This window comes from Mizuhopecten yessoensis, unplaced genomic scaffold, assembly GCF_002113885.1.
Source record: "Mizuhopecten yessoensis strain PY_sf001 unplaced genomic scaffold, ASM211388v2 scaffold2417, whole genome shotgun sequence".
In the NCBI taxonomy this organism is placed as follows: domain Eukaryota; kingdom Metazoa; phylum Mollusca; class Bivalvia; order Pectinida; family Pectinidae; genus Mizuhopecten; species Mizuhopecten yessoensis.
In genome coordinates, this window is record NW_018404536.1 from 103,635 (window position 1) to 175,723 (window position 72,089).

Sequence of the window (72,089 nt, forward strand, 5' to 3'; positions counted from 1 at the left end):
ACGCATGCTAACACAATTTTATTAAATTTAATCATACACACATAACCAAATGAACACACCATTTGTTTATCATTAGACAAAGTAAATATCATAATATGCATATGTATTTATGCAAGAATCATAACACGTTCACCGAAATGATTAAATTAGGCGAACGGGAAACATTTCTAATTGCTTAATGTTAAAAGTTTAAAATGAACTTAACTACACAATAAAATTTACGTAAGTTGATTGTTATAAACCAGTTGCCGATGCGAGGCAAATAAAGCACACTTGTCTGATTTAAAATACTATGCTACTGGTTTGATTAGTGTAGAGGACAGGTTGAGGTATGAACGCTTTTAAATACAGGTAAAAATAAATCTAACACAACGATGAATCTTACACATACAATACATACATGGACAACAATCTGGATTGATGATTCCTTAATTCCTATTTGATATCAGACTAATAAGGTTCTTCCTTTATAAAAAGACTACCATTATCTTTAATTATTACATAGGAGCAGATATCCAAACTAAATTCAGCCCAAAGTAAATATCATTGAAATCATATCACGTCTTATTTCAAACGTACATGTGAAGAGCTTAGCTGAAGCGAAAGTGATTTGAATGACGCATTTTATTTTATATACAAACTTAAAGCTGCATGTGTAGTTTAACGTATCAACAGTTATAATAAACTATCTAAAAATGTGTTCTTTAATAAGAAGAACGCCTGCTATCTAAGGCATTCAATGCGAATATAAGCTATACTTATTTATGTTGTATAGTAACTGTGCAGAAAATAATCTGCTTTTTTCGTTATGCACGCAGGCATATACGTGTTTGTAATACATTGATATTGGATACAAGTATTTAAATAATATTAAGCCTACACACTTAGACCAATAGCACGAATAAAACCTAATAGTATCATATAGAGATTTTTTTGCGCATTTCAAAGATTAATTGTGGAACCTACTGTATGACATGTAGCATTATCCTTGTCGAGGAGTATCCTCACGGGCGACAGGATAGCAGCATGTGTGAGAGTCATAATTTAATACATTGTATACGGCGACAGTTTAATTAATGCCCTGAACTATCACAGTCCGAGCGCTGGCCGTTTTTATATGCGTTACATCTGGAGAACGCTTCAAGAGGCAGAATGACTTCGAGCGAGTTTATTGGAATCTTTATCATAAAGGAAATGTGTGAAGAAGGAATTAAATTGCTATAAAGGTGATATCAACCATATTTTCCTGCGTGATGTTTGTTGCAGAACTGTATTCGGAAGTTCCAGTGGTATAAGCACTGTCTCGAATTTCTGTGCACACGACATGCACGTGACCTGACGCTTGCTATCAACAACACAGACGTGTAATGGCCGCCATTCGCCGCGTTGATTAAACAATATGTCAATCTGATCAGATTTCTTAAACAATTTAAGATAGCTAGACAAACCACATTTCATGGGCCACAAAGGCGAGGAAAACGCCACTTTAGATCTAGTTTAATTATGGTTCGATGAATGACCGGTCTATGTATCTGCCGCCATAGAAGGCGGAGTAGCACATGCTAGCGGGCCGGCCTCTCCCACACCAGGCCGCTCCTCTCAATACTAAGCCCACACAACGCATTCGTGTAAAAAAAATACTATTTCTGAAAAAATGACAAATGAAGAAAAAACAGTTGATCAGATACTATCAAGAAATTTAAATAATATTATCTGTGTTAGAAAAAATCTAGAAACATTTATTTTCCATTAGAGACTTTTGATAATGGGAGTAAAGGTCTTGCTCCATGTTATGAGCGACAAGCCTGGTTTTAACAGGGACGTTAGTGAGGTTTACATTGTGTTTTGTATTACTTTGGCTAATACACTGAACGTTTACCACATGGTATCGGAGACATCTCTGTAGATAAGGTAAGGAAAAGGGAGCTTTAATAAAGACGAGCGAGATAAGGCTATGAAAACCTCCTCAATCTGTACAGGACCCGGCCATACACACGTCGTGGGGAAGCCCTGAATTTACTCGGTGCTAGGATCTGCCTGTTTCTAAAAGTCATCTACAATAAAATTGCTGTGATCCCCATGGGAAATCCCTTCTCCGTCAGAATTTACCAACATGCATCAAAAAGAAATTTGGCGTGTGTTCAGTTTATCTGACAAAATTGAACGATTTCTTATCTAGATACGATCTCCCCGGGCCCTGCACAGAACTGTCCGTCAATTCGCTGTAACTGCTTTCTAAGTGCCATCCGGGCTGGCTGGTCTGTCAGTGAAACTCACGCCGGATAATTGATGGTTGCTATCGCAGTCTTCGATCTCAAGAAAAAATGATATCGGGATCAAAGTGGCCGATTTAGAGATGAGGAGGATTGTGCTCGGTCGCATTTGCCAGTTTTCCATGTAACAATTAGCCTTATTTCTACCATGTACAAAGGCGAAAAATGTTTAAGGAAAACATTTATCTTGATATGGTAGTTTACAACCTAAGTTGTATGTTGATGGGGTATTAGGAGACCGAACAAGGGCGAATAGAGACTTATGTGACAAAAGGACTCCAACATCCAATTTTCATATCAACCCAGCAATACACTCTATACGGCTTGCTTTGACTGAGTGTATCCCCATACGAACATGTGACCTCACGGACGAGGTTTGGCTCCTCCGAGCCATATGGATTGGTGTGAGAATCAGGATGTTCCGCTAGACGAGGTCAGTGCCTGAAACAATACCCCATTGAGAGCTGTGACAGACAGGCCAGCCGTAATCATGCAACAGGGAGCCATTTCCAGAATCATGTCTTGGGATTCACCCGACCCGGGAGTTGTCAGATTTATACTGAATTTTCAATTAAGGCTAAAACCTTTTCAGATCTTTTTAAATGGATTCCAAATACCCTTTACACAATATTGTCGGACACATGACTTTGATACCAGAAGTTAAACTGTCAAGTGGTCTGCATACCAAGTACCGTCGACAATTGCTGCTGTCGTGTTGGAGAACCCGTATCAGGATGAAGTCTCCCAATTCTATGTACGGATATTCCTGTACTAATCCACGCGGATGTTCCTCGGGCCAGAATCGATACTGTGGCGGTACAGGCCGAGTGCCACCACTTCTATACGGCCTAGTCGCAGCCGCAACTACAGTTTTATCGTAGTACAAGTTTTTTCATATACTGTAACTATCTGAGAACAGTACTAAACCGTCAGTTACGTTTATTTGCATATAACATTTATTTTATAGTAAACAAGTATATAATTATCATCAATCGATATATACGTCTGCATGTTCATAACCGTTCACATACTACTTCTACTTCCTCGTTTCAGTGTTGAGACGGGGGCAAATGAGTGGTGATTTGAGATATATATACCTAATTTAAGTTACACAATATCAATATGTGAATATCAAAAGAAAAAAGAAACGATCTGGGAATCAACAGGAGACATTGTTCTTATCGAGGTTTTCTGTCATAACCCGTTCAACAATTTTCATTTACTCCTTTAGTGCAAATAAGTAATAGAGATTCTGACTTTTAATACTTTACTTAACTTACGTCAAACTTTCTAAAAACCTTTTTACAATGCCTTTGCTTTCTTATCGATCACAAGGAAATGATTGCAGGACTCCACAATATGCCAACGAATCTTGAATGAATGTGTCTTGGAGACATGCTTTGTTTCTTGTTACTTCTGCGGAAGTGGTCTAATGTATTTTGCCAGGCACCAAGCGCTTATTAGATTGCTGTTGAAAGTTTCCTCAAAGAAGATTGAGTAATACAAAGAGCTCTACCACTACCTGCAACATTGTGATTAAGATATGTACCCTTTATCACACCATGGTTGATACATCACCTGCTGTTTTTAATCTACAATAGGTATATTGTATTAGTGCTTGTTAAGTGATAACAATACGTATATTGCATGAGTGTTTAAGTCATATGGTTTTTGATATTTATCCAGACTTTTATGTTCCTTAATTTATCTATGTTTATATATTGATATCGAGGCAATGTATACTAAGTAGTTAATATGAACTGAATACCGGGAAATTGTCGCTGTTGTTTAATTTTCTTTTCCTTTCGCCCTCCCTAATGAGGCTGAATTTAACATTACAGAGAATATGAGTAAACGGTATAACATTGGGCGAACATTGCTTTCATGTGCGAATGGCGAAAGTTGACTGGGCGAAAGTTGACTGGGCGAAACTTTCCCCTTATACAGTATTTAAAATCCGAGATATGCGTTCAGGAAATGAAGCTGCATCATATAACCTAATTGATATTAATTATTTTGTGTTCAAACTCAACGACAATATATTCAAACTTGATTAGGCGTTTAACAATGAATCAGTTTTATCATATAATTTCTTAAGTTTAATAATTGCAAATCAAATGGCTAAACCATCCCGAAGGTCATGTCAGTACTGACGTAGTTTCATTCATAAGTGGTCGGAGCTAAGCATAAGTCATATGCAAATGTTTACTTAACTTATCATCAAAACAATGTTTCTTTTCAGCCTCCAGTCGCTGTAACATGCTTGCGCGCCACCCAGACAGGGAAGGCCCCAGTCATGTCACCCCCTGGCTCGCACCGTCCCCTACCGACACATCGCACACTGCCCCCTATTGGTAAGTGTCCTGGCTATGCTGTATCCAGTGCCTCCCGCTCCAGTCAGAATCGGGAGGGCTTTCCTTATCTTTTTATTTGGGAGAGTTGAGTGGGCGGTAGACATTGTAGATGGCTAGTTATCGCAGTTCGAGATAGAAATGACGTTGAGAAAATAAATATTATGTCATGGCATATCTCACACTGGCAGGTAAATATACATCTTCGCCTTTGCAACTGGAAATACATATAATAAAGTGAACCCGTACTCACTGTGTGATGGCGAATCCATAAACATAACAAATTTTAAATATTTTCCTGTTTTAGATAATCTTCTATCATCATAATTCAATTTAGGTCTTCTTGGTTTTTTGTTTATCCTTATCTAAGCGATGTCTAGATTACGGGTGTTTTCTGACATATTATACCCTAGGTTGGAAGATCAAATTTTGAAAAATTCTGTTTGACATGTTGGCTTGCAGACGAGGCGGCGGCAACTGGAAAACATAAAACGGAACCTCCTGATAAAGAAATAAAAACGTTTCTTATTCCTACAGACCCACAAATCGTACAAATACCCGGTGCCGTTTCTGACGTTAAAACGTATGGTCAACTCGACGTAGCTTGATCAATATATATCTTATTTCTTCCAAATCAAATAATTAATCGAGTTAACAGCTCATACATTTATATTTTAAAGCGTTGATTCATTTGTGTAATGTAGGGTTATACAAATATCTTCTATAGATATACTTATCTGGTGAAAATGACCATATCTATAAAGTCAAAATAAGTTGAACAGTCTCTGAAGTGAATGGATTTGTCGGGTACAGGATCAGTCTGTACAGTTATATACGGTAGCGCCGAAAGAGAAAAAAACAAAAGGATATTTACATGCCTTATCGTACCGATTCATCTAAAGATTTCAGCTTAATTTAACACCTAGCTAAAAAATATAGTAAAAAACAGCCAGATAGTATCTTTGTAATATAGACGAGTTTAGGTTGTGAATGGAATCTATTATCGGGAGAGTGAGAAAAATCGCCACTGAAATCTTCTGGTGTCACTCAGTCACAAGAAAGGGCGGGTCTGGTATGGTTGATTGTCAGGTACACAGGGAAAGTCTACAACTATTACGTTGTTTACCTATGACGTGCAGAGCTATCTATCTAAACAGCTTTGTTAGTAATTATCCCATGCTGTCAAAGGTAAAATAGACACGGGAATCGATACTTCACGTGCCACGCAAACCACAGGAGGTTAGGGACTTCATATTTTCTACCTTGTTTTGAAGACATTTGTTGAAGAATACACTGGTGCACATATGAAAGACCTTGGCTTTTAAAACAAGTGACACACGTCATTTTGGTATTCTTTTGAAATGATCAACTGTATTATCATTTTTTTTGTGTAAAACCTATTAAAGATTTACAACTACACCGACTGAACCACAGCTATTATAATTATCGGTTTGGTATGAATTGTTTGTGCATACACACGTATCCGATTTTTGTTTAGGAACAAAGGGTAACGAAATGCATGCCTTTTGAGCAACATCACCAGATATTTCTTGTACACAACGTAACAATTGAAGCAATGCATTGTATATGTTCTCTTCAGCGACTTTGATGTTATGTAGGCATTCAGACAAATAATTACAAATACAATTTGCAAACACAATGCAATAGATTGTGATATTTTTATAAAAATTGACAGCTAATATTGTTATCACTTGCACCGTCCAATGGTATCCGCAGGTGTCTGACAGACAATTTACAAGATATGCGTATTTTAGCTGCCAAATCTACCTCCTGAAGAAACCCATGTTTCGCAAATTTGGGACAAATATGACATAACACATTGGGTCACCAAGTTAATACAAAGTGATCTGGCGATTACAAGCTTCTATCTACCCCTTAATACAAAAAGAATTCTATAAAAGTCTATAATCATTACATAATTATATTCTATTTGCAAGACAAAATCATCTATTCAAGTACAGATTCAATAAAATTATCAAGAAATCAATTTGATACGTACTTTATCACACTGATTCTTCCTTGGTTAATTCAACATATGTTTCTTACAGAATATAACGACAGTTTGATTTTAAGCGCTGTTTTTATCTAAATGTTTCCGTTTATCTATCTAACATTTATCAGCCATGCAAAATGTGTTGACTACTACTGGTATGAATTTTCAATAATCTACGTTTACAACGGAAATATTGAATTTTGTTAATAAATGAAGCTTCATGAGTTTTTGCACTCATTGGATTAAAATAAATATCACAATCTGCGCAGTGATAGACGATTAGAAAATTGGAATCAGACATTCAGTTTTTAGCTAACTTTCCGGTGAACTGCTACGCCTATGCTGTATCACCATACAAAGCGTCCAACAGAAGGACACGCCTCTAACGCACAGTTTATGATTGTGTAATAATTATCTGCAATGATGCACCAGAAATCCAAAAGTATTGGAGGTGTAGCAAATATTTACAAACATTGAGATAAAGAGATGGTATCAGCATGTGTTTGGTTTTGTGTTATTTCCAACTTCACTATGAATCCACAATTACCATAAATTTAGTAGGCACCAGTCGGTAACACCTTTCCGCGTTGTTAAAATTTCTACAATGATTTTACAACAGATATAGTTTCGAATGCATGGTCGGCGACAAAATAATGACGTGTAATGAAGGAAATTCTTTCAGCAAAAATTATTTACACCAATCATTTATTTGTTTTGCATTATGTTTTAAATCATTTCAACAGCTCATTAGAATAATTTGTAAATCTCTGCTAACCTCCTCTATTCGTTGATGAATGATGATTTCTGTAAATTGCCTCTTAGCACTTATCCATAGTACATTTTAGTTTATGGCTGATAGCATGTGGAAATGAAATGTGCACAGTGTCGTTTAAAATTATTTATCCTTTACCCTCTAATTACACTACAAAGGAGACGGATTGGGAAACAGCGGAGAACGCCAGAATCCATTTACAGTATCTGATAGTATTGATAAAACCGACAAATTCCTAATGTAAACATTCGTTTAAACTTCAAGTATCAATTTTGTTTAATAGTCTGCAAATAGATATGTTCTCCGATTAGCAAAACGAACTGAATGTTTCTTCTTAGAACTTGAACAAATGATAAGAGTTGTTAGAGTTTTGCAAGAACATCAAACGACCGAAGGTGCTACAACAACACTTCCCGAACTTTTATGAAGTTAAAGTGGGACACGACTGATGAAGTTTTATATGAGTTTAGGCTACAGAGGAGAAAAGGAATAATAGTGGACAAGTGTATGAGCAATGAAGTCTGTTTATGGGTCCAGTGTCCGCTGTAATTGTTTGTGATTCGCCTTAATGTGATCCTACTTCTGACCATCACAAAGCCGTGGCACATTCACGCTTCATTAACTCTTTGATTGGGCAGGACCAAACAGCGCGAGAGAAGAGGAAATTGGTCCGTGGACGGAGAGTGTATCCTCATTATGTCGCCAGATGCATTAAAATATGACAAAATTACCTCTACATTAACGGCCATTGATAGGAAGTGTACCACAAAAATAGGAGCAACCACACACTGTACCACACAGCCGGACTAAAATATTTTTAACTCGATTTAATAAATATTTACAATTGATATTCTTTTTGATATTTTATGTATATTTATATACAGATATTGAACATGAACAATGTTATACCCTCAGAGTATACCCTTTACATGTATTTGCCGTACCGTTCCTTAAGTTGTTTTGACCAGGCATCAAGGTTATAAACGCTCACTGACCCGTATCCACTTAACAGCTGGTGTCTCCAACTTACCATATCCCACAGGGATACTCTAACAGCGACATCTATTGGACACTTGTCGCCAAAATTGTCATCAACGAGTTAACATATTCATTTGATAAATGTGGCTTCCGTTCATGAATATTTAGAGATTGTAAAGATATGTAGCAATTATAATGATGTTTACAAAGTACTGAAAGATATATTACTATCAAATGATGCCCGCTTGATTGATGCTCATAACTTTCAGTTCGAGAGATTGAGCTTAAGATAAATCGCGTTTGTTTCATATTCCAATGTACTTTTATACCACTCTGTAATTTGGAAATGTATTCTATAGATAAACAGATATTCGTCTTTACATTACAAAACGATCAAAATATTTATATATTAATTTGATACATTTGATAGGATGTACCTTTCGTATATTTGTTATTTATATATATGTATATACAATAGACTGTACGCTTGTTGTCACTTGTCAAAAAAGGACGATTACAATCTTCACAATATGTACAATGATCACATCTTCAGAAACGATGCTCATATGATATAATGCTCATACTAAATAAACACTTAATGACAGTTGCAACACAGTGGCAGAGAATAATTGATTTTGTTTTATCCAAAAAAGTTAACATTAACAGATAATTCTTACATGAATAGATAAGTCCTTTGTTCTCTTAGCGAGTGTTTAACACTGAACTAATGAGGTACATTGTGTTTATATACGAACATATATACTAATGTAGTGTTTAAGGTTTTTGTGCTATTGGAGATTTTTTATATTTTTTCCTTATCATGTTGATACCGAATCATGTTTTATGACAATTATTATTGTGGATTTTGTTTTGGATATGAAAAATAAAAACGCTATGATATAATCTGCAAGTATAGATAAAGTACAGGATGATAATATTTTAACAGGATGCAACAGTGTATGGAGCTCCACATTGACCTTGTGAATATGGAGTGTTGGACTCGTCAGTATCAGCGACTAGGTCCGACACAGTACACGCACGTTTCCGAAGTAAGTAAGGTTTGATCGAAAGTCTATCAAACTGTGAACTATCGCCACCATCAGATGGACCGACTGCCAATCATCAAGCACTGGTAGTTGGTAAACTGTGCGGAATGATTGACAAGATGGCCGACGATAGGGTACCCGTGCCACCGTGCCGACTTATCAGATAGTGCGGGACAATATACCGATATCACCAAATCAGACCCTTTATTTCCCTTTGTCCAGGGATGATAGCCGTTGAGTGATTACAGGGAACGCAATAAGGACGTGACGAATCCCCTCTGTAACTTGTATCTTCTCGCTTTCGACGTGCCCAACCAATCGCGGAGTGATATCACACGGGCGGAATGATATCTCGCCGATATCAATCCAGGGGTAGAAGGGTGGTTAATTTGGAGCAAAACATGATTGATTATCCCAATGGCATTTAAGATAAGTCACTATACACAGATGGTTATAACATTGGTACTCTTCCATAGAGGTTTTGTTTTTCTATTTGATGAAAATAAATGAGCAATGGGGGGAAACTGTTTCCACAACTCTCTTGTTTGTTCCGGTGACTAGATATTTGATAAAATATACGATTTTTTTAAAAGTAAGAATGTATTCAAATACACCACAACAAAATCTTGATACAGTCACAAAAGTTAATTGTTTCAGTGGGAGTAAAAAAAATGGCATAGACACATTAGCATTACAAAATAAAAAAAAACACTAAGTTATAACCAAGGGACCAAAAAAAGTTTGGAAACTACGTGAATGTTGGAACTTGGTATACACCAAGACTTGGGCGACGACAAATTGTCTACAGAAATATTGCATCTGATAAACAGAACAGATAAGCTTTATCTCGATCTTTCTATCCCTAGTGGGTTGTCGCTCGCAATGGAGGCAACAGTGACTTAGTGAACAAGCAACGATAGAAATTCAATCCTGATAAAGAAAATAAAATATGTTTTATGATTCCAGCGCACTTTCCGCAGGGCCTGGCCACAGTGCGGGACAGAGCGGGTAGTACGACACAGCCAGTCCGCCATATGTAGGGAGAGTAGAGGTTATCAAAATTTGTGTCGGCCAAAATCATCAGTGAGATAAGGCGAGATAAGGTTGATATAAAACATGCTACCCGATATCACAACGTCAAAATATATAACAAAAATTTCACTGCATTTAAATGAATTACTTTAGACAAGCAGATTAGATTACATCTGTAAGTTGTAACGTTTTGACTCCCAAAGTCACAATGTCCCGCAATGAACGTTTATAAGCAATATAGGATCTAAATTGGTAGTTCGGAATGTGTATAGCCCTCAAGATGAAAAAGTCTTGAGGGAAATAAATCTTATCTACGAATCCAAACAGAGTTATGGTTTTAAGTGAAACTGTTTCATTATAGTTATTTAGGACATTGCAATTTATCTTTGTCCAAAATTAAATTATTTGTATATTAGTTGTGTTTTTTTCCTTTGAAAACACTGACGCTTCAGGGTATCAAGGTCATGAGAACATATATTATTTTCGTTTATTTGGTCGTCTTGAATTTTGAATTCATTAAGAACATTAGTCATGTTAAAAAATCAATTACCAATAAAATTCCAAAAATTCTAAGGCCAAATCCTTAAATCATTTGTGAAAATACAAATATCGACATGCTAGAAGTACACAAAAACGTTTTCCGACTATCGCAGTTGCCGTTTCCTAAAAACAATGAAAGTAGTAACATCAACACAGATATGTATCTTGCAGTAATAAATTGAGGTTCCAACTTCGAGTCCGATTCATCTATAATTGTTTTCTTTACTAATGAGTGATATGACCTCTGCCATTGCAGTATCGAGTCGAACCTCATCATCCAGTGTGTCGGTTACCATGCCCTTCCACTTATTACCGCCCGATGTAAACACAATAGATTTTCTAAATGGGCTATATCCTGTATTGGTTTCGTTTAATTTCCTGATATTTCTTCTTTTTGACATTTTGCCTGAAATGACAAATCTTTTATATTTTTGTTCCATCAAAAACTGAAAGAGTGACAATTCTGATAACCAAATCAACTCCAAAATAACAAAAGCGGCAGCAAAAAGAGAGCAAAAATCATACATTGAATGTGAGCAATATATGAACACCGGCACGCGATACCACTTATTACAGCCCAACAAAATGTTCAACTTCAGATGGACGCGTGCATATGGCAGAATTAATCTCCATATCAATCATGGTAATAGTAAAAACGGCATGAGATCAGCCAAGTAGCAAGAAAAAGCGACGAGGCCCAGCGTAGCGGACAAACATTTTCTACATCTCACTGACTTCTTAATCTATATTTTTTTCTTTTCTATTTCCTTGGCAGTGCTTACAGGACACGATCTGGCAGGGCCGGCGCCCAGGAGGACAACACGGACGAAAATGAACGGTTAAAAATGTAAGGTGTCTACAGGGTAAGGGGTACTCGGGTGTAAATGCACCTTAACACATACATTGCAGCGTTATGATATTCAACCACCACGGTACAGTTTATCTATTTCTGCCGATCAGTTATCGAACTATGAATATCAGTGATTATCCATATCAGCTATTTATACTAACACGTGTGTGTAATACATTTGTCGAAAGTTCCTGGTTTTGTTTGGTATGCTAATAATCCCAAATTAACTTATATAAAAAAAACATACACCTGGACATTTTATATATTTTTTCCAATTCTTCTTTTTTAAATATACTCTAAACAAGGGTTCTAGTAAGGNGTCCGACTGAAATGGGAGATGCAGTACCATGTATAAATCACAAACAATATAGACTGCTGCGAAATGGTGTTTATTACAAATATATGGACGGAGTCTCATAACGTTGTGAAAATAAAGATTAGTATATAAGGAATATTCAACAGTAAATATTGCTATACCGGGCCAGCCAGCTGTCCACAGTTGTCTAACTATATCACACGCCTTAACTGTCGCAGATCAACTGCATAAAATACAACTCAAAGTCGTAAATCAATGTCGAGTCTATAAAAAATACTTAACATTAAAAAAAGAAACGTTGCTGCACTTTACAAAAAAAAAAATCAGCGATTTTTTTCCAGTCTGTTACGTTTTATGACCTTTCCTTCTAACACTGCAACACGTCAACGCAGTGTTCACACTTGTCACCATAAAATTAAGCGCCCCCACTCTTCTTCATGTCATTAATAATAACCAAAAGCGACAATTACTGAATACATTTAAGATTTTAGTTGATGAAAGACGATTAAAAATTAAATAAAAAAATGCATGTCCGTTTGTATATCAAAACAGAGATATCATCAATACCATTAAGATAGCATGAAAGCAAGGAGGGCCACATGTATCAATAACTACATCCTCAATATCCCTTAGTTACGCTCACTTTCGCTCTCTACACCCCTGGAATATGTCATAGCAAAATTGAAGGAACGAAGACAGCTGTTTGATTGGTCTAAGGAAAAAAACCTGACCAATCGCTAGGGTGATACCTGTCCTTTGAGGATTACAAAAGAGAGACGCCCGACTTCAAAGCCTGTCAAGTTTTACCGTTATGTGACCGCGATATTCTTTTAATGAACATCAAAGGGTTGAACTAGTCTTCTTGTCTCATCAACAAGGTGGCGCACACCGAGGGTTCAATTTTGCTATGACATATTCCAGGGGTGTAGAGAGCGAAAGTGAGCGTAACCCCTGGATATCGAGGATGCAATAAATATTACTACTGCAGTATACTGAAATGTCAATATCAAATTAGTTTATACTAAAATGAAGTAAAGTTATACTGTAAACCGCTCTTTATTTGCGTTAGCTTTATTTCACCTACTATGTTTGTTGATTAAAATTGCCAAACTCGATTTTTTGAATTAAATAGATGCAATTTTAATTCCGATAGTATTGTCTCTGGAAGTAATATTGGCGAAATATGTACATGTTGCTTGTTGCGGATAAACGCGAAAATTGGTCATTTGCGAAAATAGAGTAATTTACAGTAATAAAAACGTTACTCTGAACAAATCGAAGCTCAAAGTCTATGGATAAAATGCATTTAACACAGAATGGAATTTAAATAGCAATACAGGTGAAATTATTAATAATTTGTATTTAAAAGAAAACAAAAATACATCGGTCACAGATTCTTTCGTCTCAAACGCAGGTTTGTCGTTGATATTGGACCAATACCGCAATACTGTACCGTAAGATATTAAAGGATACATAATAAGATCATCAAAAACAAGAACATAACATGATACTGTAATTGTCAAATCAGTCCGAATGACGCAAGTCCTTCCCCTCTTGACAATTACAATTGCTTTATGACGAATACAAAATGGGATAGTCTCAAGATTCCCCGAACTATTCCCACAATCTCTATGCACATAACTTAAACAAGAGGACCGCATCAATTAACATGTAGACCTCAAACAAAGAAAATAGATTTAACGACAATACGAAATTCGTGATATTACATAACAATCAGCATAATAGCAAAATAGTTAATTGTTTTTCATTACGGGTAAATTTTGTAATGAAAAACAATTAACTATTTTGCTATTGTGCTGATTGTTATGTAATACCGAACGCAATAATATTTATATTCATATGTGTATTTATTTAAGGTGCGTGACAAAACAGTGTAAATCATATGAATAGCGCCTCAGAGAAAAATAGACTAATCTAAGAAAAACAAATCCATGTTATAGGCCTTACTATTTCACTTGATAATGCAAATGACAGCTCTCATAATGAAACTGATGTCCCGGAAACGCATCACAAGATTGATATCAGTGTCGTGTTACGATAAGATACCAAATATGAGTAAAAAAAACAAAAATCAAAACAGTATGTTATTTATCAATAATAAAAATGAATCTTTACTAAACCTACAAGCAATGTGGGTGAGAAGAAAAATATAAATATCAAAAGTTATACATTTGTTCTAATGACATAATAAGGATACTATCGAAGTTTCTACCACTGTTGATATATTTATATATACATTAGCAATTCAAAGACAAATACAAGTTTGCTGACCATTATATGTGATGTTAAATCTGGGTCAGTTGGTCATATCACTCAGGCCAATCCGGATTCTAATCAGCAAACCCCAGATACTTCATTGTTTCCAATCCCTCCAAAAAGACCCATATCACGCCGATCTGTACTGGATCTTGGTAAACCTGTTGTTGTCTTAAAACTCCCTAGTGATAAGACTCCAGCGGAACGCCCTATTTACCATTTCTACGACCCTCAGACCAGGGGAATGTCAGAACTAAAGGCACCCATTGTGGGGGTATTGAAATTAGCCACGGTGCATCATGTTAACTGCACTTCACCCTGCATCTGTTCACAGTAGGGTAGTTGTTGATAGCAAACTGGAGATCCACTGATATCAAACCATAAATTTAGATGGCTATTACATCTGATAAAATATTTTCTTGGGAAATGCCAAAACCAAAGAGGTTCTTTTGGATCAAAAACTATAGATAGCTATCAACTCTACTGATAAGGAATATTATTAACTTTTGGAAAATGCATTAAATCTCTGCAAGAGCTGGTGAAGATAACGGTGTACACCGTCGGCCTCAAACACCAGCCCCATATTTTGCTTGTCAACAGCCCTACTGAAATGGCCTACCCAGATCTTAATCTTGCGGACCAACATCAAATCTTTCCCTCTGGAAGAATGGCTAATACCACTAAAACTCTATCAGTAACTTGTTAGCATAGTGTTAGTGAGATTTTCTTTGAAAACTACGATGATCTAAATTTCATTAAAGATAATATCGTGTAGTTCTTAAACCCTCTCGACATAGTCTTTTGTTATAAAACGTAAACGTTGATTGGTCATCACAACTGTTGCTTTCCCTGAAGACTTTTTTCACATTTTTTCCAAAAGTTAATCAAAAGCGATTTAACGTTTCCCGCTGTATTAATACCATGACAGAGACCTTAACTGTCAAAAACGGAGAGATAAATAGGCATACTAGATCAACCTAAGATTTGCCGTCAATAACGTCAAAACGTAAGTAATTTCGACCACGTGTCGAGTACAATCTGCACGTTTCTAGGTCGAACCTCTTTCTTAAGAGAATCTTACTAAAGATCGCAGCAACCCTTTCTAAACGAACATATTTTTTGTGTGTTAATTGCTACCATCTGTAATTATTTCTGACGTCGTCAAAAACTGAAAGCGACATCTGTGATAATAACTCGTGCAAAAACATCTATTATGTCGATAGATTTGTTTAAATCAGTACATATCCAAAGGAAATTAACGAAATATTGACTTTCTTTTTAAACACATGGACAACAAAGTACAAGAGGATTTGAAAATAAGCTTGAACACGGTATCGAATCAAGTCTGAATCGTATCAGAGGTTGTGTATCCACAAGCAAGATTGTAAAACAGGAGTATGATGATGTATCTACATCATCAATAGTTAGCTATGTTGAATCAGAGTTGTCGTCCTTGTCCATTGGTACTTCCGTGTGGTCTACGGGTGACGTCACAGTTACTTTATGGGAATGCCTTCTACCATGCGAATCTTACCGTGGGCGCCTGCCTTGCGACAACTCACGCTCACTACCTGTAATGATAATAGCTATATTTAGCAAGAGAATGATCATGGAATAATGTGTACCAAACACAAAACGATATTAATCATACTAATAATAAAATCATGTATGCATATATTTAGGTAAGTCTAAAATATATACAGGTTCTCACAACACATCCTGATATAACAAAAGTGCATTACACCTGTCACGCCTAAAAACACGGAGTTTAAATATTTAGACCGTCAGCCGGTCAGATAATTTGTAAGATTGCACCAAAGAAGCATACTGAGGAGATTAAGTAATTAAGATTTAACTCCTGTTTACTGTTTGATTAAACATATAATATCAAATTTTGCACACCAGGCATGCATATTTCGAATATTAAACTCTCATTAGTGATATACGAAGCTATAAATGCTGCATTTTGAAAGGGTGAGATGAATGAAAACGAATAGGGCAGGGATCAGTGCTGAGCTCCTATCATCAATAGATAAATTGATTGCAGACATTTGGAAACTGAAAATCAGTTTATCATATTATCATCATTTTCAATAGATTTTAATATCAGCGGAAATAAACAGTACTTATTGAAGAAATATTGTGTTTTTTTCTACGATGAAGCAAACAGAACAACTTAATTATTAACAAACACACGTATTACATACAATGACTATTTATACACAAATCATACACATACAAATGTTTCAACAATCAACGTTTAGCCTTGACTGCTGGGTGAACTGGTCATAAACGGTAAACATGTTTCTCTTAAAAATTACTTTGGATAAACATAATGTATATACATGTACATAGCAAAACATGACATAGAAAATAATCTGTAATATAATATTATTGTATACGCAAAGAACACGATTTATATCATTTCTTGGATACATTTAAAACAGATGGGATGATTTTCCATCCATCTTCATGTACTTATGTATATAGTTATGGTACCTCCACTTGTATCTGTTTATATGGTAGGAAACACGAATGTACAATTACTTTGTAAACTTTGCATGTAAGGCACTTCGGTGCCAATTTGTCGTCCTGTCTGGTGCATAACACCTGACGAAATGTCTCAGATTGGAAACAGGTTTATGATGAGATTGCTATCAAAAATAACCTATGAAATAATACCATTTTTTGTAGGAACATCTGTGCTAAGATGCTTCCAAATCGCTTTACTTGATGGAAGGGTCTCAAAGCAAGTGTGGACGCTCCTGGGCGCTGAGGGGCACTTGAACCTACTTGAGACCACAAGTATGTTTGTCATATCACTGTTATAGCTAACAACAAAGTGGTCCCACTCCACGCTCCAAACCCACGTCACAATATTTACTTGCCGTTTCGGTTGGTTCTTTATATTACGGGAAGAACCGTCTTTGTAGACTAAACAATGCTCAAAGATGCTGATAGACTGATGTCGCAAAATATTATGAACTGTTATTTGGAAACAGTTTTGTAAGTTTCTCACCAAAAATCTAATGTCTTTACTCCCAGAAAAAACAAACCTCATTCTCAACGCAGAGATTTGACATAAAGCAGACATATATATAGAAAATCAGGCTAATTCAAATAAAACTTTTTTACACTAACATTAGGGGGTATGTAATCACTCCGGCTGCCGAGTGTAACACTAGTCCCTTTGTACCGTCTTAACATCCCAATTCTCAGCCGTCTGTACCGACGTTCATACACTTCAACTCCAAAAGGAGTGTGTGTTAATATTACTGATGACACAGTAACGCATAAACAGTTTGATCAGGGACACCAAAGGGAGGAATGAGATAAACCAGGTATATTAGATAGTGATAATTGTCACAACAATTATGTATTACACAACCCCAACATAGCATATATCACAGTATAATGAATATGTTGTTCTAACGTAAATTCCCGCTCATTTATACAATCTTACGTGTGTGTTTTCGATGAAAAGAATCAAAGAAATGCTTGATAGACAAGTACAATTATTGTGATAAAAGTTTAAACATTTAGACTTCTATTACCATAACCACGCCAATCATAACACAATTGTTATGGATAACAATGACTGGTGCAAACACTACAACCGATTATAAAACAATCGAGGAGAAACGTCGCCAATCATTAGTAAAACTAATATACAAGGAAGTATAATATCACCAATAAACATTAAATGAATTAACCAAACATGCTAAAGCACGGAAAAAATATTTACTATCAGAGAATGTTCCACATAATGGGGATAGCATCTGCATATAAAAGGTAAAGCCATAATGGTAATAAAGTCGACGTCGCTGGCTCTGTATGTGCCAATAACATGTGAATGAGAGTTTGAATTCCACAACAAGGAATGCATTGGTACATCAGCCAGTTCGAAGTTTTCAAACGTTCAAAACAAATTCTGCGTTTCAAAATAAGTACATTGGATAACCAGTAAGTCTTTTCAATGGGCATGGTCTACCTCTTATTTACATTTGAAATAGTTGCAGTATGATTTGACAGGATTCATCGTTAGGTCCGACATAAGCCTACCGTGTGTATTGCGTACATCGGCTAACAGGTGGAGCAACTAAGTCATCACGTACGAAATGTGAGGGTGTTGGTGAGAACTGATGGACAAACGAGTGAAACAGGGACGTTAATATCCTTCCCACGACACCAGACTGCATCAGAAACAGTTCCTCAGACAGCTACAAGTGTTTCAATGGTAAACAAAAATAGTAAATTCTCCAGTTTCCAAAATCTAGTTTGATATATATAATGGTAATATTTAAAACATCACTTATGACTGACTTATGCAACACCAATCATTGAAGAGGCCAAAGTGTAAAAATGCTTGCCACAATGAACAATTCTTTAGTACCATCAGGAAACATTCAAAACATGTGAAACAACAAGCGTATTTTTGTTATCCTTTTTGTTTAAAGATCTGAATAAGTTTTCCCAATTTGGTCGCAACAGTTGCCATCATATTTTTCACAGGTTATGCCCCTGATGTCGACTTTCAAATATATATATCGATGTTCAGTAAAAATAAGCATTTTACGGATTGATACATATAAATCTTGCCGTTTTCGCTGTGTCAGTCAATTCACACATTTGAGAAAGACATTTGACAGCATCATGATAAATTATTCGATTTGTGATTGTTTGTAGTAATCTAAAATGAAATTCTTCGTCGCATGCATTTGCCTCTGTTTTCAGAGGAAAAAACCTAAACACGGATTATGAATGTTACAGTTAAATGCAAACGTTTGACGTCACGATCACAAAAACATCCACCTTATTATAAATTGTATTCCTTTGCCAAAATTTATTTTATCTTTAATTCTGAAAGACAAATTCCAAATGCATTTAGATTTAGGTTTAAGTTTATTTTCTCTAGCACTTTTTAAAACCATAATAAACAGAACGGAAGTAACAAATCAGCCTCAACATACCCAGTGGACCATGTAATATTGGTCTTTAGCTACCCTAGCACTTATAAGATATTTTATAGAAAGAAGCATTACAATGAAAATGTAACGTTGGAGCTAAATGTGGATGTTTGACGACGCCATCGTCGCCGAATCAGCAACACATTTGCCTCACTTTCGCTCATTCGTTGCGGCGAGACAAAAAACAACGACTAACAGTATACACCATTGAACTGTTCACTAATACCTTAACCTACCTGTGAACTGATCACTTTATTCTAGTTCCTCTATTTTAAAACATACAATATATTTTAAACAATCATACGCGCAATGTTTGCAATTACATATATGCCATGCAAGTTAGCGAAAATATGATCCACTCGAAAAGAACCGGCTTTAGCGTAGCCTTTTATAATGTACGATGATGTATACAATCGGAACTGAATCATTTATACTGCACGCTTTACCCCTTACAAAAAGTGAAAACAACTACATATTACGTCAAACGTCAAATAATCACTGACACTGGTAATGACTTAATCTTAAAACTAACACTTTAATCATTACCGACAATGACAACAATTTAAACTTAAAGTACCTTATTACCAACAGCATGAGCCGCCCAAAACGGCGTAATTGTCCATACAATGTAACAGACTTGTACCTATACCTTTAATTCATAAACAAAAATGACGCTAACTCAATCTTACCTCAAATGATACATTACAACCCACACTTACACTGGCAGAAACCTGCACCAACGCAAATTAACCCAACTGACAATGGCTACATATTACACCAACAGTAACTTCGTTATAGACAAAGTCACTTGCTCAATCCTGCACAAAAAAAAATCTTCATTACCGACACTAGCAAGGGTAGAAATTTACACTAAACTTTATATCATACTGACACTGACAGAATCTTACACCAAACGTTTTCATCATACCTACACCAACTTGTAGTACTTGCAATTGTTTGCAATATGTAGTTATAAATCGGATACTGCATATTGCTGTAAGATGCACGTAACACACACAACAAAGGTGATTGGTCCTTTTAAATCTAATAATCAATACAGTACGCCAAAAATTAATTACACTGCACCATACAGCTGTTTCGTCCTTCTAGGACTCATCAGTGACACTAGGGGCCAAAATGATATCAATCCAAACTGGTCTAAACTATGTTCAAACACAAGGAGGAGACTAAAATACATTGTTAATGCCAAAAAGCAAACCAAAAGCTCGTCATAATTAAATCCAAAACAACATAACAGCAATACCTCATTTGCAGTAATGTTCAATCAATATCAAAATAAATCAAATATCTGTTTGGCACGTATTAATAATAAATCAAAACTAACGCAATTATATATAGGAGGTAAACCAATGAACTAAAAAGTAAACAAAACATCTTATCGTTGTGTGTTAGCTGGTGGTTATGTCTTCATATGTCAATTAAAAGCATTGATGTTATATAAGGCATGCAAAACAAAAATATATTTGTCCAAGTAGCTAAAGAATTACGCAAGGTAAGCATGAGACGGGGTGTACACAAAAGGCGTCTAAAATATCATAATCATCAATACCTTTTCTTAATGGAGTTAAATATATTGAATACGTCTCTCCCTGGTCATTATACAAATGTCCTTCTTCAACACAGATGATGTACAGAATCGTAAAGTAATATTATTTCAGCTTCCACTTAAAACCGGTTATTGTAGCATTGCTTGATGTATGGGGTATGCTCGCTTGACTGATTATCCAGGGCGAAAGGAGTCAGATTTATGTAGCATACATCTCCAAACACATCTTCTTGGTCCTGTTTGCTTGGCTGCATTCAAAACAGAATCAATGTATCTAATATATATGAATTTGATTTAGTCATGTTTTCAATTCCCCATTCTCTTCAAAGTCACATCATTTTAGTCAGGTGTGAGGGACAGCTGTTTTAATTCGACGTGCTTGTTTACAAGGTGAGAAATAGATGCGATGTGTTCGTGGCATCTTGTGTTGCATTGTCCAAAAGCTGTTAGCAATTGTAATTTATGGTAACGTATTTTTCAATATTAAAACGAATTAAATGAACCAGATATGTCAATTAGATGGTGAAATACACTTCACCTGTACAGGGCCCTCACACACGACCAACATTCTATCAATTTTGTCACAGGCAAAATTATATAAATATCTCATTATTTAACAAGTCTCTGATGTGCCAGGTGACCCCTCCAAATAGTGTGAAATTGGAATTCAAAGTAATTTTTTGGATAAAAAAATAATTTCATTGAAAATTTGAAAATGAACCAACAATTTAAGATCTTATCAAAGGATCCAGAATTTATATAACTTGACATAAACTGTTGATACAGAATAACATAAATATTCATGTATTTTCACTGGTGATCGTAATTTCTTCCACAAGACACTAAACGTTGTTAATTAGAAAGCGATAAAATCACAGGACAGTTCCATTTGAATGGTGTTATGTAGAATTTTCAATTTTTTACAATCTCAAACGTGCTTGATTCCCATTAAAATAGTTGGATGCCAGGTAAGCATGAAAACATAGCCCATAAAATGGGTGGGCATGACAAGAATATTAAGTGAAAGTTGAATATAACACTAACCACAGGGTCGTGTTTATGTGATCACTGAGGTGAGGCTGCGAGTATATACACCGTATTTATGAACTAACCGAGCAGAGTGCGTGAGTAACGTTTGATAGCCAGTTTAACAAGTAGCACAACTGCATCGACAAAGGCAGCAAGTGAGAGACATTACAACAGTATTCTTCTTTGTAAATAGTAATTACATGGATGCATTCTGCTTACAAAGGATGTTATTAGGTTATGGCAATATTAATTTAATCATAACGGTAATAGCTTATGAAGTGGTAATTGCACATTATCATCGATGGACCATTTACACATTGTACCTGGTTATAGGGGCGTTTATAGACAGCATGACTGCATGGGATAGTTGTTGTAAAGCTAGGTCGAGTACGTTATACAATGTATTTCATACAACAGTACCAAAAAAATAAGTACTACGTGGTATATGGACGCGACAGTGATGGTGAACTCAAATGTGGTAGGCCAAGTAGAAAAGAGACAATTTTTATCACCTTCAAGAGAAAATGACAATATTTTTTTCCAAAATTGAAATATTTCAGTATAATCATTCAATATTAAGATCTGAATTCACATTAAAAATACATACGGTCTAATTATTCTTTCTTTAAATGCATTAGTGTTTTTCTTCAGATAAGGTTATTAAGAATGTATCAAAAAGTATGTATGAACATAACAAGATATATATGCATATACTGAACGTGAATCATTAAAGACGACACAGTTGACAAAAAAGGAAGTAAAATTCCATTTACAGATACATAACATATGCATGAACTCATTTGTGAAAAAATGTCAATCAATATCAGTCTTAAACGAACTATAAGATTACGATTAAAATGCTTATTACATCCATTCCATAATATCGTACTAATTGTTAATAATTCTCCAGTAATTTATGATCGTATTAATAAGACAAAACAATGTGAGAACTGACACCAGTTATAGTAGACAATATTCCAACGATGATGATGATGATGATAATGATGATGATGATGATGATGATGATTGAGATGGTGATGATGGTGATGATGCCGACGAATGCAATTATTGTGGAGATGATGAAAATATATTGTTTCAGCAGCAATAAATATGGTATGCTTTCCTAGACATCATCAAGCTGGTATAGACCCTGGCTCGTGAATTCCTGATCTGTCTTTTATCGCTACAGTATCTATTGTGATAACGCCATCAAATCGGATAAGATTAATGGTCACATCACGATAAGTACACATAAAGGTCAAGCTAATATATCAGCAAGTCTTGCGAACCTCAGGCCTGCTATTCCCATCACAATACATTATTTCACTGGAATACTGGCAAAGTTTTCTGAACGGAATATAACGACTCAAAGAATTAAAACAACTCAAAAGAAGCAATTTTATCTTCAGAAGCATACTAGCACTTTTTCGGCATCTTAATATCTTTTAAGAGAACGTCTTGAGACAGACCTAATGCCACATTTTCAGATGGTAACACTGATGGTGAAAAATTAAGCTCTCGGAAAAAACACCGTCATATCATTAATAGATAAGCATCTTATGTTTCATTTCATATGCACGTTCTTCCAATTTTCAATATAAATGTGTACGTAACATGCTCCTTTCTAAAATTAACAACTCCAAACGTGGTAATTTAAACTTTATTTACTGAAATGAAATTTGATTCTTAATAGTTTTTAAAACTTCCACAGCAAATAATTTCTAATTTAATGTCACATAAAGTAAAAGTAAGCCTAAGTGATTACTTCTAAATCGAGAAGATTTCAGCATGAGTTCCCACCTTTTAAAATAAAATCTTTTTTTAAATACACAGATCTGACAGGTGCACCAAGGGGGAAATAATTGCTCATTTATTTAATTTTAAATCGTCTGAAACTTCACATAGAGAAACGCAGTTGTAAATTGTATGTGTGAGTCAGTGGGACAGGATATATGGAAGAAAGCAATTTTAGTGACTCGAACAACACCATCAGTGTATAGGTTTGACGACAATGAAATTCATATCGAGCTCAAAATTTGTCAGCCACGCTTGACATGATTTGCTTTAAAAGGATCATGGTAGGCTGGTATAGTCCTACATGCACAAGAATACGGTTTTGTGCAATCACAAATTAACATAGACATTTTCAGCCAACTTATTCCAGACCACCCACCCCAGTCACACGCTATCCGTAGTACCATGCTATACAACTACTGCTGACCCAAAACAACCTTAAACATAACACCTTCAAATGCTTCCACGGGAGTGAGTCAATCAAGTCACTATATTTGTGTACTTATTTGGAAACGTGAAAAGTGCAAATAATGACGACAACATTTAACAAGAAGGAGAAAATTGGGTTAAAATAACCATTTTAATGACATATAACACATAGTTTACGGAACAGTAAAATCTATAATGGAAATGTAATTTCAGCCTAGTTATCAACCAATCATAGCAGCTAATCAGAATATCACAGTGTAAAACCTAACGCTGGCCACGTCTGGAAATCTTGATAAAAATACACTATATCGAGATAAACGTCTCAATTCGGTAGCAATAACCCTAAAACGAAAAAGAGCAATTCTATGCATGTATTACCATTGTATTGTAACTTACAATGTTCTCTACTTAATTCTTTTAACACAAAAAATAAATTTAAGCAAATTCCCACACAATGGTAGTAGTAGGTCTCACATATTGATAATGGAACTAGTTCAATACAACTTATTATTTGTCACAAAATCGACCCCTCGAAAACCTCCAGCTTTATTGAGAATACTGCCAGTAAATACCCTTGAGAGCATGTTATCGAAATTTGAAATGATATAAAATACATTACATTGTATCGGAAGAAAACACATGTTACCAGGCATGAGAAAACCCATTGGACATTTTGATCAGAGCGCCATATTACAAAGATGTAATCGATAAAATATCCATGTTTCATAACAACATTAAAATGCATCTTAAAATCCTCGCCTTTTACACTTGTGATATTTCTAAAATAACTACATGTACTAGGCTTACAAGTTAAATGTGTATCGATGGAGATTTTGGAGAACGAAATAATGAATATCCATGTCATTTTAAAGACCCAAAAGGTGAAACGTTCATCACATTCGACATCGGAACTTAATGACATGTACTGAATACAAATTCAATGAGAGTAAAGTGATTACTGTTGGAACAATTCTAAGATTCTGCGTTACAAACCGGTGATAAATGAGAGCAACACTAATGGACCCCTTGTAGACTACTAAATAAAGAATAGAAAGACAATCACTGAAAGTACCACGACCAACACAAAATGGCAACCTCTTAAATGACATTGCATCCGATTTCAAGAAGACGAAAAACATCAAAATTGAAACAAACTGAAATAAACTATCACATAAAAATGTCCATGAACAACGAAAAACTGGAGAAAAACAAACATCAACTGTCATCATATCGTATGGTCTTGCTCCGACAGAAATTTGTCTTCATATCAAATGTTTCAGACAAAAACGAAAAATAGAGATCTAAACTGCCTTTATATCAAAAGTAATTATATTACAGGGGGACCATAAGAATGCCAAATGTCACCAAGCAAATGTACCCTGTAGCAACACGAAATGGAGACAACAAGAAATGTCTCAATCTGAAATGTTCCAGACACCAACACAAAATGGAGAATCATGTAATGTCATCATCGTAATGTTCTAGGCACGAACACAAAACGGAGACAAGAAACGTATCCGTCTCAAATGCTCCGAGCACCAACAATAATGGAAAACACGAAAAGTCGTCATTTTAAATGCTTCATATACAATCACAAAACAGAGATGACAAGAAATGTCTCCATATCAAATACTCCACGCATCAGAAAAGGAAACAAGAAACTACTTCTTCATCTAAAATGTAACTACAACAGTATAAATGGAGCCAACATAAACAGTATACCAATCAAATGTTGCTGGAACCCTCCAAAACGGGGATAGGAGTTGTCTTTATTTCTAACGTCATAATAACACCACGAAATTCTGATACCACAAACAGTCTTCATATCACATTCCCAAGACATTAGCACAAAATGAAGATAGCATGAAGAATCCTCCTATTAAGTGTTACAAAAGTCGAAACAACAAACTGTTACCATATCAAATTCTCCAAGTACAACCCCAAAACGGAATCAACAATAAATATATTTATCTCAAATGTTAGAGGCATCAACAAAGAACGGAGACAGCAACGGAGGTTTTTATCTCAAATTCCCCAGGCACCAACACAGAATGGAGAAATGAAATGTCTTCATAGCAAAATGTTTTAGGTAAACACAAAACAAAGACAATAATAAATGTCTTCATTTCATATGTTACAAGAATGCCACAAAATAGAGACAAAACGAATGGCTATCAAATGCTCCTGACACCAACACAAAACAGAAACAACATGAACCGTCATCAAACGTAAACATTCCGCAATATTGAGGTTCCAGCAACTTGATTTGATTTGAATATTTGAAACGCTCTTTCTGATATATCTATATATCATATACTGGTAATTAGGGATACCATATGTATGAATGTCAATTTCAAATCAATAGTGATATATAAATCTGTATGCCACACTCGGATAACTTCACCCACCCACTCAACACATTGAGCAGTTTAGCCTAGTTTTATTCCAACAGGATATAATAGTCACTTGTAAAAAAATATTACAATTTTTGAAGAATGAATGATTAATACTATAAGCTTTCTTGTAAATGTTTTTCATATAAATATATCGGACGTGGAAGTGTGGGAGGACATGACATGAAATCAGATGTATTTATATCAACTCTGAGGGTATATGCCAACGGGGATGTTGTCTATAGTAGAATAATAACTACCACTTCAACTGTGAGAGAAACATGTGACTGGGTGAACGATATTTAAATGTGAAACCTGAAGTTGTTACAACGCCATGGATCAGCCAACAACACATCAAGATAATGTGACTTATAAGTATATATATCTGAAAATGGATTTATAATAACTCGGGTGATTTTAGGGTATACCATAATTTATGAATAACGAAACCATTAACTCCATAAGGAATATATAAATTAAATTCAATGTGGAGAAACATCTTGTAGTACATACATATAAGCTATAATGAACATAAATCTGACTCTGTCATTGGGTTCAAATTCTTGATGACCCCAGAAAGAGCATTCTTTTGTATAGCGCCACGAAGCATGTTAGTATCGCCAGCGTTACAATGGAAGGTGTAGAAATAACATTATAAGTGGTATTCTGACACCTCCATAAACACTCTCCTCCATTTATACTTCATCCATTAATGAAATTGATTTACATTATACATTGATTCTTTCTCCGGAATATGAGGTTTAATAGCTTATCCATCAAGTAACATAACACAGTGTATTATTGTCCGCCTCTGACAAACAGTAATTTATGATATTCTAACTGCAATGGCACTTTAATTTCCTATTTTTTTCTTCTCTTTTCAGATGAATTATTATCCAATATGGTTGTATTTGTTCATGTTACAAAATAAAATGATAACTGTTTTGGAATTTTTATTGTTATGTTCATAATTGAACTCCTGTTTCAAAACAATATTCAAAACATGTCTGAATTCAGACATGAGATTAAAACAACCTAATAATTCTGTGATTTCTTGATTTTCATCAATGAATTTAAAAGAACACAATAATTTGTATTTTTCCTAATTTGTTCCATGACAGAAAACAGATATTGGATTGAACATGTAGTATATATGTATCTCACAAAGATGGATATGAGTTGTAAATTTATGTGTTAGTTTTACAAAGTCTGAAGATGAAAAACAAAACTATTACAAAATGTGCGATTGTCAAGTTGGTGGGTCTGTAATTTGAGAACAAAACACTTAAATTGTAAGTTTGAGACATATTAAAGAGCAATTCGAGACAATTCCACAACTGACTAGTTCTGAAAGCTGCAAAATGCTCTTCTCACGATAATAAAGAATTGTATTATGGGTGGGTCATAACTCAAGACAACAAGACCATCAGGAAGTTTGACACATATTACAGAGCTGTTCAAAATAGTCCCTCAACTCAGTGATTCTGAAAGCAGGCCACTGCCCGCAAAACAAAAGCCTGAAATACAACCCTAGACATGATACAGGATAAATCAAGCTTGAAGTCACAACGCTTCTTGCAACATTAGCGCAGGTACCAAGCAGAGTCATAAACAAAACTTGCTGTCATACACACATCCAACTTAAACAAAGAGTCTTTGAGACGATTCCGACAAAGTCGTTACAGCTATTTGTCAACAAAAAAATGAGCCAAAAAACCTTGAGTTGACAACACCACATTAAAGAAGCCCATCTTAACAAACATTATACCCAAACACGAGGATTTAAAACCCTTTGTAGTTACTGTGTACCAAATCTAGCATTACTTCAACTCACGTATCTATTACACCTTATGGTATATGTTAATTACTTTGAAAATGCATGATGGTCATTAATACTTAGTAATTAGAGAGAAAAAATTAAATAATATTACAATTAAGTTGTTGCTGCAATCTAACAGATGATTATCAGGTAATTTGGAGTAATGTGATAACTCTCATGTACGCAGACCTACATCAGAGAAATGTAAAACAGTCTCCTTGATTAATTACTTTTCTATAATAATCCTGTTAATTCTGCAAAGAAAATCCAATCAGTTTTGATATTTCTTTCTAAAATAACCATACAACATCAATTAAAAGCAACATTATTCAATTTCAGTAGAAATCATTGTATATATGAAACTTGATAATAAAGATAGTTTTTTAATATGTGTTTAATTTTGTTCAGCTCTGTCTCAAGGACAAGGCAAAACAGATAAAATGTCTCAAATCTAAGTTACTGCTACAACAGAAATTTGTTCTGAAACATAGCTCGAGTTCACAAAGGTCATGAGAAGATGATGTGTCAATATCTAAAATACCTATGTGTTGGTTGCTAGCCTAGAAACTGAAATGAAGTTTGAGGCCGTACAAGGTCTGCAGCCAATTGAAAATACAAAAATGTTGACAATTATGAGGCAAAAGATGGATTGTCCAAGGAATAATTGTGTTAGGTTTGGTCAGAGTTTCTCCACAGGGTGTCGAACCAGTAATGCTATCAATTAATGGTTGAGAAACAGTGGCATTTTAGCAAGTGGTACCGTTATGATACATAGAAATGTAGGGAATGCTGGCTATGTGGAACACCATGTGTGTTGGATAGAAAGCCATTAGGCAACACTCTCACACAAGCGTGATTCTCAACACTACTTCTTCTCTAGGTACGTGTCCCCATACCATCAGTCACGAAAACAAAAAATAAACATTTTTGAATATGTGAACTATGGCAAAAACTGCCAGTAACATTCACATGAGAAAAGGACCTCAGCCTACTTCTTCTGATGGACAAGCAATAAGGAATAACTTAAGTTTAAGTGGAATTAATTTGAATCACCTAGTTCAAATTTACTCCAAATTTGTCATTTTGGATTTTGAATTAAACTTTAAATGAGGGGTGGTAAAAAAGCAGTGTAGGAGAATGGTTTCTTGCTTTTAACAGACACCCAGTGAGATTAGTTACACTAACATGTAAGGGCATTAACAGATTCATTTATCACGTTTAGCCTACATCTGTGTCCAATCATTTCTTTATGTAGAAAAGACTAGAAATGCTGTAAAACATCTATAATGACAATATAATCCGCCATTTTTTAACACTTAATAATTCAAATTTATGACAAGCTGAAAAGCAAATTTTATTGTAATAACAGTTATAGATTGCTTTTTTTCTATTGTAATTATAACTGAATTATAATATTTAACAAACTTATAGCAGTAAAAAGCAATTTACATTTGTATGACCCAATTCATACATTATAAGAAAACTTAATCACTAAAGAGATTTGATATTGAGCTGACTTCTTTTTAATCAGACCTTAATGATTTAAACATGAACTGGTTCATGTTGATGTTTTGATGTCTATACAAACTATATCAAGTTCACATCAATAAAATAGACAATCTTTTGTGGAAATTATAACATAGGAGTTTACACCAATATTGTACAAATTTCACGAATTTCCAAATCACAAACCTAAATCTACAACTCCAAGTGGACGGCCAATCATATGTCACACAGGAATACAGTACACAAGAGATAGAGATTTACACATTAATTTTAAGTATTCCTAAAACACTGATACTGTGTATTGATTTCTGGTGTAGATTCAAACATTTAAAGTAGTCCAAGCTCCAAAAGAAGATATTAAACAGGCAATGAGGGGACCAGATAACCCAGACACTGCGCTAATGAGAAAAATCCTTATCAAGGTACAGAGTAATTTGCTGGTGACAAAAAGACTTTGTACAGAGCACAAGTCCTAGTGTTACAAGTTAGACTGGAACATATTACCTACAACTAACTAGTGTGTCATTGGGTGCAAGATCGGAAATCTACACGAGGCACTGCCTTGAAATCGTATTGAAAACATTTCAAAAGAATTTAACTGGTAATTCTAAACTACAGAACTATCGTGTATTTTGTAACAAACTCCGACCAGCATGGAGTCATTCATCTAGCACAGGTAGATTTTAGCATTAAGTTCGAGAGAAAGAGACATGAAAAAAACACTTTTCAGTTGATGTATATATTTTTTTAATTTCTGGACAAGAAAATTGAACTTGACATATAGATATGAAAAAAAATTGAGAATAAAGATCTCTATCCTTCAGGCCAAATGAAGTAGCTGTTGTGCTATACCTTTTAGCTCTAACAAAAATAAAAGGGTAGTTTCTAGGTAGGAATTACAAATGTATTTCTTTGCAATGGTAGGTAGATAGCCTAAAATATTTCTTTGCAAGGGTAGGCGGGTAGTCTAATTTTTTTACTTTGTTATTTTACGAACTGAATAAAGAATTGTTTCATTCCAAAAAAGAGCTTGTTTAAAAATGAGGCCATGGAAGAAAAATAAGAAACATAGATTTATTATTTATGGCCTTAGTCGTGTTGAAATCAGTAAAGGTGTATATAATATTGACATGCTACTCCATTACTTATCAATAATGAGAGAGAGTGACATGTCCGGGTACCTGTCTCAATCCTAGAGTAACAGCTCTCACATTCCTACATTAAAACGCTAGGTGAACACCTACTTTATACGATCGTAAAACCCATTAAATTGTCTGTGATTTATGACCATGTTTGATCTCTGTATTGACAAACACCACATCTATACATCACGACAGTCAAAGTTCGGCCCTGACACCAGCCGAGTTTCATTATTTTTGTTCATTATTACCGTGATAAATTTGAATTTTTAATCACCAAATTTAAATCCCAAACATTCTTGTTATGGAGAAAAGTAAAATATCATATACTTTACAAAGAAAAGCAGAAAATAATCCGTCCATCTCAGATTGCAACATGGTGCCATAATTTCTAACCTGGCTTTGTTAGAGTCCATTATACCAGGTGAGCTAGTACATCCGAGTAAGAGAGTTGTCCTGTTTGATTATTGTTCAATTGGAAATGAATATTATGCAATAGGCAATACTCTGGAAATTAACGTGACAACAGACCAAAGAATTATTTTATATTTAGATTTGAAAGAGTCTAAGTACTGTTAGCACCAACTGTGAGACACATTTTTTCTTGGGACCAACACAGTCCTTACAGGGTCTAGGAGACCCATAAATAGTTTCTAATATTAAACCATTTATTTGCAAACATTCTGATAATTTAAACCGAGTTTGTTGATTTTTGTGTGATAAACTATTTCAAATGTCAATTAATGGAGAGAAATTTAAGTGACATGATATGCATGATATAAGGAAAGGGTGAAAATTTAATCAGAAATTGTCCTTAATAAATGGAAAAAAAACTTGAAATAAAACTTTCAGATTAGTGAAGAATTTTGTATTAGTAATTAACAATAAATCAATTTAAAACTATTTGCATTTCTCCCAATTATGATGCAAACGGGTTGTGTATTCATGGAAGCTATTTTACTTGTTAATCCCATTTGGTGTTATCACTGATGAAGTGATAACACCCATGGAAAACAAATAATCGATCACAAATTTAAATGGTGATATTAACTATTTCAATTCTGAAATGGTGATTCTGTATTCTCTATAAGGTGAGTGATATTATCACCAAATTGGATTAAAACAAGCAAGCCCCCAGTAAAATTCACTGTATTTTATTGTTCCTATAGCAATTTTCAGTTGATAAATTAAACCATGAGAATAAATCATTGTTCCACATTTCTACTCGTTCAAAAAAATGTAAATCTTGGAACTTGAAACAATTCCATTAAGGCTTAATCTATAATAATACAGCATCAGAATGCAAAAAAAACTTTGAACACAAACACCAAAAAAAAGTGAAAAAAAAACAATGATCAACATTCAAGGCCTATCGTAGGAAGGGAAGTAACTCTTACAAATGTTTTGCTGCCTTTATGGCTATTTGATTCATACAAAAATAAATCTCTCAATTTGTATCATAAAATTTAAACTTAGTCAGACTGAGACTGAACCAAATTTTGTTTGTGTAGTACATTTTTCATACTTTTGGTGAAGTTACAAGATAAATTCTGTTTTATTTTTAAGTTTTGTGAGATTCATTAATTAACAAAAATTATATTTTTGAAGTAAAGATATTTTCATTTCCAGTTAGTCTATTCATTGAAGAACAAAACCCTGGATATATTTGTTTTTGTTACCTGCATTTTTTATCATTATTTTTTTCAAATAATCTGAATTTGGATTCAATGCAACAATGCAAATTTTGAAAATAAAATACAACAAATGCCAAAGGATTTGCTGGCAATTCAGGTGCCCCTATATATTAAGAAAAGAATTGGAGATAGCCTGTATGTTCATTCTTTTTTAAATCAGCTGAACCGAGACAATTTTAAAACACTAGAAACATGCAAATTGCCATTCCCACATAATGAAAGAACATAGTGCATGTGGGTTGGATTTTAATTTGTTTACATTCTTTCATGTCAATCAACTGAGTTTGAAGTCTTAAACTCTGCTTGGCAGTCCCTCAAAAACTCCATTAAAAATTGAATAGCTAGACACATACTGGTAATTTCTTTTCCCCCCCTTTGTGTTCAAGGGACTCATCAATGCAGAGAAATCATATTTTCCACATTAGTGCAAAAAATATCTGCTAATTGAAGATAAAGCTCATGTATCTATCATAATTATAGAGAATAAAAAAATATATTCATAAAATAATAATTACATTTTGCAACTTGCTTACCATTGGTATAACAGATGTATTTGATTTTTACACCAAAATTGTTTGATAGAACTCATATGGCAAGCACTCCTGTATTTTAGAGTGTTTTTATTATAGTTTATTCTATTGATACAAAACAGAACAAAGAAAGACAACTCCTGCATTTTTCTATGCTTAAACAAAAACAGGTGTCACTCTACTATCATTCCAGCCAACAACTACTGTTTGTATACAGCTAGCTATTAGTCTATTATATATATAGTGATGGGCAATCAGTTTAGTACTGTAATCCATAATCAGTTTGTAATCAGAAGTAGTGTAAACTGAAATGTTAACTATACATCATGTTTCGTTCTTTTATAATGAATGGATTTCAAGCAACTTTTATGCAGTTTTCATTTATTTTTCTATATAACCATCAATCATGTAATAAAAATCATAAGAATACATTAATTTCAATGCATATTGTTCTTAACATACATTTGATACCTAAGTTCAGTAATGAATCAATTATATTGATTATGGAATTTGTAATTGGTAAGTGGAATCGATAAAGTCTAACCGATTGATTTTGATTAACTGCAATTAACTGGTGACTAGCACTATTTTCAATCAGCAATTCCGTAGTGTTGATAAAGATAATATTCTTTTTCAATTAAACATCCTGCAAATTTTACCAATACTATCATTTTTTTACTGTATTTTTTCTACAAAGCAAAATAAAATTTCTTCTTGCATGTTTTTTAAAACTAAATTCAAGCAATATAAGTAAAACTTGTTGAAAACTGTAGAATAAAAATCAGTTGGGGATCAATAGTTATGGAACTAGATGATCAGTAATTTACATAACTGATCACAGACATCTAAAATGTTCACAAAGAGATAAAATGAATACATACTGTTTGTCCTTTATGGGGGCCGTACAAGATTTTCGGTGTCTTGCTTTGAGCATGAGCCACGAGGGACTGACGAAACTCCTGCATGACGCTGTGCTGAGCCCATTTACTTCTCAGGCACTTGGTAGATCTCTGAAAGCCAGAAGCAGTCACATCATATTATTGTGCCTGAGTAAATACATGTATTAATAAAATATTTGTTTGTTACTTTTAATCAAGGGAAAGAAAGGTATTTCATAAAATATTAGTGGTTTTGAGTGTCGAGGTCAGAGTTCAGGTGGCTATGTTTTAAATCCATTCTTTTGTATTAAGTACATTAACACAAATAGTCTGACGCCTTGTAAAGGAGCGAAACACAAAATTGGCTCCAAATACAAGTACTTTCCTATCAAATTAACTAATAGAATGGAAATTTAAAAGATGGCTTTTTGGCTGCCAAACATGTTGCTGATATGATTACCTTTCTGAAATCATTTTCATTTTTTAAACTTTGACTGTGGTTCCCAGTGGAAATTTCTAAAAAAAATATCAAGGAAACAATAAACAGCGAAATAATCAATAAGGAAACAGTCAAATTCAACCTTGCAATATTTCTCCTCCTTACCAGGTCAGTGAGTCGGAAGGATCCATACAATCCCCTGTCTGGGTCAAAGTCAGCCAGATTGATCACCACCTGGCCAAGCGACTCGTTCCCAGAACCCTTGTCCTCGTCAATAGCATGAAAAATCACCTGTCTGTACAATGTTTACAGAAATAATATATGTTATCCAATACAGAAATAAAGAAATGCATTACTGCAACCCAAATAAGATATACTTATAATATGTTTTCCTATATTCAAAATTGTAAATACTTTTTGAAATAATTTTAACATATTTCCAGCATTTGAAGCAACTTTTCATTTTCTATTAATTTAGTTTTTAATTAATCATGAGCCAGTAATATTAAAACTTATTTCACCATGCATCAAGGGAACATAAAGAGGGGAATTTGATATTTTCAGTATGAATTTGAAGTCAGTGCAAATGGGGTATTTTAGAATAAATTTTCATTACATACCGCATTCCAAACTCTTCTTTGGCCACCTCAAACTCGAAAGATTCCTCCCATTCCGGATCCAAAGTCTGCTTTTTTACCTATTAAAGATAATGCGGGATAGGTTAGGAAACAACATTGGTAAACTGAATCTAACAAACTGGCATTATGTAGTAGATCCTACAATAAACGTGATTACATCTGATTTATTGTCACACGAATTTACATTGAGAGTAAAGTGATTCTGCAAATCCTCAATCGTGAATTCATGATGTTAACTAACATATGTGATAATTTCATTGGACAAAGGTGATGAATTAAGTGTCTTTGCAAACTTTCCATTCAAACAATTCTGGGTTGAACTCTGGTAAATACAAGAAACTATTCAGGTTTTTAGCAAGCATATCGAAGTATTATATAGCAATACAGGTTCCTACCACAGGGTCATAATGCATTCATCTATATAGTTCCACAAAACTATTTTTAGCCATTTACTGCAGTTATTACTCCGACATATCAAAATGACTTGATCTTTGACCCCTAGCTGTGACCTTGACTTTGGTGCTACTGACCTGAGATTGTTACATGACACATAATCTTAAGTCAGGATGCATCTAACAATGAGAATTCACTTCAAAATGTTCAGCCATTCTGAAGTTACAATGTAACATGTATTAGTTTGCACATGTATTATTTTGTTCAGTAATTGACCATGACCTTGTTGTGACCTTGGCCTTAGGGGAATAGAATGGAGAGTGGTATGGAACCCATTGTTTGGTCATCAGAAGGATACATCTTTTTTTTAAACAGTCTTAGTATCAAATAGTTGAGAAGAACAAAAATAACTAAATCAAACAGAAGGATATTCAGTCAAATTACTTACATGTGTCTGGAAGAACTTCTTAGTTCCTGGAATGTTCATTTTGACGAAAACATCAGCTGGTTTGCCGTCAGACCTGGGAGGGAGATTGGAGGCTCTGTGGACAGTCACCCACAGACTGCTGGGTAGCTGGTAAGCTAGAGTGATATCTAGATCCCCGGCTACAGTGAAGTCAGTCTGGACAGCAGAGATAGGCAAACAATTTCATTTATTATATTATAGTTTTTTCTATATCATACATTACATCATGTTTCACAAAACTTATCACTACAGCTCTTATGGGAACCTTCTTGATATTAAACAAGAGTACCATGGGGCAGACACCTATATATGCTATGTTTAAGTATCCAATTTAAGACTTATTGTTTCATGCATGTACATTTACTAAAAGGAGCAATGAAAAGGATATGGTGGATGAACAGATTAATGAATGGACTGGTGTTTTATAAAAATATGTAGGAGATGGAAAATAACAGGAAAATTCCGACAAAATGGACAATAACTTTATCAAGTAAACTGGAAAATCCGACAGATTGACACTAACTTTATCGGGTAAACTGTATGTGGTTACCTGCACGCAAAGTTCTAAATGCAAAACGAACCAAGAGTATTACTGAATGAAGCATTCACCTGCCCATGATTAAATTAGGTATCAAACAGAATTTGTAGCCACATGTATGCAGTGCTGTCCAACTTCCATATCAAAACAATAAAGGGGCATAACTCCAGATACTTGGCATTAGATATGAAATTAATGCTTGCCACTATGCATTCCAAAGATTTATAAGGATAGAGGTTTGATGAACGTAGGCAAAATTGCTAAGAAAATCCAGACACCATTTGGTATCAAAACTGAACAAAGGGCTTTAACTGCTTTAGCTTTGTAACTAAGGGACACTGGACCTGCTTTAAATAGCTAACACTCTGTCTTCTTAAGGTCATAGGAGTGTATTGCTAAATGGAAATAGGAAGTACATCCCTTGTTGAAAATCCAATGTAGGGAGACAGTATCACAATATCCGCATATTCTAATGTTTAATATTAAACTGATGAATATTGTATGCTTATTATTGACAGAACAGTGTGTTCTTTCAATATTAAAGTATTGCAAAGCAATCCAGGCATTAATTCAGTTGTTTTTAAATCAATGAGTCACATATGTGTCCATTTTTCTATACTTCAGGAAACCGGCTATCTATTTCACTACTGTGAAGTTTTTCAAGAACGATAACTCTTGCATGCAATTACTATGTGTATATGGTTTTATAATAAAATGTCAATTTTTAATCGTTTATAGATGATTAATTTTACACAATTTCAGCATTTATGAAATTGATATACATTAATGCAATATTTATCTATGTTATTATCATTTTTATTGACATTATTTTGCAAAAAATCTTTTTTTTTTTCAAAATTCAAACCTTTTTACATAAATTTCCATTTAAAATCCTTAAAATTCTGACAACCTATTTTTTTTTGTGGCAGAAAATTTTCTTTACTACTTCAAAGCAATATAACTATAAAATTAGAATAAATTCTACTGAGAAATGGTGACACAATCCTATTACCTTAAGCAAATTTGGTGAACATGGATGAAATAGCAAGCACTTTACACCCCAGACAAAACAACATTGAGCCCTGCCAGACAGCCACCAGCCAGACAATATGTCATGTCAGTCCCAGCATTCATGTACACCATCAAGTATGGCACCAAAAGTACATTGTTATCTATTTACCAAACTGTACACTAGCTCAATAGCATCCTATTGTAGAGAAAGTATGCTTGATCCATAGACTTACATCAAAGGGAACTTTCTAACTGCTGCATACACCCGATAATTACCATATGGATATTGATCTTTTTCAATGATACAGGTCAAATGGATCATAATGACCTTATGACAGCGTACAAACATATAGTCCTGTCTGGTAGCCACTAGAAAGTTTTATTTTCTTATAGTGTCATGCAAATTAACTCAAATGTGTTTTGCTAATCCTACATATTTCATACTGGATTTTGTACTCATATAGTTTTCCTGGGCAGTCTTATCTTTGATATTTATCACATAGGCAAATGTTTCATTCAGGTCAAGAAAATATGTGGATATGGTTATATCTAAGTGATAAACAAAATCTGCCTTATTTATCAGAATACATAATGCACTAGGCTCCATGGGAGGGGCTATATTTATAAGTGGTATGTCTTACATTATCACAGACAAGACTCACCTCAGTAGAGAACATGTACCAGGCCGTGTGGGTGGGGCTGTCCTTAAAGTTGAAGGAGTTGAGATCTATGATGACCTGTCCTAGGTTGTCATCCTGACCAGTGATGTCATCGTCTAGGACATCAACAATCATCTTCAAACTCACTAACTCCAGTTCGTCTAGGGGGAAGGCAAAGATCTCATCAAACCTTGGCTCGTTGTCGCCCCTAACAACACCAGTCTTCTTTGGCTCCATACCTTCCTCGTCAGGCATCAGAATAATCTGAACACAAAGATAATAGACACATCATGATATTCTTTATTTACCAGTATATATACTTGGTTCTTCAATTTACTGTAAACCACTATGCCAATAACCACATACCTGGTATATGAAGCCAATTGATCACTCCTTTGACCTTTTTAAATAACTTATATTTTACATCAGTTGTTACCCTACCAGTAACTTATACGATACAGTATGTATACACACTCTATTTCTAGGCGAGTGACATATTAAATATACGATTTCGTCACATCGTTGAACAGGTAAACAATACAAATTGCTGACTCAGTCCTAACTTGACAAACGAACCAGTCGGTCTGATAAACGTTGCAACACGTTTTGATACGTACATTGTTTGTGTATAAAGTAGAACTTTGATATAACACATTTCCAAACTGATAAATCTTATTGAAAACTTACATCAGTATTAGATTCATCAACATATATATTTTTACCAATGCTCCTATCTAGATAAACAAAATATTTGCACTGTGTTGAAATTGCTTAATCATTTATAATAAAAATTATAAAAATTAAAATGGAGCAGTAAAATATTCACCATTTACAGACTAACATATCAATCCTTTTTATCATAAGAATTTTGTTCACAGTTGGTCAGATAACAATTAACTGACAGCTATAAAAAAAAACGAGAAATTAGTGAATATTTTTACATTATTAAACAAGATGCCCATAAGGTCCATATTGCTCATTTGTTTCTTTTGTAATCTTAACATTAGCCCGAAGAGAGCTATACTTTTCATTTGTACATTTAACTACAAATGATTTCCAACGACCAAAGACACTTCCGACCTGATCCATAGATACATCATATATATATATGGTTATAGGTAAGGATCTAAGTCTTTCCATGTAAGGACTCCAGGACTAAGTCACCAGGGGGAAGGCAGCACCCCTGTGCAGTCATGGTAGAATAAAAGTATTTGTAACATTTTACCCAGCAATAATATATATATAAATCATATAATGTACTGTGTTATCCAGTGAATATACCCATGTCATATTGTTTTGCCTATTAACCCATACAATATGACATATCAGCCCTGTGTTTGGTTGTAAGTTTTAATTGTTTCAATTGTGATGTCACGCCTAGGACAAGTACATGACTTCACAGACTTTATGCATTGGAGTCAAAATGGCAGCTTTTTACATTTCAAGGTTGCATGAAAATTGTTGTTTTACACGAATAAATGCCACAATTAAATCTTGATTATGTGATAAAAATGATCTTACACTCGTTTTCATTTCATATGAAATTTATGAAACTTGTCACAAATGTTTCATTTTAGTTTGCCAGAGGCTCGATTAATTGAAAACTTCTTCAGACTCGTTTTATAAATCTCATATGAAATGGAAACTCATGTAATATCCTATATAAATATGGTTATGGTATGGGGATCTTCATCGCTTTCACATTATGAACCAGGTAGTAAGTCCCTTTGAGTCGGGTTGAACCCTGGGGCCAATCTTGGTAAAATAACGTATTCTCTTAACTCATGACCACTATGTGTGTATCTGGTTATACATGTACGGTGGGAATATAAATTGTTTCTAAATAGTACTACAGTACACCCACAATTCCCCTAGTGGGGTCTCTCCGGCCCTAGTACGTAACAATCTGTGAAGTCCCATTGAGGGAGTTTTAAGCTGCCTTTTAATGGTTAAATTTCCTAATTTTTATGGCTGTCACAATAAAATGGAAAACCGGCATATTGCAATACACCAGTATATCATAATGTGTGCCAAACAGAAATGGAATATCGCTGTATCAAAACATTTTTCAAAGGCTTATTTTTATGCATTTTTTATAATGTATCAGCTATGCATTTTACTTTGCAAAATACTAGATATTCTAACAGATATCCTTATACCCATAAGTAGGCTATTGCTAGCGGTGAGAATCGGTTGTTCCATGATCAGTAGTTAGTTTAATGAAAACCTTAAAGATGATATACAATTCTGTTGATAACATTCAAACAACAATTTCCTTTTGAACTGGGCACTTTATTCCTATGAGAGTATTTCGGTGCATGTATTGCAATGGATTCCCTCTGTTGCAATATATCGTGATACACTCCAGGTGTATCATTGCATCCCTACAATTATTTTTTTACTGTAAATTATTATTTGGTTAAAATCAATCAAGCTGCTCTTCAGAAGTAGTCTTTTGAAGGTAAACATCCATCAATTCCCTGTATTTGGTCCTGTCCCTGAGACAGCCCCCAGGGGACAAAACTCTTCCTTTATACAACATTAGATGTTCTGGTTCCAAAGATGTATCATTGTGAATTTGGTTAAAATCCAATCAGAAGCTTATGAGGTTTACGTTTTATACTAAATACTTACTCTGACATAGGGATCAGGCATCTTGGACCGCAGATCTCTCATTCTCAGATCTCGACATTTGATGACCTTCACCAGAAGGAGACTGCGTTTGAAATCATATTTGAAGGAAAGTTGAATTTCTCCTCTGACGTCCTCCGTTACTTTCATCATAGTTGGATCCAAAGTCTTGTATAACCCTTTCAGTAACTGGGTGTTTTTCTGGAGAATGATAGTCATACAATAATGTAACATTCGTCAATTCTAAAACTTACTGATTGAAAAAAAATTACATTCAATATTAGACTTGAACATTGAATAAATTATCAGTAAATAGGTACCAAGGTACCTGAGAAATGCCGAGGAGTATGGTGTTCTGTATATTAAAAGTCACCAGCAATTACCCAGCAATGTAGTGTATAACAGTAGAACACTGTTTCTGTCACTTTGATAAATTAGTAACTGGCCTTCAATATCATACTACATTTTTTTTAAATTAACTTTATATGAAAATTCCGAAATAGGTTTGGTTAAAATAATGTAATGACATTTTAGTTGTTTTATGTTTATACACAAAAAAAAGGTAATTCAATCAATAAAGTCAATTAATTATTATTTACAAAATATTGTGAATCTAGGGTTTAGAGTATTGGGAAGGGGAGGTAAAGGGTGCAAAGTTCATTTCAAAAAAATCCTCTTTTTTATTTAAACAAGAGGCCCAATGGGCCTGCATCGCTCACCTGGTATAAAGCTCACACTTGTAACCTTAAAAGTGATCTAAAATAAAGCTACAGGCAAAATATCAGTATTTATTATTAAAATTCATTCAAAAGACCCTGTTATTTTTTTTTAAAACATTTCACCCCTGTGATTGAAAGTCGAACAAAGTCATTATGTTGAACAAATTTTATAGCCTTTCATCTCAGGATGCAACTTGCAAAGTATCAACATCCTGGGACCCATGGTTATTCAGAAGAGGTCATTTAAAGATTTTAAACAAATTTGACCCCTGTGACATTGAATATAACTCAAAGTCATTCACTTTAACAAACATAGTAGTCCTTGATCCCAGCATGCTACTGACTAAATATCAACATCCTGAGCCTTTTGGTTATTCAGAACAAGTTGTTTAAATATTTTGAACATATTTGCTCCTTGTGACCTTGCATATGATTCAAGGTCATACATTTAAACAAACTGGGTAGCCCTTGATCCTAGTATGCTACTGACTAAATATCATCACCCTGGGCATTTTGGTTATTCAGAAGAAGTTGTTAAAAGTTTTTAACATATTTTATGCATGTGACCTTGAATATGGGTGAAGGTCATTTATTCGAACAAACTTTGTAGCCCTTTATCTCAGCATGCTACTGGCCAAATATCATTACCCTGGGCATTTTGGTTATTGATAAGAAGTTGTTTAAAGTTTTTAACATATTTGACCACTGTGACCTTGAATATGGGTGAAGGTCATTCATTTGAACAAACTTTGTAGCCCTTCATCTCAGCATGCTACTGGCCAAATATCATATCCCTGGGCAGTTTGGTTATCGAGAAGAAGATGTTTAAAGTTTTTAACATATTTGACCCCTGTGACCTTGAAAATGGGTGAAGGTCATTAATTTTAACAAACTTTGTAGCCCTTCATCCCAGTTTGCTTTTGACCAAATATCGACACCCTAGGCCTTTCGGTTATTAAGAAGAAGTCGTGCCAGGTGAGCTAAAAAACTTAATTTATTTAGAAATGATCTTTTTATAATTTTCAATGTATTGTCCTTTATTGTTATCATTTTTTTTATCATTATCATAAACAAGAAGTAAGCCTAATGTAGTAATGTAGATATGTGGTTTACACCGAGTGCCTACCATGTTCTCGTCGTGTTTGTCCCAGCCTTTCACAGCAACAACTTGGTTGTGATCTGCCTTTGCTGTCATCAAACGTGATAACCCATAGATTTTCTGTGGATTTTGCCGAACTCGGCCCTCTTCCACATCTTTTGATGAGGAGTGTGACTGATTTCCACCCATCTTTTTTTGATAATGCAAACCTGTAACATAAAAAGGAACACAACATCAATGTACAATATATTCATCTAGCGGGTCAGGAGCCTGTTTGTTTGACTTACAAATATTCAATTCTTTTGGAAGTTTTGATTGGATCTGGTAATCCCATATGAAGCATTTTCTAAACAGATTAAAACCAGATCCTGATTTAATGATTCTCTGGTATATTACAGTAAGCATATATATATATATACATAACAGGTCAAAGATCCATAAAAATGTCAGTTTCTGTACATGACATACCTACAGGTATTGATTATTTAAATAATTGTGATTTTGAACATACATGAGTACTATTTAACATTAATATTCATCTGTCCCTGACTGCAGATGATTATACCGGTACCTGCTTACAGGCACAAATAATCTCAATGTTATGTTTTTTCCCCAATCAGATTATATACCCTTTTTACTACTGTACTTATCAAAGTTTAATTTCCGTTTGAGAAGATGATAAGCTATTACATGCTTTGTTTTTTACAAGTATGTTGGCCATATATAGGTTATAAGCTTTAGACTTTATAAGGGTCTTTATTTCAAGGATAGCAAAGTGTTAAAACTAAACTATGGAATAATGTCAGACAAGCTATTTTACTAATCTGGCCGTCAAAGTTGGTCAGCCTAGGTCATTTTGTCAGATGGAAGTGGGTCAAGGTCATGCATTTGAACAAAATCAACAGCCCTTAATCCGAAAATGCTGTTGGACAAATATCATCAAACAAATTGACGGAAGAACAAGGCAGCTACATATATATATACAGTCCCTCTCTACTTCATATTCAGTTATCAAAACCGAATATCAAATCATCATTTAAAATACCTAAAAATATATAACGAAAAATGTATACAATGGATCTGAATAACATTGTAAGGTGATTTTTGTAATTTCTTCAATCATCTTGCTTCCCCCTATAAAAAAAAAAATGAAAAAAAATGACTTACAATACAGTACATAGTACCTGCCCGAGCTGAGTATTAAATTGATCCTATGCCTTGAAATGGAGCAAGCCTGGTGTGAATCACACCAGGGTGATTTTAGCAATAATTGACTGCACGTGGGTCCGCATTAATACACTGGTTTGTAATTAATATAAATTATTTCTGTTGATCTCCTATATAACATGACGTTCAGCTCTGTCTAAAATGTCATTGAATTATAATAATAACAATTTGAGGTTCTTTACTGATACTGCTTTATCACAAACTAGGTCCTAAATCGTCTCAAGGTGGTTCACAAATTATTATCCATTGTTATTGGGCCTTAGAAACCAGCAAATATGTTTCTCAACTCACTGGGGAGCATACAGCCGGTGCTGCCATTTAGGCGCTCACAGCTAGCATTACTAAATAGTAACCGTTCCATCACTGCCCAACAATGTACAGTGAGTCACTTACAGCTGAGTAGACCGGAACAAGCCAAGTATCTTGTTCAAGGATACAAAACAGTGCTGCGACGTGACTCGAACCTGCAACCCTTCGGTCATGAGGCTGGCGTCCTACCATTAGACTAGTGTGCCTCCATTTATAAAGTTTACGTAGCGAGGGCAATCAAAATCTGAATTGACCGCCATAATGGAAACTTTGTCTCTCTTTCGATATAGGTCATACGTCTTGGATGAATGAGTCATTTTTCATTTTGTAGAGAGTGGTAAGCCTTTGATCTTTTCTTTTATCAGCTAAAGAGCGCCATTCTAGGGTGTTGAGCATGTCACAGATGCTCAAGGGTGTTTCTAAACTTGGAGATGTAACAGGCTCCTCCAAGTTGAATCATTTCAATTTTGTTTATGTCTGTTTTGGTTTGTGGGTTCAAGGTAGATAGATATGCCTGTTGACTGTTTTGGATCCTACTTTGGTGTTTCTTCTTAAACAAGCCATTCAGATTTATATGTCTCACCTATATGCCCCACTTTGACCATCATTGCATATATCAGAGACAATAGGTTATATGGCCCCATCCAGCATTTGATGCATGGGTTGAGATGACATCATGTACTACCCAAGATGCACGCACTATGGTCCAAGTTTAGTTGGTCTAGCACTTATACTTTCAGTGAAACTATCTTAAATGCAAAAACTTAATGTTGACAGTGCCAACTCGCCGGAAAATCAACATCTTAATATCACTCTACTTTGTCAAGTGGCAAGAAAAACCTAATGTTGAATTTGTTTTAGAACATATATCATTAATATGGGTTTCCCACTTTAAATTTGATTGTAGAGTAACACTCAAATACTTTGCTTTGGAGATGTGCTGAACTGTAGTTGTCTTCTGTGAAGCACATATGGATAATGGACATTGTTTTTGTTGATTAGAGACGAAGAGTACAGTACATTTATCAGAAAGGACATATATATCCCATTTAAGTTGGCATATAGTGACCAATCGTAGCTCTGACATTTGATTTAAACATTTATTTGTCATTCAACAAAAAGGATTAGGCACAAGTTATCTCAACTTAGAAATGCCCTCTCCAATACATTTCATTATATTGATTACATGACAACAACAACAAATATATTTATAATATATAGGAACAAAGAAGAAAGGAAGGGAAAAGTGAAGAAAAAGAAATTTAGAAGAATAAGAAAGAGAGATGATAGGATAATACTACTAACCTTAAAATCTGTTACTATTTTTAATGTAGGTTTGGACTATATATGGAAGATATTTTCATTGTCTTCATCTGACAAATTTGGAGAACAGTACATAATAACATTTAGAGAAATATTACAATAACGTGAGATATCATCAATCAAAATTTGTCTTTGTCTGATATACAGCATACAATCAAAAAAGTAATGGACTGCATTTTCACATTCATTTCCACATGCACACATTGGATCACCTACAATATTAACTCTATACAAATCATAATTTAAACTACTACATGAATGACGCAATCGTGTATGTAAAATATTTAGTTTTCGATTTCCTACATGAAAAAAAATAGGCAAAAAGTAACCTTGGTTACGCTGAATCGATGATTTAAAAATGTTAACGGATGGCTGCTCTCTGACAGTATTTGGTAAATAAATGTTCCATAGTCTTATAGAAGAAGGAATAAAGGATTGAAATGAACTAGACAGATGGAAATTGGGAACAGTGTAGTTTTCAGTATTTCTTAAGTTGTAGCTATGGCGTTCGCATACTTTAGGAGGAAAAATGTTAGTTAAATAAGAAGGTGTTTGTTTATTATGGAGTTTGTACATTAAGGAAAGTTTCTTAAGTTTTCTTCTTTCAGATAGAGGTTCAAGTTGGGATTCTTGATACAGTGATTGTTTACTAGAAAAAGAGGGTAGGCCAGTAATAATTCTTGCTGCTTCAAGCTGAACTTGTTCAAGTTTAGTTAGATCTGCCAGAGAACAACCATCCCAAACTTCACAGGCATATTCCAACACAGGCAACACAAATACTTTATATATTCAGCTCTGACAATACAATTATACAAAAATTGTCTAATCGCCAGGAGCTATGTTATCGCAGCTATAATGAAAGTACAGTACCCTATTTTTTCCAATAATGTTTAAAAAAAAATGGCCTTTGAACATAATGTTGACATATTTTTCTTATTTCATTTGAAAAAAAAGGACAAACTATATGTCATGGCATTTAGAATCTTCTTCTTCTTCCTTGTATTTGCCTCCTTCAACTGGTTGAAGATACTGAATATGCATAGCACTGTCATATTTGAAAATATAATAATCAAGTTTTCGCTTTCAATTTAGATTTATTTTTATTGTCAATATTTTGGGGGCTTAGATAAATTTGCAGTAAATTAGGCTATTAAGTTACTATTTCAGTAAAAAATATCTAAAATTTCAGCAGCTCTTTATGTTGCAATAATTGTTATGTTTTACATGTTCGGTTGGTCTTTTAAGACAGCAGACTAGATTTATCAACCCTGGCCTAGTAACTTACCAGCAGTCGAGCACCTGCTAGTCATTAGACGGCAGCCATTACAGTTTACCTTAGTGACGTCAGAGCGCCATCTTGAGGAAATGTTTTATATTCTATAAAATTTATAGATTGAGCAGGAAATGTATATTTCCCTTTTGTTTTATATCAATTTCAAAAATGTAGAAATTTTGTTGATTCACTGGATAAATAAACATATCTGATTATCTTGACGTTATTATTATCATGAAATCTCGAGAAATCTCGCAATGTGCCACGTGAGCCAGCCCTTTACACAACGGCGACACGACCATCCGGGTGTAGTTTTGCATCCGTGCTGTTGTAAGTCGCAGTTTTTCGTTGAACTGCGCTGAACCTGTTTTGCAGATACAGTCAGACGTATCTGCCATCATGGGAAGTGAGTGTTTTCATTTACTGTGTCCCGATTTTTTGTCAAAGAAGTATAATTACGATAGTTCAAAAATTCTAAAACTGGTCATACCGGTGTTGGCTACAATGCATACGTGGCTTCTTTTATAGAAGTGTTATTGTTGGACTGTCACGATTTTTCATGATGCTAAACTAAAGATTAACTTAATTATTAATATGCTGATTTTATCTTTCAGTCAAATTTTTGGAATTCGTTAAACCGTTTTGTGCGGTCCTTCCAGAGATCTCAAAGCCAGATCGAAAGGTAAATTTAAATTACTTGTTTAAAAAACAGATCTACAGTACTGCTTATGATGACAGATCCAAAAATGTCATAACGTTTAACGAAGAAGTTTATAATTTACACATTCAAAAATACTTCCAGAATTGTTTTATTATTAAATCTGATGTATAAAGAAGTTTGTCTTCCTGATAATAATGTTTAATTATTGAACCATATGTTAATTGATACATCTGAAATTAGAATTACTGATGCAATACATTTAATAACTGAACAGTAGTTTTCTTCTTCATCGTTGACCCTTCATCAATTAGTATCGGAAAGTTTTAATGCCATCAATAACTGTACACCGATATTGATATTAAAATGTAATGCATATCAATATTATTTTTCTATTTTACAGATCCAATTCAGGGAAAAAGTATTATGGACAGCCATCACTTTATTCATCTTTCTTGTATGTTGCCAGGTAAGAATGGTTTAAGTCCTCTGTACTTGTGTCTTCTCTACTTTCATATGGCATATTTTGGTTGTTCAGTGAATGTTTCTTGCTCGCACTTAAGAAATGTTGATAGTTCTTGAAAATTTAAAGCTTTGGATTATGGATGTAATTTGTACATATTTTAATTGCAGATTCCCCTGTTTGGAATAATGTCGTCCGATTCAGCCGATCCATTTTACTGGATGAGAGTCATTCTTGCTTCCAACAGAGGTAAACAGAGAGAAAAAACAGGCTCTTAAAGTTAAACAAGCCTGTAAAACACCATATTGATGTTAAACTCACAAATACATATATACTGAAAAAATCATAGTGCAATTTTTGGTAGTCATCGAATATACACAATAATAGTCAGTAAGGTTATGTCTTGATACAAAGAGGTATAATGAGGAGAATTCTGGGAATGTTAACAGTTACATTGTTCATATGTTTTGATGGCAGTGGCTGGCTAGTTCATTCATATGTTATAAAATTCCAAACATGATACTCTATACAAGTGTATTTTTTGTCCTTTAAAGGTACCTTGATGGAGCTTGGTATTTCACCCATCGTAACATCTGGATTGATCATGCAACTATTAGCTGGAGCAAAAATTATTGAAGTTGGTGATACTCCAAAAGACAGAGCACTCTTCAACGGAGCTCAGAAACGTAGGTTTTGAGAAATTTACACTTTAACTGCTTATCAAGTTTATTCCTCATTTAATTGCACATATTTTGAAGTCAGTTTTGTAAGGTTTTCAATCGAGGAATAATCCATGTCCCATGGAAAAGGAGGTTACTTAATAAATGTAATATGATGTTGAATGTTTATTACTTTAAGTAGCTGTAATATTGTCTATATTTCTGTTTTCAGTGTTTGGTATGGTGATCACAGTTGGACAAGCCATTGTTTATGTGATGACAGGAATGTATGGTGACCCTGCCGACATTGGCATGGGTGTCTGCATGCTCATCATTATTCAGGTAAATAGGGGTTTTCTTCCAAAATGTTTTCAAGCATCACTATTTGGAGTAGTTTATAACTTTATAAGAGTTCTAACCTGTAGACAAATTTTAAAACATTTTGCTAGCTTGACCAATATTTTTGCAATGATCATAAAAAAATGTAACAGCTTATTCATAACATCTAATAGCCTTGGGTGTCAGGCTAGTTAAAATCTGCACAGCTTCACTTAATCGCATGACAATTTTCTCTGTAACACAATTTTTGCCTTATGAATACTGGTTTTACTCTTCATTCTGATAAGTGTATTTTCATACTATCTTTTCTTCACAGCTGTTTGTGGCTGGATTAATCGTGCTTCTCCTCGATGAACTGCTCCAGAAAGGATATGGGTTAGGCTCCGGTATCTCACTGTTTATTGCCACAAACATCTGTGAAACCATTGTTTGGAAAGCATTCAGTCCTGCAACAGTCAACACCGGTAGAGGTAAGTTTCCAATAGTGTTAAATAAAAAAAAAATCAATATGCTAAATTGACATAGATGAAGTACATGTGTTTAGGCCAGACAAAAGACATGTTTCCTGTAACATGTTGGAAAAATTAGGGTAGGGAGAGGTAATAAATTTTATATGGTTTTTATAGAAGAGTGATCTTGACTTTAACAATACTTCTTTGAAAATTGCCTTAAAAAGTTGGGTAGGTAGGGTTACTGGAAACGATTGATATTTTTTGTTTGGCCTTAGCAAAGAGGAAGAGGAAGGATCAATCTGTCAATAAGATTAGTGAAGGGTATTTTATTATTTATATAATAAATGTCAAGCTCACAATAAATCTTTGATCTCTATCTGTTTTGCCTACAGGCACAGAGTTTGAAGGAGCTGTGATTGCCTTATGTCACCTACTGGCCACAAGAAGTGACAAGGTGCGTGCCCTCAGGGAAGCTGTCAACAGACAAAACCTGCCTAACTTGATGAACCTCATGGCTACAGTGTTTGTGTTTGGAGTTGTCATTTACTTCCAGGTAAATATATTGATGTGCGGAATGTTGTAAAGGTGTCATTTTACTTTGTTAAAGGTTTTTCGTTGATTTATGAAATTATAAACTTTAAGGGATGATTGTTACATATATTTGTAGAATTAATATTTGAAACTTTCTCAAACATATTTTTCCTTCATTTCTTATTTGAATGCTACTAACTAAAAGTAAACTTCTGATTTTTTCTTAGGGATTCCGAGTGGACTTGCCAATCAAGTCTGCCCGTTACCGTGGACAACAGAGCTCTTACCCCATCAAACTGTTCTACACTTCCAATATTCCCATTATTCTGCAGTCTGCTCTCGTATCAAATCTTTATGTCATCTCGCAGGTAAATTGTCATAGTCATCTTATTTCTTAAGGGATTGTATTTTGTTTGTACTTTGGATTTGGTTTGTTTGTACTTGCCGTCCTAAGAACAGCTACAGTCATTCAAGGATGAGCCATATATTCATACTTCCAATTGTAATTTACCTTTGAAGTTATATTCTATATCATGACAGGACTATTCTGTAAATGGTAAAAAAATCAAATCCCAGAATTAGTCATTATATGCTATAATTAAATTGAAATTTGACTTTACTAAAAGAAATGCTATCATTTCAAATTCAAACACTAAATAACTATGTTTTTCATATTTCAGATGTTGGCCACTAAATTTAGCGGAAATTTCTTTGTGAATTTATTGGGAGTGTGGGCTGTAAGTATATTCATGTTATAAACTTTGTGAATAACCAATACACAGATAAAATGAAAGCAATTTTATACTTGTACACAAAATCATATAACTGACATGTTTTCACCTTCCTGCAAACCTGTATTTATTTTACTTAAATAACTCATCGGGTAATGCAAATTTATATATCCTGTAAAGGTTTTGAATTTATTTATATTAAGTAATAACATATACAAAGATGTGTGTATAACTATAAATTATCTATGTTATAGGATGTTGGAGGTGGTGGCCCTGCCAGGTCCTACCCTGTTGGAGGTCTGTGTTATTACTTATCTCCGCCGGAGACATTTTCACATATAGCAGAGGATCCTATACATGCTGTGTTATACATCATCTTTATGTTAGGATCCTGTGCGTTTTTCTCCAAGACATGGATTGATGTATCAGGATCAAGTGCTAAAGATGTAAGTATTGTACATAGTGTATAAATTCATAATGTATACAGTCAAAATCTCCTCAAAAGACAAGCTCTTAAACTATGCTCACTCTTAATCATTTAACAGATTCTCTGTTAGTAGGTTATTTTTTAGCCTTCCCCATGTTGAATACAGACTTTACTCTTATCAGATAAAAGATGTGTTGGATAACCCTTAAGTACTTGACCAGTTTTGAAACCTTGTTTTTCCGTTGGTCATTTTATTAGTCATAATATTGCTTATATTCTCTAGTGTACAGTTTTAAAAGATCTATGGGAAAACCAGTATTGTCAGATAGATGTACAACTTGACTATATATTTTAAATGTAAATTTGGATTTTAGGTTGCCAAACAACTTAAAGATCAACAGATGGTCATGAGGGGTCACAGAGACAAGTCTATGATCCATGAGCTGAACCGATACATCCCAACAGCTGCTGCATTCGGAGGTCTGTGTATTGGAGCTCTGTCTGTCCTGGCTGATTTCCTTGGTAAGTTTTCAGAACCATAAAAGATATTCTAATTTATATATAAAATTATTTTTTATTTAAAAAGACTAATTTGATGTTATTGATCAATATACTTTTAATGAATTTCAAATGCCTTTATGTATAAAATTTAAGATGTATACTTCAATTATCCTGCCATCTGGAATTGAGCAATGCAAATCTCATGGTCATAAAGCCAATTCCCAGTTATTGTATCTGATATCCTCTCTGTTTTGTATTTCAGGAGCCATTGGGAGTGGTACCGGAATCCTGCTGGCTGTCACCATTATTTATCAGTACTTTGAAATTTTCGTAAAGGAGCAGAGTGAAATGGGAGGAATGAGCACATTGTTGTTCTAAATAACGAAATTGACATTTTAATAACAGATTGATAATAAGTCAATTACCTACATGCTGAACATGTAGAGTAAAGCTGCCATAAGAAGACTGTGGTGTCATACTTGCACAATCCTGACTCCATATTTGAGCATTTCATCTGGGGATGATCAACATCCAGTACTTAATATATGATCTGCAGTTAATTATACTGGTTTTAAAAACTTCATAAGATTTATGTGTTGTTTAAAAGACTTAAAGAAAAAGATGAAATGTTGCACAGTATGGCTACGTATGATAAATGAATTAATTAAAGGAATTATATGACAGACTGGCAGCTTTAATAAAATAAACCGTTTTGTTATAATCGCAGGCATTTAATAGAAAGTGATAAGAAATATGTACAATCACAAATATCTGCATCGTGTAGAAACCTCAAGAAAATAAGTATTTCTGTGACAGAAAATATGTATATTAGGTTCTTTTTTAAGAAACAAAGAAAATAAGTAGTCGTTTCATATTTATATTTTATTCATCAAGGACAACGTTGAACACTTTATTTCCTATCTGCTCTGGGTTTTGGTGACTTGAGTTGAGAAATTGAATGTAAGAAGAGAAAGTGACTGTGAAAATGCAGGATGTTTTACCTTTAGTCATTCAACATTAAATGTCCTCTTGATGTTGTGATATGTGTTTGTTTCTTTATTTCATGAAAAATGTGGTTTTTATTTCCACAATGAAGGAGATGTTAACATTTTAGATACATTTGGGCGTTAACATTTTAGATACATTTGGGCGTTAACATTTTTGCATTAAGTTCAGTTATGAACCAAGTGCTGCAGCTAGGGTCGCTCAACTTCACCTGCTGATGTTCCTTGAGAACAGCATTAATTTTTGTAAGGGGTTTCATGTATGCCCCAATTGGTCCAGGGTTTCTGAACACATATATTTCATGAAGACCAAAGCAAAGTTTGAAATTGAGGCTAATATGCAGATGATCTGTTTCTGTTCTGTGATTCATCAAAGGTTAATGATAAAATATTTTTATAAAATCGGACTTGATTTTGATGAAACTCTGTAAATATTTGCAAAATTTGTCGGTAAGGATGAAGCACTGAGAAGGTCTTTGGTTTTGATGAACCTATTGAGGGCAAAAAAGTGGGGGATACAAATATCCTTTTTTAGCTCGCTGGGTCCAAAGGACCAAGGTGAGCTTATGCCATACCGTGGCGTCCGTTCGTCAACTATTTCTTTAAACGACTTCTTCTTAACCACTGATTGGAATTTAACTAAATTTGACTGGAAGCATTCATATGTGGTGGGGATTCAAAATTGTACAAATGGGGGGGTTGACCCTCCAGGGGGCTGAGGGGTGGGGCAAAAAGGGGTCAATTTGGCAATATTGCTTTAAGCGAATTCTTCTCTGGAACTAAGAAGTGGATATTGACCATATTTGAATGGAAGCATCCCTAGGTGGTGGTGTTTCAAAATTGTACAAATGATGGGGCTGAGGGGCGGGGCAAAAAGGGGACAATTTGGCTATACTGCTTTCAGCGACTTCTTCTCTGGAATTCCGAGATCGATATCGACCATATTCGACTGGAAGCATCCCTAGGTGGTGGGGATTCAAAATTGTACAAATGGTGGGGCTGAGGGCGGGGACAATTTGGCTATATTGCTATAAACGACTTCTTCTGTAGAACCATGCCATGGATATTGATCATATTTGGTTGGAAGTATTCATGGGAGGCAGGGATTCAAAATTGAACAAATGGTGGGACTGACCCCCCGGGCTAAGGGGTGGGGCCAAAAAAAGTGTCTTTCTTGGAAATGGTTGAGATCCCCAGCATATAACCATGGTATACAATTGCTGAGTATAAAGAGAAGAATGCACATTTGCTTCCAGGATGGCTATAGGGTCTGGCCCCACCCTTGGCCATAACTTTAAAACTGTTTAGATCCCCATCCAAAAACTATATAGACAAATGCTGGGCATAAAAAGACGAATGCAGTCATGGTATCAGAATAGACCCAGGGGTCTGACCGATCCCCTAGGGACCTAGTTTGTTGGTCACAACTGGGAAACAGTTGAGAGCCCCACCCTATAACGGTATATACAATTGCTGAGTATAAAGAGATGATTGCACATATGCTTCCAGGATGGCCCTTGGGAATCAGCCCCACCCTTGGAGACTTAACCCCTGGGTCATAACTTCGAAATGGTTTAGATCCCCACCCCAAAACTATCTATACATTTGTTTGGCATAAAAAGATGAATGCAGTCATGGTATCAGAATAGATCCAGGGGTCTGACCGATCCCCTAGGGACCTAATTTGTTGGTCACAACTGGGAACCAGTTGAGAGCCCCACCCTATAACGGTATATACAATTGCTGAGTATAAAGAGATGATTGCACATATGCTTCCAGGATGGCCTTTGGGACTCAGCCCCACCCTTGGAGACTTAGCCCCTGGGTCATAACTTTGAAACGGTTGAGATCCCCAGCCCAAAACTATATATACAAATGCTGGGCAAAAAGAGACAAATGCAGTCACCATATTACACTTGATCCTGGGGTCTGGCCACACCCCTAGGGACCTGGTTTCTGAGTCAAAGCTTGAAAACAGTTGAGATCCCCACCCCATAACCATACATACAATTGCTGGGCATGAAAGATCTAATACAGATATGCTACAAGGTTTGGCCTTGGGGTCTGGCATATTCCCTTGATCTCATTTGGAGAATGTTTTGTCATGATTGCTTTGGTATCCAGGCCCTCTGGGCCTCTAGTTTTTGTATGGTTTGAAATATAGATATGGAACTAAATATCCGGTACATATACCAGACCACCCAATCAGAATTCTTTTTCTAAATAAAGAGGCTGCAGATAACTATCTTGGTCAATTTTTGGCTGTACTCTTTGTGTTTTAAATATAGTCATGAAAAGGTGACATTTTCATAGGACTGTTCACAGATTATACTCATTTCAAGCAATGCTGGTTATTTAATTCCAACACCTTTTGAAACAATCTGAAAACAGCTTAATAATTAATAATAATTTTTAAAATGTTCATTACCAATTTTTTTTTTAATATATATATAAGGACAAGTAATAATATATTATCAGGAGCCCAACAAATTGAGGTCACTTGTATCTTCCCCGCAAGTGAGACAGGTTAAATATATACTAGCGGAAAAAAGAAACTGCATGCCTAAAATGTGTTATAAAAATAAATGTGTATGACGTAGAACAACAAGGTTTTCAGGGACAATTTATTTTCTATTTATTAACAGTTGCATTCCATTTTCCACGTTATGGAATCAATAAGTTACGTTCAGGAGCGACGTAAACACAGCAGGGGCCAATACTGAGTTCACAAAGTTAATACCTTGTATGTACACCGTTTGCCTGAATGCAAGTCTGGCAACGTCGACGCATGGAGCCTATCAGACGGTTCAAGAATGCTTGTGGGATGGCATTCCAGATCTGTACCAACGCTGCAGCCAAATCAGCCAACGTCACCAGTTGATTAGGTAATGCCCGTAATCTGCGCTTCATTTCATCGTAGACGTGTTCAATGAGCGACAGATCGGAGGATACAGCAGGTCAGGGCAACACGTCAACGTTCTGCTGGGCCAGAAAGTCCATAGCGACACGAGCTGTGTGTGGCCTGGCGTTGTCCTGCTGTAGCCTAATGTGACGTTGCTGTCCTTGCACGAATGGAACGATGTGGGTTCGGAGGATCTCGTCATGGTAACGTAGCGCGTTCAAATTCCCGTTAACAACCACCAGAGGCGTTCTCCAGTTGGCTGTGATGCCGCCCCAAATCATAATGCTGCCTCCCCCTAAAGAACGTCGTTGTACCACACACGCGTCACGGAAACGTTCTCCAATGCGACGATACACTCTGGAACGTCTGTTACTACTATCCAGGTGGACTCACGACTCGTCCGTAAACAAAATGTGTGCCCAATCCCGTCGAGTAAATTGCAGATGCCTTCTGCACCAGTCCAGGCGTGCTACAAGATGATGTAACACAAGAACTTGGCGGATTGCAGGACGTCGCGGACGGATAGTTCGTTTTCGGTTCTGTACAGTTCTCGGGCTTATTGGTAGCAACCCCAGGGATTGTCCGTGAAGTCAAACTTGCCGTTAAGCGATTGTCAATTGGCAAGCTGAATATGGTTGTCCTGTTGACGTGATGTCACACGTGGACGTCACGCACAAGGTCGATCGCCGACGCCCCCAAACTGTTGATGTCGTCTCCACAAATCCCGGATTGTGTTTCAATGGACATGAAAACGTGTAGAGACGGCTTGGCCCATACCAATAATCCGGAGGCGGTCATTTTCATAGAGCCACGGCATAGCATTAATCACAAATTAAAACGTTATAATGCTGTTTTTACTGTTCACTGGTCTCAACAGAGTGACCCAACAGTTGAAAAATAAACTTTCATTGTCGAATTGGATGGCTGAACGAGAAAAACGTGCAAACTGGTCAACGCCTATAGAGAGCAAATTGCACAAGAACTGTCAGTGGTAATACATGTTCTGAAACAATTCTCAACATGCACAGTTTCTTTTTTCCGCTAGTATATTTACAATCTATAGCCTTAATACACCATTTGGATTATCTCCCTTTATCATTGTAATGTTGCAAAGTCGAACCATTTGGATTATCTCCCTTTATCATTGTAATGGTGCAAAGTGTAACCATTTGGATTATCTCCCTTTATCATTGTATTGTTCATTTAAGAGATTGATGATAAGTTAATGTTTCTAATATGCACAAAATAAGATAAAGAAGTTTTCAATAACTAGACCGATTAAAGAACTAAAACAAGATTACAACATGTTACCCTTAGTTATAACAAGATTACATTAGTTGCAACATGTTACCCTTAGTTACAACAACATTACATAAGTTGCAACATGTTACCCTTAGTTACAACAAGATTACATTAGTTACAACATGTTACCCTTAGTTACAACAAGATTACATTAGTTACAACATGATACCCTTAGTTACAACAAGATTACATTATTTACAACATGTTACCCTTAGTTACAACAAGATTACATTAGTTACAACATGTTACCCTTAGTTACAACAAGATTACATTAGTTACAACATGTTACCCTTAGTTACAACAGGATTACATTAGTTGCAACATGATACGCCTAGGTTACCTATGTGTATCCTGGTTGAAACGGTTCAGGTTGGGCAGAAATATTCCACGATAAACGAACGCACTTGGACCGAACTGTAGGCTAGCTAAAACAACTGCAATAGTTTCAGAGAATAAATAACAATATATCAAGAATATTATGTCAGGTTCTATTACACGTCCACTAAATTATATAACCGAGTTAAAATCTGCATCTGGTTTGACATTGTTTTATAAAGAAATAACGCAAACTAGCAATAGTCAGTATTTTAGTTTTGGTCCGGCACGTCTGGACCACTCAATCTAAATCACGTGCCAAATGTTCCCGAGGTCGGCCTCGGTTCAGATCTGCGCCTGTTGCTTTCTTTCCAGGTTCGACAACCGTTTCGAGTCAGGTACGCAAAGGCCCTTACTTACAACATGATACCCTTAATTATAACAAGAAACAGTTCACCGTGACCAGTGAATTCTGCAGATTAGATGAAACAACAAATTCTTCATTTAACCAAACTCTTTTAATATTTTTTTATTCATTCAAATTTACAAAAATATTTGTGTGCTAAAATGCAACTCACTATATAGAACGACAAATGGATGACATATAATTTAACCAATAATCACATGTGGCTTTGAACATGAAGAAAGACGAAGGGATGACATAAATTTCAACCAATGATCACATGTGACTTTGAAAACCACAGACCTGTTTACATTAATCATCGATACAAATCATATAGATAAATATCCAGCCTTATATTTTATTTAAGGCTGAATATTTACCTTTACTTAAATCAATGACCCAAAAGTCAAATTAAAAAATTCCAGATATTTTTTTTATATTGAAATGTGACATTGATATGATTGTTTACTAGCTAGATGCCATGGAATATTTTACAGGAATGCTCAAATACAGTAGTAGTGAGTGACATACTTAATGGAATACTGTATGGCACTTACTGCTTGCTATGTTTGAGGTACTTTGTATGTACATTATTATATTGACCAGAACAGTGCATTTCAAAGCTGAATAAATTAACCCTTTCACCACTGTAGACCATAATGGACTCATATTGATCAATGCATTGTAGAGTCTACTAAATTTACATAGGGGTGAAAGGGTTAAACTAAAATATTCCATTGCAAATTTAGAGAGAGAAAAAGTATGATAAATAGCATGTGTATGATTATATTCAAAGCAAATGATTTGGACAAATTTGGTAAACCTTATCTATTTGAACGTAAAGTTTTCCTTAAAACTTACTTGTAACATGTATAACGTCACGCTACCACAAATGGTACAATAATTTTGACAGTTTTTTAGTGATCTTTAAAAATTCAGATCTTGTATCTTGAAAGTTTCTTGATTCTTGACAAAGACTACCTATTGGTGGTTCATTTTCAGGAAAAGTTTTACATCTAAGTAATTTGTTTTTGAAAAAAGAACGCTAAACTTGCAGTGTTCTTTTATTTTTTTTGGCGGTAATTTGTACCAAAATTGGTACACCATATCACAGGCTATGGAATTTGGTTTTATTTCTACAAGTTAATATGCTGATTACAACAAAATATATTGCTTTTATAGATACCATACTGAACTATAATTGTATATATACACTTTAATATTATCCTGTTACAGTAGATTTCTCTTAATATCACTTCCCATTTGTCAGAGAAAAACATGATATTAATAGAAACATGACATAAACAGAATACATATTTTCTGATGTTTTTCAGCCGTCAAAACCAGAAGTGAACTTAGTCAAATGCCTAAGTGATGTGGCTCTAGGAAGAAGATTGATATTTTGTAACTAACCTTGTTCTTTACCCTAGTTGAAATATAGATATAAGTAAATGAGTATAGAAATATTTGTATTTCATTTCAGTATGCAGTTACATTTCATATAGTTAGTAGCAATATGACGATCAGAACGATTGTAATTATGATTGTTTACTGCAGTAGTGATGTAGGCATACAAGTGTTTGGCTGGTATTCTGCATCAAATTCAATTGTAAACATGAGACTTGGTAAATATTTACCTATATCTTGATATATATACTGTTCTTTCGCTAGTAACATCTTTTTATAGGTTAATTTCCTTAGATATTTGCTGCAAGTGTGTAATCGAAGATAGTACACATGTTATAATTAGTTGAAAGAATACATCACATGTTAACAAGTATGTGAGTCAACCTATTGTTTAACAGTCAGCCAGGTGTAACCTATTGTTTAACAGTCAGCCAGGTGTAAAAAATACCCTGTTAGGCCGAGGCATTGTTTACATAATGCGTCCAGGGTGTGACAGAAGGTCCCCAGGGCATTTATCATAATTCATTACCACCATTTACCTGTATTTTTTTGTGACAGTGGCCAAAATAAAGTGATATTAAGAGAAATCGACATAAAATCAGGTGATATCAAAATAATTGAATTGCATAGATTATATAGCAGGAGAAACGGTGCATCAAAAATACATGATAATAACTGAAAAGTAACATTAACAGACGTAGTATTAGGTGAAATGTACTGTATAAGGACCAAATTTGTCCTTGGTCAATATCAGGTCCATATACAACGTATCAACATCGACAAAAGACCATAATTGATAAATACTATAACTTAATTTTAATTAACATTGGTAAAATCTGTTATATTTTAAAAGAAATTATTATATCTAGGAAAATGCAGGAAAAAAGTCAACCCGTCCATTACAATGAAAGGGATTGATAAAAATAAAATGAAACAAAGTTCTGACACCTTTGCATTCAGTAATAAATTGTTTCTACAACACAACTACAATGCTAAACAACACAGAACCCAAATTGATACAACTATTGGTACAACCATGGCATTTTTCCTATATTTCTTACTTATTTTAACCTTTATAGAATGTCCTTTTGTTTCCTGTGTAAACTTGTTTTCCTGTTTATATATGTTTAGGTCCTATTTTGTGTATTTATTAGCAAATTCATTTGTACCACTCCCTGGACGTATCGACCAACCTTTGCAGAACAAGAACAATGGTGACAGTATCACAATGTTTCAGGGTACATAAGTCTGTTTATATGTTTTATGTTGTTTTGACAACTAAAACAACACTATATTTCAAAAAATAATAATGGTAACCAATATGACAGGTGTTCATTGAGAAGTATCAATCTGGGTTCTATGACTTTATCACAATTAAACATTTAAACGTAAATATTTTAAATAATTAAAAAATCTTGATTTCAAACTAAAGAAAAAAACTTCACAAGCAAACTTGATACACACATACATCATTAACATGCTGTTCTCACATAATCTTTCATTCTCATGCTAAATACTGGGTAAATATAATAGTGTAGGGAGACAGGGCACACTAAGGAACAATGGCAGTGAAACCTCAATAAATACAGTCACCATGGTTTCCATCTAAAGTGTTGAATCAAGGACAATATGTATAAAAAGACTAAATTGTCCGATAAAAACACTAGGACAGATGTAATCTGAGTTAGGAACATGTATAAAATATTGTAAAAATACAAAAGATCATCTAAAATCTATATTATTAATTATTGACAGTTTCTTTGGCTCATCATCAGTGTTACTGAGCATTAGGCATTGGTTTGAAGTACTCATCAACACAAAAATTGATCAGATACCTATTAAAGCTGTAAAATCTAACTGGTTACATATAAGCCATCCCCCCCCCCCCCAATATATTCAAGCTGTAAAGTCTAAATATCTTAAAAGTGTTAAGTCAAACTAGATAGCTACAGTGTAAAGTCTACCTCAGGCTGTAAAGTTTACCTCAATATCGAAGCCATGAAGTCTACCAAGATATTCAAGCTGTATAAAGTAGATATCTCAAAGCTGTAATAGCTTCCTAGATATCCAGGCTGTTACAGTTTGTAATTCTTCCTAGATATATACAAGCTAGATAATCTACATAATATATAAAAGCTGTAAAGTTTTTCTAGATATCTTAGTTGTTATTTAAAAGTTTATCTATAGATATCCCACCTGCAATTTCTTCCTAGATATCATTATGTATAGCTGCTACGTCTACAAATATTTCTTAGCTGTAATTTTAAAGTCTAACTATAGAAATCCAAGCTGTAATTTTATTAAAGCTGTAAATGTTAAGTCTTTCAAGATATCTAAGATATAGCGTCTACCTTAATGTCTAAGCTGCAATGTCTTCAGCTATAATCTTAATCTTAGCTGTAATTTTAAAGTCTACCTATATATATTTAAGCTGTCATGGCTACAAATATATCTTTCATATCTTTCTGTAATTCTTAATTATACCTTAATATCTATGATGCAAAGTCCAGATATCCAAGCTGTAAATCTGCAGTCTTTACTGTCACTGTACCCAAATCGGAACAGTACCCAAAACGGGACACCTATGGGAAAACGGCCCAAGAAACTGTCAATTCATAGAAGTTCTTTTATGTATACAGTTTTCATTTCATAATACTTTTACGACAATTTAACTATATGTAAGCTTTATTGGCTGCTGATTATCGTTACATGGACAATTTAAAGGTAAGGTTATTGACCAAAACTTTCCCTGATTTACGTGCCATGCGATGCTATTTATTTGGATATCATTTTCAAAAATCTATTTTATCAAAACTTATGCTAGTTTGGAGAAGAAATTTAATCAAAACCATGTTTGATTCTTAAATATTTGAAATATGTCTACTCTTCTTTTCTGCTGATATTGATCGTTTATCCCCAAATATTAGCCAAAAATATACCAAAATGACCTTTTCAGGGCACAGTTACGCCAGATCAAGGGCTTAAGTAACCCTGATGGTATTTCACATTTTATTTATAGAACCACGCACCCCAAATTCAACTTGTAATAGAAATGAAAAGTGGATAGTATCTATTTATGAAAAATGAAAAACATTTTTGAACCGATAGTATATGATATAAAGAACATTGAGATTTATCTAAACAGTGTCCCGATTTGGGCACAGTGACGTCATAGATATCTAAGCTGTCAAAAGTTTAGTAGATATCTCAGCTTTATGTCTACCTAAATCAAAGCCGTAATGTCTACATAGCTATCTAAGCTGTAAGGTCTTAGTATGTAGATATCTATTCCTGGCTTCAGCAACTGATTAGGACATATATTTAGTAGTCCACCACAGGCACGTGTTGAAGATTAAAAGACTCAATTGATAGGTTTGTCGTGAGGCTTATAATTAATCCTATCAAATTATATACCATAGACAGAGTGAATTTACCATACATTATTTATGCGGCACCATGGCTAAGGATTAAGAAAGATGATATTTTCAGATTCAGTAATGCTTATCTAACAACCTAAAATTCAATGCTATACAAATTGGTACTTAATCAACAATGCTTATCTAAGAATTATGAACCTCAAATAAAACCATGCAAAAGTCTTTTTCACCTAAGTGCAAAAATAACACCCTGTAAAATAATAAACACAGTATGCAGTAGCCGTTATGACTAATTCTTGGCCTAAGATTTACCTTTCAACAGTATCAAACGTATCGGAACATGTGATCAGACAGACGTCAATTTTATCTATAGATGTACATCATTAATACCGCTGGTTACTGTGGAGTATTATACATTGCATATATATTTTGATAGTTATGACTTATACACCTTAAAGCATGCCTTTCTCACATTGTCAGTTGGAGACTAATTCCATCTGAGATGTGTGATGCAAGGTCTTGGGAACAATATGACAATACAATCTTCTAATACAAAGACTAGCTTCATGAATGCAAAAATTAAAAAATGTAATCTGTGAACTTGTAGAATTTTTTTCTCCAATGACATTATATATTTTTTTTAAATGATTTAATGACAGTGAAATGTAATGGTGTGTGTGACAGTGAAACAAAAATGCCATAGAAATGACGTAACATCAGCTTTGCTTGGTTTTAAGTTCGCCCCTAAATTTTAAAATGGCTTTGGTCTTTGAGCCTGGTCTATCCAGGTTGATGGCGTGACCACAGCGGGAAATGATGTCCACAGATTGGCAGTTTGGCAGCTTTTCTTGCAGTACCTTCACTCCTGATACATCTATCACCTACAAGTACAAAGACAAATTATTATTTTCCATTTGACAAAGTAACACCTTTCCTATGTTCCACGTAACCAGACCTATCAAAAACAGCATATACTGTTGAACTGACATCAAGACTGTGATGTCATAAACAAATGGCCTGATGAGACAATACATTCAGTCAGTTCAGTAACATGGGCACATAATGAATAGTTACTTTTTTGTAATTATCTCCCCTTTCTGGCTTTCATACACTTATAATATATAATTTATCATATAAAAAATACTTAAAAAACAGAGAGAAAAAGTGTTAACTCAAACAGTGGAAACAGAGTGGTTTTCAGTGATTGGCCTGCTCCCTGATAGCCCTTTCTGTAAATATTTATCATTTGAATAACATTCATGGTTTCCTTTTTTACCTGTCTCACCGATTCAAATTACTGTGTAAGAAATGTTAAAGTGTTATCTCACGAATATATTGAAAACTCCATATGCCACAGATTATTAATATTATCTTGGAAAGTCTATCATTAAATTGAAATATAATTGGTATACACTTAAAATATAAACGTGTTAACAGTAAGACTAGCTTAAAAAGTAGAACAATAGGCCTGATGGATCTGTTAATTAGTCTACCAGTGCAACACTTGTTCCAATATATAAGAAATGTGCAAAACATGCAGACCTTGTGTGACCTCATGCAGCTATTGGCCTCATTCTTTATTTGTACATTAGCACAATTTGTGTTGTTGTTTACATTGTTTTAAGATTCCTATAAATAATGCGCAAGGTACAGATTTATCTGTTTAATAAGAGAAGAAATATATTTTGCTTAATTCATGCCAGTGTGATTTGAAATATGTTAGATACGTAGAAATGTCACTTGAAACAACTTATTCACAAAGATTTAAAGTCATGAACTTCCCAACAGCAGTTACATATCTTGTTTCTTCAAATGTTTGACTGGGCCATCTACTTAAATCCCTTGCACATTTTACACAAAAACAAATAAATAAATCACACAAAACAGAAGGGACTTTACTGTTCAAGTGCTTAAAAAGACAAGTACAGAGTTATCACCTTGTCAACATTGTCTAAAGCTTGAGCTTCAGGGGAGAATGAATCTGCTGATATCCCTATCCATGATTGTATGAGGAGATTAATGTGGGGCCTAGCAGACTGGGGTTTTCCTTAGATATGTCTTCTGCCTTCAGGATATTGGAGCAACCAAAATTGATCTGCTGCCCAAATGGCAAAACTCGGGACCTCTGTATTTTGTCTTCACTATACTAATTTTACTGCTCTTTAGTTTTTGCAGTATCTCCCTTTGAATTTATAGTTAGTCAGGTGTCAAATAAATGTGACCGGTAATTTAATGTCTTGTCTATTACAAAGTCCAGGTTATGACATTACAGTGATAAAGCACTTTAAAGTAGCCCTGAATTGGCCCTGTTATCTGTTCACTGTTGACAATGTCTCCATATATGACATTATATAAAAAACAAGAGTACCGCGGGGCGGAACAATATACACCCGTCCAATGCCATATAGTGGTATAAACTTTCTTACATTGAAATAAGATCTGCATCATTCTAAGAGTGGTTAGCTGACATGCTATAAAAATGTAGGAAAAAAACTCCGGATAAAAAAAATCAAATACTGAAATGAACAAAGGGCAATAACTTTTGCAAAAATCGTCGAAACAAAATTCTTTTCAAGGAAACACAACAACATATTATGATTATGAAGCCTACTAAGTTTTAAAGAAATCTGTCAAAAATGTAGGAGGAGATCTCCGGACAAAAAACAAATAATGAAATGAACAAAGGGCAATAACTTTTGTAAAAATTGTCGAATCAAAATTCTTTTAAGGGAGACACAACTTCACATCATGATTATAATGTATACAAAGTTTCAAAGAGATCCGTTGAAAAATGCAGGAGGAGATTGCCGGACAAAAATCAAATACTTAAATGAACAAAGGGCAATAACTTTTGCAAAAATTGTTGAATCAAAATTCTTTTATGGGAGACACAACTTCATATCATGATTATAATGTATACCAAGTTTCAAAGAGATCTGTTGAAAAATGTAGGAGGAGATTGCCAGACAAACAAACCATACCATAATACTCCCGTCAAATTTGACGGGCGTATAATAGTAAGCTGTTGCAAGGACAGAAAACCCTTGTATGTAAATTAAACCAAAACCAAGAGTTCCATGAATTACCTGGTCTTCCTCGCCCCATATAAGCTGGCTTGGTACAGTGATCTTGTGGGCTGTGTTCTCTAATATTGCTGCATATTCCCAGCTGGCAAGGGACTTGAACACTACAAAACAACCATGCTCACTTTAAGAAACCACACATCAACTGATGAAAAATTGCAAACTATTGAATATTAAACACATCCCAATTCTAACTGCTAGACAATGAAGATTTCTAATATTAAAATGATTTCATAGATATAAAGCTTCTATAAATAGGTTAACAACATTTTAACTCATTCACCCCTGAAATTTATCAATGAACTATTCCAACCTTTGAATTGGAAGGGTTCAAATGTGTCTTTAGGGGTGAATGATTTAATTGACCAAACCAAGATATCACCATGCATGTCTATCAAAGCTGGAAAATTCAGTGACCCTCGAGTTTGAATCACCATTGTGATTTCACATATCAATCAAACATTGTAACGTCCCAATAGGCTCACAGGAAAGTAACATCCCTCATTCTAACTGGCATTGAACTGCTTAGAGCTTATAAAAAAGTTTTTACCATTTTGAATGTAAAGGTTTGCGAGAAATACAATCTATCCCTGGGATTGAGGAATAAGTACAGTGATTAAAACTGACAGCCTAGGGTAAAATGTCTAAGAAAACCCTTGGCAAACTTCCAGTTTTTTTTGATACAATATTCCATCCCTTTGATTTGAATCACCTTGTCTATAACTACCCCATGGGGGAAAAATCTATTATTAATAGTAACACTCATTATACTATTGGAATCTGTAATAGCACTAGCAGTATGTTCTGATAAAAAAAAACCCATCTTTTAAGTACAAGTGTAACAAGCTTTTCAAGAAATGATATCTATTACTTTAGTAACTAGATAACTTACGACGAAAGAAAAAAATGTTGTTTGGTTTTCTCATTTCAACAGCACCCTGTAGAATCTGTTAAAACAAAATAAATTTAAAAGTATAGATCAAGACAATTAATTAATATTTATTTATATTGTTACCTATGGCTCTGATGGTCAAAACTATTTTGTAATGCATAGTACACAATTATTAGCTTGTTTACAATAATTGCGTAAATCTATGACTATATATATAGATCATAACGACGAGAATTTATCAGAGTGTTATCAATATATGTATTATTAAGTACATATCAAGCATGCCTCAAAATAATTGTCATCAATTGTCTATTTTACAAATCATGAATGCTCTTTTTCTGGTTTTCAAGCAGAAAACTCTTTTGGAAGGAGTACATATTACATGTAGCGTAAAGATAAGATATATCTAAAACAAAACTCACTGTACTAAACTAACAACATGACAACAGAATGTTCTATGATTGCCAACAATCCCTATCCAGGAGGGAGACTCCCAATTTTGGGTCCTCAAATTAAGCTTTTTCAACCAGTGAATTTGCTAAACTCTTCCTAATTTCAAAGGTCTGATGATTTTATCTGAAAGAACAGCTGAAAAGATGCCATTTAAAAGTGTAACTTTTTCTCTAGGGTGTACACACCCTTATTTTATTTATGTTTTTAATTCTGAGAACATGTGATCTCCTCTATGGAAATTTCAAAACGTTGGCAAGAAGGATGTTCAATCATAACATCCTTCAAACAAATCTCACTGTGCCAAATATGACAAGAAAATATTCAATCATAAATTACTGACATATAGAATATATGTTGACCTACCTTGTTTGTAAAAAAGAAATTTGGCTTGTAAAACTGAGCAAAGCCTAGCATATACTTCATCTCCTCAGGGTTTTTTGGTATAAATGGACATTCTCTGAGGATGGTTTCATCATCCTGTGTCTCCATAATCTCCCGAATCTTTATGGAAACTTCACTGTCTATGGGTGTCTTCACTATAGGAGAAAGAGAATGTTAAGCTGTGAAGAGTTATGTACAGACAATGCCATTATTTCAGATCTTAATTGAAGTTACCATAAATGCAAAGCAGAAAAAGATTCAAATTTTAAACAACTTTTTGTTTTGCTTATTAAGTTTTTAAGGTAAAATATATCAAACAAGAGGCCCAAGGGCCTTAGCGGTCACCTGAGTTATATCATAGGTACTGGTAGCTTTATTTTATTGTTTAGATGTTATGTGGAAATCAGCATGTAAACTAAGTGAAATACAATACTTGTCATGTCATCAAAGGATAAGAATTTGAAAATGTTGGTAAATGTTCCCTTTGGGGCCCCGCCCTAGCCCCTGGGGAGGGGACAGGAACCCCAATTTTACAAAGTAATACTCTCATTCACCAAAGATGATTCTGACTAAGTTTGAGTAATTTTCTGCTGAAAATGGATAAAATATACCCAAAAGTGTTATTTCCCTATATAAACTATAGTAAAATTTACCCCCTCCCAAAGGGAGAACGAATAGCTCGGGGGTCCTGAAATTTACAATTTAAGTAAAGCCCCTGATGATCTTTCTTTCCATGCAGGGAAAATGACTAGTACCTGAGTCTGGAGAAGAAGATTTTTGAAATATTGGTAAATTTTCCCTTTGGGGCCCCACCCTGGCCCCAGGGGTTGGGGTAGGAATTCCAATTTTATAATTTTGTATCCTCATCTACCAAGGAAGATTCTGACCAAGTTTGAAAAAAATCCATCCACTGGTTATTGAGAAGTTGAAAATGTCAAAAGTTTACGGACGACGGACGAGTACGGAAGGAAAGCGATTAGAATAGGTCACTTGAGCAAAGCTCAGGTGACCCAAAAAAACAACATCATGTCTAAACTATGTTTCTTTCTCTAAGGAAACCTTTAAAGTCTTGTATGGATTATGGTAATACATGTATATTCATAATGTAAAACTTACTTGCTGGACACATCATAGAAAGCCTTTCTATTTGGTCTGGGTATTTGGCAGTGTACAGGCCAGCTATAGACCCACCCATAGACATTCCCACCATGTGGAATGGTGTCTTGTCCAATCCAACAGCCTCCACAAACTGCAAACAAGAACATGAATCAATGTCATATTTTATATTCTTTATCATTACACTATCCTACTTAAGGATGTACACCTCTGAGAAGTCAAAAATTTCCTGTATTAAACTTTTTTCTTATAATGATTTTTGGAAAAAGGAGATAATGGCATAGTAGAAAATGCGAAAACAATTATATGTCCGTGTGTTCGTTTTTGTGCTATGATCGGTCAAAGATACCAATTTAACACAATAGGTGATTTTAGCTGAATTTTCGGGTTTTGACCATTTGCAGAACAAATTCATACAATTTCTTCCAAGTGTGTTATCAGATAAGTATGAATGTTTGTAGAATTGATAAAAATATTATTTTCTTTTAAATTATGGAAGTAAAATTTCTTAATTTTATTCATTTTACTCAGAAATGCGATTTTAGTCACCCCTACCCCTGTTTTTTAATGAAAAAATGCACATTTGTTCACCATTTTTTGCAGATTAAACGCTTGATATAAAAAATTCCTGTATTAAACATTTTTTAGTATTCAATGAATAAAAAGTAAATGTGTTTCTCTTTCTAAAACAGCCACAAAAATGGGGGGTCGGTGTGCTTCTTTTTTGTCCCATTATTATTTGTGTTATTTTTCACCTTTTTCGGGGTCAAAAATCAAAAGTGATTCAGTTACCCTAATATGTAAAAAAAATACCAATAATATATAACTTTCCACTTTTTTGCATATTATTTTAATCATATTGAACATTATAAAGTTGTACAGCAAAATTGAACCTGCTACATTTAAAAATGGTGACACAATGACAATTTAAGTGATCAATCTAGTGTAAAAAAAGGTGAAATTTTGCCCTTTGTGAAGCGCAAGAAATTCACATAAATACACTTTTTCAAAATGGCCGCCAAATTGGTCATTTTTTTCAAATTCTTGTAAAAAATGTTCTACACACAACAGACATCTAGTTTTTTGACATGTTTTTCAGATGTGTGTGTGCTATTAAATCTATCATAATTTATTAAATATTACAAAAACCCGTTACACCAGATCAAAACGAGACTTGAACGTGACTGAAACCTCAGAAGAGTACATCCTTAATCTACACAAACTCAATCATGTGGCTAAAGAAAAGTTCAAACAACACAACCATTAATTTTTATTGACCACGACTGTGCAGCTATCAAACAACCAAATGTAAATATCAACTTTGCCATCTGTGTCCTGCTTCTTCAAAAAAAAATCTTTATCCAATATCAGATTTTGATATACTGGCTAAGCAACAACCTCACTTCGTGCCTCAATAAATCTGAATACTTAGAGAAGGGTTAATTACTTATATATATATACAGCTTAAACCCTTTTAAGTTATACTTTTCATTTTTTTATCAATAAATGATAAAAAAAAATATGTGTTTTATGACATCCATCTTTTAAATGGCAATTAAAGGATTAGATTTCTTTGAACCATTGATGATAAGACCATTTTTAACTCATGAAAAAAAAAAGAAAATCTTTTCAGATTCCTAAAACAAAACAAACTACCAAGCTGTTTTGCAGGATACAAATACCATCTGAAACCAAATCAACGTTACCTAAATATATTGTTACCGGTATGCTTAGATATGAGTTCAGGGCCCAACTATGACATTTTCTTGGATAATTACATAATATTTAAAAGCATTTAAAAGTATATTACTGTTCTATATGAGCCTACCTCGCGAACCCTAGACACCTGTCCATTGAATGAAATGTCTTCACCTTCTGAGGGAATGTCACTGTCCCCGTGTCCTGGCAAGTCCAGTGCAATCACATGGTAGTCTGTAAGATTCTGGTGGTAAACAGATTTATAATACAGTTGTAGTTACAAACTCATTATAATGTCAGAAAATGTATGTTATAAAACAAATACAGCATTTCTCACCTACCTACGACCATTAAACAAACTCCTTAAAAAAAATAAGGTTTACGTATTGAAAATGATCACAGAGCAATTCTTTTGATAAAAGAGGACATGAGACTAAATTTCAGTATGTTACACTTTGCTGTCCAAACAAGTTTTCACATACGACATTTGGTACTGTAGGTGACAGAGTATATATGATATACCCCAGACAAATGTACATATGGTAAATAAAGGGTCATAACTCTCCATAAAGTGGAGTGCTTGTTCCATTTTCTGAATTGGACACATCACCATCCAAATGATATCATACACTATGGTCAGTTGTGCAATTTCTTTTGACAATTTGTTCTGTTATAACATTGTCAAGTAATCAACTTTATTGATTTACAAACAAGTCAGGATGAAAAGTATATTTTTTGAGGTGATAACGCCATTTCATTATAAAGGCAAGTACTTCAGTTAATTTTGGATTGTATGATTTTACCAAAATCTGAGTGCTTGTAAAGCGAAGTAGCATCCATTATGGTACTGCACAGCAGATGACATATATAGCAGTTGGCTGTCCATAATGATCCAGGATATCGACCAATCAAATGACACACAGTTTTAATCAACCAATTCATTCACACGTGTACATCTAACTAAAACCTTTGTTATTTAAAGAATGGCCAGGTAGTTGATAAACAAGGGCGAGTTTATACATTTTACTAAATTAAATAGACTACAATATATATTATTAATATTTTCATGTAACAGGAAAGAGAGTAGTGTGCTTCCACCGGGGATTGAACCTGTAATCCCTAGTCGGACACTCTACCACTGAGCTGAAGGGAAATTCCCTCTAGCGCAAAGCTAGAAGGTGACCATAATCCTATGAACAATAAAAATCTGCCATATTCAGTACACATGGAGGACACATTATTATAACATTTACACGTCTGATCGAGACAGACAGGAAACATACCTTCACCAGTGGCACCCACATAAACTTGTCAGCTGAGAATCCATGCAGAAGGAGAATAGAAGACTTGTCAGGTCGTTTCCTGCCTCTCTCTCCGTAACATAATGTGAGGTCTCCTAATTTTACATACTGAATCTTCATCCCACTAAACAACACTGCAAATCTGAAAGAGAAAGATGAACTTATTCTAGTTGCCAGAAAATTTAAATCATTAGAAATTTGCTTTTTCAAAATCATTGTTATTTTTAAGAAGCAAAGAAAACCTTTTTCAAAATCTGTTCAATTTTGATATTTTAAACAATCACTCATTGTGTTGTGACAGTTTATATTAAGTACATACTTCATGTACATCTGAACCACAAGAACCGGTCGGTTGAGGTAGACGAGGAGGGTTGCCGCTGTCACTGTAGCTGTTGTGACAAGTACAGGGTAAATCATCAAAGACATTGCAAATTCTGGGACTAATGCAGCCATGACTTAGTGGAGTGGTGTCTGTCAAACTGTAACAAAATAGTATCAATTAATGACATAAAGTGTTTACATGTACAAATGAAATGGTATAAATTGTATAGGCAAATAAACATTTTGATCAGTACAAAACTAATTTGATAATTATCATTATAGTACATTCTTTATCAATTATTAGCTCTATGTATATCATGCATTTCTGAACCTCTGAAATTCTTTAATAATCAGCAGTACATTATTTCTTAACCTCAGATTTTCAACCTCCAATATACTATACCAACTTCAGAGTATATGTATTAGAGAATCAGAGTAAAACTGTAACATTCAT

At 34.5% G+C, this 72,089-nt stretch overlaps 3 protein-coding genes across 3 annotated transcripts in view; 1 reads left to right on the plus strand and 2 right to left on the minus strand.

Annotated features, from left to right (window-relative positions):
* Positions 1-12,926: 12,926 nt before the first annotated feature.
* LOC110445923 (synaptotagmin-10-like) lies at positions 12,927-47,003 on the minus strand. The gene is made up of 9 exons (XM_021490796.1): positions 46,932-47,003; positions 42,815-42,996; positions 40,973-41,170; positions 38,342-38,602; positions 36,113-36,286; positions 35,254-35,330; positions 34,799-34,928; positions 34,198-34,326; positions 12,927-16,020 (listed from the first exon to the last, which is right to left on the minus strand). The coding sequence occupies exons 1-9, from the start codon at positions 46,954-46,956 to the stop codon at positions 15,946-15,948; spliced, it is 1,251 nt and encodes a 416-aa protein (XP_021346471.1). The 5' UTR covers positions 46,957-47,003; the 3' UTR covers positions 12,927-15,945.
* Positions 47,004-47,190: 187 nt separating this feature from the next.
* Positions 47,191-52,719, plus strand: LOC110445924 (protein transport protein Sec61 subunit alpha). The gene is made up of 13 exons (XM_021490797.1): positions 47,191-47,325; positions 47,534-47,601; positions 47,981-48,046; positions 48,211-48,289; positions 48,595-48,726; positions 48,932-49,041; positions 49,355-49,508; positions 49,883-50,043; positions 50,249-50,389; positions 50,702-50,758; positions 51,007-51,198; positions 51,554-51,701; positions 51,943-52,719. Exons 1-13 carry the CDS (start codon positions 47,319-47,321, stop codon positions 52,056-52,058), a joined length of 1,431 nt encoding a protein of 476 aa, XP_021346472.1. The 5' UTR covers positions 47,191-47,318; the 3' UTR covers positions 52,059-52,719.
* Positions 52,720-61,897: 9,178 nt separating this feature from the next.
* Positions 61,898-72,089, minus strand: part of LOC110445921 (monoacylglycerol lipase ABHD6-like) — a 13,363-nt gene continuing 3,171 nt past the window's right edge. Inside the window, exons 2-9 of the mRNA XM_021490789.1 lie at positions 71,634-71,793; positions 71,297-71,456; positions 70,144-70,257; positions 68,316-68,448; positions 67,182-67,354; positions 66,366-66,420; positions 65,477-65,577; positions 61,898-63,271 (exon numbers count right to left, since the gene is read on the minus strand). Coding sequence (XP_021346464.1) covers positions 63,107-63,271; positions 65,477-65,577; positions 66,366-66,420; positions 67,182-67,354; positions 68,316-68,448; positions 70,144-70,257; positions 71,297-71,456; positions 71,634-71,767 — 1,035 coding nt within the window. The 5' untranslated portion in view covers positions 71,768-71,793 and the 3' untranslated portion in view covers positions 61,898-63,106. The remainder of the gene's footprint in view (positions 63,272-65,476; positions 65,578-66,365; positions 66,421-67,181; positions 67,355-68,315; positions 68,449-70,143; positions 70,258-71,296; positions 71,457-71,633; positions 71,794-72,089) is intronic.

Coding starts and splice junctions, on each gene's coding strand:
- LOC110445923 (XM_021490796.1), bottom strand. CDS start 46,956: ATGACTAGCAGGTGCTCGACTGCTG. Junction 38,603..40,972: donor TGCCTGATCCCTATGTCAGA/GTAAGTATTTAG, acceptor CTTTGTGTTCAG/ATTATTCTGATGCCTGACGA. Junction 16,021..34,197: donor GCCCCCATAAAGGACAAACA/GTATGTATTCAT, acceptor TTATCATTACAG/GTAGTGAGCGTGAGTTGTCG.
- LOC110445924 (XM_021490797.1), top strand. Junction 50,759..51,006: donor ATTTATTGGGAGTGTGGGCT/GTAAGTATATTC, acceptor TCTATGTTATAG/GATGTTGGAGGTGGTGGCCC. Junction 51,702..51,942: donor TGTCCTGGCTGATTTCCTTG/GTAAGTTTTCAG, acceptor TTTGTATTTCAG/GAGCCATTGGGAGTGGTACC.